The 58,772-nt window shown below is 45.7% G+C and overlaps 1 protein-coding gene and 1 long non-coding RNA gene across 2 annotated transcripts; one reads left to right on the top strand and one right to left on the bottom strand.

The window, feature by feature from the left end:
* The first annotated feature begins 7,602 nt into the window (after positions 1-7,602).
* On the top strand, positions 7,603-18,242 carry LOC120936108. The gene is made up of 3 exons (XR_005748587.1): positions 7,603-7,738; positions 14,328-14,395; positions 18,203-18,242. It is a non-coding gene; the product is annotated as an uncharacterized LOC120936108 (long non-coding RNA).
* A 264-nt stretch (positions 18,243-18,506) lies between these two features.
* Positions 18,507-58,457, bottom strand: LOC120936107. Its single transcript, XM_040348224.1, has 9 exons — positions 57,659-58,457; positions 42,912-43,007; positions 39,294-39,386; positions 35,091-35,208; positions 31,218-31,264; positions 29,900-29,951; positions 27,466-27,593; positions 23,869-23,927; positions 18,507-18,799 (listed from the first exon to the last, which is right to left on the bottom strand). The coding sequence occupies exons 1-9, from the start codon at positions 57,716-57,718 to the stop codon at positions 18,676-18,678; spliced, it is 777 nt and encodes a 258-aa protein (XP_040204158.1). The 5' UTR covers positions 57,719-58,457; the 3' UTR covers positions 18,507-18,675.
* Positions 58,458-58,772: the final 315 nt, after the last annotated feature.

Raw genomic sequence — 58,772 nt, 5'->3', positions numbered from 1 at the left:
TCAATGTCTGTGTTTTGTGGGAGCAAACCCTTCTTCCTCTCAACTACTTGAGGATCGAGGAGGGGTTTGTACCCACAAAGCACAGACAATAGATAGTCTGTGATGGCAGATAGCACATATTGGCACACTGTGTGTGCATTTAGACATTTTGGCGTATTATAAAGTACTAAAATTAAAAATGGCTTTGTGGGCGGGGGATGGGCTTTTGTGTTTCAGTCTTTGACACGGCCCATCATGTCAATGATATTTTTGAAATTCTGTTCGATGACTAGCATCCTTTGGCGCATGTTGTCCATTTCCGTGCTGCACTCTGAAATGACATTTCGAACATTCTGCTCCATGACGACCATCCTTTACCGCATATTGTCCATTTCCGTGCTACACTCCATTACTTGCTGTACAATTATTGAAGCACTTGCACGTGAAAAATGTGCTACACCATCTTCATCCCCTAAAAACAAACAAATTGGCATTCAAAATATGTAAAGAGTTTCCGGCCTATCTGCATATGTTTGGCCCTATTAATGTTGTGGTGACACTGACCTGATGGCCTGATAATTTCCACATCCACAATTTCACAATCTTCGATGACTCCTCCTTCTTCCACCACCTCCCCCTCATCATCCACGACTCCTCCATCTTCTTCCAGAACTCCTTCTTTATCCATCAATACCCCTTCAAAATCACGCAATTCTGCTTCGTCCAGTTCCGCCTCATCTTCACCGAATTCTAAATCCAGAGTTAAGTCTTCCTCCTCTCTTCCTTCCACATCCTCCTCTCTTCCTTCCACATCCTCCTCTCTTCCTTCCACATCCTCCTCTCTTCCTTCCACATCCTCCTCTCTTCCTTCCACAGCCTCCTCCTCCTCCACATGTGGAGGTGTTTGATTTTGTGGGTGTCTGGCCCTCTCTGCCTCCTCCAATTGCTGGCGTCTTCTTTCCCCTATAAGAAATACGAAAAAACAAAAGGTATACTCATCAGCACACAGATATTGTATATCATAAATCGCACACATTGCATAGACGATACATTTATGATGATTTTTGTTTGTTTATTCTTTCAGCAATCCTCCATTTTTGGCGTAGTTCTAGGCCAAGCTCTGATCCTGCCCCTTTTTTGGAAAGAAGTGACACACATGGATGTCCCCCCAAAACATTAATTCTCGTCGACCCTCCAAATAAATATCCTTTGATTGTTGAGACACAGGTGCTTTGCATTTCCAGATGTTAATACATCAGCTTTATTTGCATTTTGGAGAATGAATCTTGTTTGCCTGTCACATGCACTCAAGTAAATTTCTGTGATTTTGCTATTCAAAAATGTTTGCAAACAAAGTTTGTGGCCAGTCAGCCATGTCCAGGTGTGTTGTTCCTGGACTAACCTCGCATTTCTGCTAAACAATGTCATATTACGCGTGTTAACTATTTCACAATATTTGGTAAAGGTTGTTCTTTGACATAAACACAATACAGTATCTACACGTGTTCAAAAGTACAAGCAGGCCAAGGAGGCAGATGTCAAAAACTACATGTCAACACATTCTTGCAGACATTTCCCCCCCCCTTAAATAATATGGACTTACTTTTATGCAGAATTTTGAGGATCTTCTTCATGTGATGTGGCTCCCTCAATTTTAAATCGGACCAACGCTTCCGGAGTTGCTCCTTGGACCTGGTGACACCAAACATTCTCCTCATTCTCCTTGCCACCTTGTCCATTATGTGTGACTTTCTACGGTTCGGTGTTTTGTAGGGCCCACATTCACCATCATAATCCTTCCTCCTCATGATGTAAACCAACTCCACCATTTCTTCAAATGCCATATTAGTGGCTTTATATCTTTTAGGCCTGGATCGGGACGGTCCTGCCTCTGTCCCTTCACTTGCGCCATGAGAGCTCCGTGCCCGCTCGTGTGACATCGCCATCTTTCCTTCCCACAGAGATTAGGGGCGTGGAAATGAGGAAATGTCCCGTCAGGGTCGGAGATGAGGGCGGGGATTCTTGCATATGCGGAGTGTCGCGAATGCCAACAACGTATTGACGTAGGTTACGCGGAGAATATTCGCGCGATTCCAGAACCTACACAGTTAACGCCATATTTACATTTTCAATTGATTAGGGGCATGGCAAAGGTGACGAGGGCGGCGTTTCATACATACGCGGAGTGGATAAAAGGCGCATGACGTGATTACGTTGGTTACGTGTTAATTCATCGAGCGTAACAAACGAGGATTTTGAGAGAGGCAGGTAAGAAATTTAAACATGGGATCAGCAGCGGGCTATAAAATGTAGAGCCATGGGATGGGGGTTTGGTCTGTTGGTTGCACAGTTTTATTAAGCTATTATGTCTCTTGGATACCAGAATGTGATTTTCGTACCCAAATGCTTTTGTAGACATCACAAAATATAGATGTCAAAAATGATGTAACTCATTAGCAATTATGTAGGGTGTATTCAGATCAGGCCAAATATTGTTCTGTGTTGGTTGGACAGAGGTCATTAGGAAGTGTCTTTCATGTAATCAATGCTGAGGGGCAGGATATCTACACATGCAATAGTGCCTTGAGGAATGCTGTCATTTGTAATAATTGTGTATGGTTGTAGATTTCTATTATTTCCTGCAATGGAACCAAAGGGGCGGCATGTATTTAAAAAATGTTAGCTACAACCAACCAATGGGGCAGAGCTGGCCAGCATTTTGTAAACAAGAGACACTGTGTTTGTATTTCTATATAGGTCCTACTTTTTTAACAACATATTCTATCAATGTAAATGCTGAGCCTTTTTTAAATCGTGTTTTTGGTTTCTTTTTCTTTTTGTAATCTAGACTAAAATTACAACAATAAAAATTGTAAATGGATCTACTGCAGACCCAAGACATTATCCAGCACTTGCTGGATAAATTCCGAGAAATGCCCATCCTGTGGGATTCAAAGCAGGACCATTATCATAACAAGGACATACGAGCGGCAGCACTTGAACAGCTAGCAGCATACATGAGGACATGGGTGCCAGAATGCAGTGCCAACATGGTGAAGGATAAACTTGCCAACCTCAGGGGCACATATAGGAGAGCATACAAAGCTCACCAAAAGCAGCTAAGATCTGGAGCAGCAGCAAGACCACCAAAGGAACCCAAGCTGTGGTATTACAACCAGATGTCTTTTTTGCGGGATCAACTGGAAGGCAGGCCATCTATGTCAAGTCTGACTCCCAGCCTTCCCTCCACGCTACCTCCCAGCGGGACTTCCCCAGATCACCACAGCCCTGCAGAGTCGGATGAAGAGGGCCTGGCTGACAGAGAGGCAGATCTGCGCCTCTACGATGATGAGGTATAGTAGTTTCATAAATATTTATGGAATAATATTAATTATTGTTTGATTCTTGACTTGATATTGGTTAATAAAATACAAGCTGGGAAGCAAAAATCAAAAGTCGTGGGCAAACAAATAGGTGTCAGGGATGACAACTGCAGGGGTCAGAGGGTGAGTCTGTTTTCAAGTTTAAATTAGCGGCAAAAAAGAAGATTCAAGCATGAAAATGTGAGTGATTATATTTATAAATATATTACAACATGTCCCTTTTTTTAACACAGGAAGAAGAGACCAGCCAGGAGGTGGCAGATCCTCTCCTCACTGACAGCCAGGCCGAAGGGGTCAGTGGCAGCCAGGAGGAGGCCGGGCCCAGTGGCGTTCAGCAGCTCCCCAGGACAACCACCACCAGCCAGGCTCCTCCCCTCCATATTAGGCCACCAGGCCGAAAGAAGAAATTGGGGGCAGTGGAGGAAGCCAGCCTCCAAATGATTAGGGAGGCGAGTGCCATCATGAGGGCCCCCCTCAACCCCACTGAGGCCTACAGTGCCTCCCTGGCACACGATCTAAATAAAGGCACGGAGGAGCAGAGGCAACTGGCAAAGGGTGTGATCAACCAGGCCCTTTGGTGGATGGAGAGGGAGCTGCTGACCCCAGACACTGGGCTATGTGACCCGGCCCGGCTTGCTCAACACCATACTCCTGCTGCCACATCATCCCCACCTGCAAGGGCCCAGGGAAGACCCGCTGGAAGGCAGCCTGGAAGGAAGGTTGCAAGGAAGAGGAGACGTTGATTCCCTGCCTTCCATTTGATCCCCCACAAATGGCATCTTGTTTGGACTACCACAGCTTGGGTTCCTTTGGTGTTATGTGCTGCTGCTTCAGATTTTAGTTTGTGTGCCTCCTGAGGTTGGCTAGTTTAGCCTTCACCATGTTTGACAATGCAAGTTTGCATGTATTTTGCTAGCTGTTCAAGTGCTGCCATTCTGTTTTTGTTCCTTTTTATCATTTGCTAAAATAAAAGCGTTTTTGTTGAATTTAAAAACGTGCCTATTGTTTGTAATACTGTGGGGATTATTTTAGGCATCAAACATTACAAACAAATAAAATGTTTCATCTAAAAAATTCACTAACTCATGTGGGGCGGGGGGCATTTGGTGTGCCAACATGGTAGACAATTTAAACAACCTTCAAAATAATCCAGTTAAATATACAAACAAAAGCAAAATCCTAACAATTTGCTATTAAAAAATTCTTAATGGTGACATAACTATAAACACATAAAAAAAGTGGCAAAGATAAACATTAAACCTTAAAAAAAAAAAATATACATGTGGAGGACCACTAAAAATATGATACGTCGGGCCAATAAAAGATTGCTAAAATCTTACTACATCACAGCTAACAAATGTCACTTTTCAGTATGGAACAACTCAGTTGAAATAACATGAGCTAAATAACTGATTATTTCTAGCAAGAGAAGAATGAATAAAACGACGGCATCAAGTGTTGTTTATTGTCTCGTTTTCTTCAGTGTTCTATTGCTAGAATTAATCTTTCTATTGACGAATGTGCCATATCCCAAACAAACGTGAGTTTTACCTGAACGAGCGCTCCCGTGGCCTCATTTAGTCTGAGCATGCGCGGGGTTTTTGTACGTTGGTTTTGTGTACTCACCACCAAACATGTCCGTTCGGACAGGATTTCAGCGGACGGTTTTAAAACAAGTTTGGAAATAAATGTCTGCTGAAAAACGGCCCGGCGGGCAAATGTACGGTGAAATTCTGTACGCTCGTAACTACACACGACCAAACATGTCTGCTGAAACTGGCCCGCGGACCAGTTTCAGCAGACATGTTTGGTCGTGTGTACGGGGCCAAGAGAGACCAGATCATCTCAGATGACCTCTATGATCTAGGAGGCCAGAAGTGACATCATGATATCACTTCCGGTTTAGAGCAGATGTAAACACTGCCTTGTTTTTGGGCAAATCATTGGATCAATGGCCCAGATTCAAGAAGCAATTGCGCCTGTGTAACCATACGTTACACAGCGCAATTGCTTACTTGCCCCGGCGCTACGAATGCTCCTGATTCAGGAACATCGTAACGCCGACTGCAGCCTAAAATCTGCGTGGCATAAGGCTCTTATGCCACGCATATCTTAGGCTGCATTCTAGCAATGACCGCTAGGGGGCGCTCCCATTGTGCTCAGTGTATAGTATGCAAATTGCATACTAACACCGATTCACAATGTTGCGCGAGCCCTGCGTACGCAATTTACGTAGGTTCCGTACGGCGTGTTTAGTGTAAGGCTGCCCCTTCTAATAGCAGGGGCAGCCAATGCTAAAGTATACCCGTCGTTCCCGCGTCGCGACATTCAAATTTTATGTAATTTGCGTAAGTGATTCGTGAATGGCGCTGGACGCCATTCACGTTCACTTTGAAGCAAATGACGTCCTTGCGATGTCATTTGCCGCAATACACGTCGGGAAAGTTTCCCGACGGAGCATGCGCTCTACACTCGGCGCGGGAGCGCGCCTAATTTAAATGATTCCCGCCCCCTACAGGATCATTTACATTAGGCGCCCTTACGCAGGGCAAGTTTACACAGCGCACATGCAATTTACGGAGATACTGCTCCGTGAATCGCGGGTAGCGCAGTAAATTTGCGGGGGCGCAGGGCAAAAACGCTGCCCTTGCGCCTCCGCAAATAAGGGGCAAATCTACCTGAATCCGGGCCACTGTTTTTTTTGATCTGATGCTTTCAAGGGTAGAGGGGTGATCTGGGGTCTTAGACCCCAGATTTCTCCAGAAAGAGGACCTATATTCCCTTATTTGTAGTATATAGCAGTGGTGTGCTGTCCAATTCAGTGTGGTGTGCTGTCCAATTCAGTGAACACTCAATTCTAGCAGTATCATAAACTGGTAAATATAAATGTTTCTCACCATACGAAAGCTAATCCTGGTGTACGTTTAATTACACGTTTCTCGGGTCATCACCGACAAATACGTGTGATTTTACAGAGGTATTGGTGTCTTTTGATGAGTGACGAAACAGTATCGAAACACATCAATACCTATCCCGAGATCACCTTCAAAAGATCGCGTTCTCTTTGCGATAAACTGGTCCACAGCCATCACTGTTCCCGTAAGCCCTCCTTCGAAGGGCCCAAGGGGACCAGACCTTGCCACAGGTGTCCATTCTGTAGATACGTCCATTCTGCATCTAACATTGCGCTTCCGAATGGACGTATCTACAGACCGGCTTTCTCTGTGACCTGCCAATCCATTGGTATAGTCTATATTATGCAATGTGACTGCGGGCCTTTTATGTTGAAAAAACGAAACGCCCCTTTTTTCCATTGCATCTGCGATCACGTTGCACTAATCTCTAAAAAGAAAATGGAGACTCCAATTAGTCGCCATATTGGCATTTTCCATCACTTTGATAGTCTCAAAATGAAATTCTCAGCTCTGGAGCTCCGAGCACATCCCTCCGGGAGATAGAGGGGGTGACTATGACAAATCGCTCCTTCAGAAGGAGCCATGGGGTCGCGCACGCGCCGCGGGTGCGTGCGCGCAACCCGGTCCGAAGCTCCGTGACCGCGGGACTTGCGGACCCAATTGCCGCTGGAGTCCCGCGATCGGTCCCCAGAGCTGAAGAAAGGGGAGAGCTGTGTGGAAACACAGCTTCCCCGTTCTTCACTGTGGCGCTGTCATCGATCGTGTGTTCCCTTTTATAGGGAAACACAATCGATGACATCACACCTACAGCCACACCCCCCTACAGTTAGAAACACAAATGAGGTCACACATAACCACAAGGGGGCGCCGAAGGGGTTAACTCCCAAACTGCAATTGTAATTTTCACAGTAAACAATGCATTTTTAATGCATTTTTTGCTGTGAAAATGACAATGGTCCCAAAAATGTGTCAAAATTGTCCAAAGTGTCCGCCATAATGTCGCAGTCACGAAAAAAATCGCTGATCGCCGCCATTAGTAGTAAAACATTTTTTTTTTATAAAAATGCAATAAAACTATCCCCTTTTTTGTAAACACTATAAATTTTGCGCAAATCAAACGATAAACGCTTATTGCAATTTTTTTTACCAAAAATAGGTAGAAGAATACGTATCGGCCTAAACTGAGGAAAAAAATAATGTTTTATATATTTTTGGGGGATATTTATTAAAGAAAAAAGTAAAAGTAAAAGTAAAAAATATTGAATTTTTTTCAAAATTGACCCGATTGTTTTTCTAAACATATACTTTTTGTTTATATTAGGCTCTTTCTTACTATGGCTCTGGATTGAGTGTCGGGATTTTTTGATCTATGGTTCCAATTTACTGACGGCGACGTGTGCTGTTTGGCTTTTACTTTCCCATTATGCTTTCACATTTTTTGATTTGTTCCAGTCTATTGTGGTAAGTTTTGTGCCAGAATTATACACTTTAATGTATGTGAACCTATACCGTCTTATATCAATTATTATATTCCTTTCCCCACAATTATGTGTACTGCATTGTATTGTTTAATCTGTACCTATACATATAGATTTACTAATTCCTGTTCCATCCTGTGTATTTTTCCTGTTCAAGCTCCTGAAGAAGCTCAATTTGAGCGAAACATGTAGAGCAACTTCTGCAACAGGTTCCTTTAACCACTTCCATACCAGGCACTTACGCACCTTCCCGCCCAAGCCAATTTTCAGCTTTCAGCACTGTTGCACTTTGAATGGCAATTGCGCGGTCATGCTACACTGTACCCAAACAAAATTGGCGTCCTTTTTCCCCCACAAATAGAGCTTTCTTTTGGTGGTATTTGATCACCTCTGCGATTCTTTTTTTGCGCAACAACTAAAAAAAGACTGAAAATGTTGAAAAAAAATTACGTTTTTATTTTTTTCTGTTAATTTTTTTGTAAATAAGTAAGTTTTCTCTTTCAATTACGGGCACTGATATGGCGGCACTGATGGGCACCGATGAGATGGCACTGATGGACATCGATGAGGTAGTACTGATGGGCACAGATGAGGTGGCACTGATGGGCACACATAGGTGGCACTGATGGGCACACATAGGTGGCACTGATGGGCACACATAGGTGGCACTGATGGGCACTCATGGGCGGCACTGGGCACTCATGGGCGCACAGATGGGCACTCATGGGCGGCACTTATGGGTGGCACTGATGGATACTTATGGGTGGCACAGATGGGCACTGATAGGTGGGCACTGGGCATGGATGGGCACTGTGGGGTGGCACTAATGGACACTGTGGGGTGGCACTGATGGACACTGGGGTGGCACTGATGGACACTGTGGGGCAGCACTGATTCTCATGTTGCCAGTCAGTGCCCATTTGTGGGCACTGATTGGCATCTTTTTTTTTTTTAAATGCTTTTTTTTTTTAAGACTTTTTTTTTTCCAGCCTTTTATTTTTTTGTTTGACCCAGCCTGGTGGTCCAGGGTGGGCTTCCCTGGTGGTCCAGTGTGGTGATCCGAGGGGGGGCTGTGCTGATAAACAATCAGCGCGAACCCCCCCTGTCAGGAGAGCCGCCGATCGGCTCTCCTTTACTCGCGTCTGTCAGACGCGAGTGAGGAAGAGCCATCAACGGCTCTTCCTGTTTACATCGTGAGCAGCCGTGATTGGACACGGCTGCTCACGTGGTAAAGAGTCTGCGCCGGAGGCTCTTTACCGAGATCGGAGATGCAGGGTGTCAGACTGACACCCCGCATCACCGATCGCCCCACGGGCGCGCGCGGCATGAAATCCTGCAGGACGTTCTGGAACGTCCAGTCAGGATTTCAAAACCACTTCCCGGACGTAAATTGGCTATAGGCCGGGCGGGAAGTGGTTAAGCTCATTGTTGGAGCTATAGCCTATATCTATCGGATGGTTTTTATATTGATTGTTTTCCAATAAATACATTTTTCTACTTTGTACATTATTTGTGTTATTGTATTTACTAGCACCGTTTAAAAGTCCCCAGGGTTTGTTACCCTTTCCCCATTTTGCATTTTGTATTCGTTATAGGGGATGAGGTGCTTTGATTTGAGGGTCTGTATTCCACAAACTGCTTGTACTATGTGATGATGTCATCCAAAGCCTCACCAGGATACGTTTTATACAAAAAAAATCCCACTAGATGGCGCTACACCATGTCACGGTGCCATACATGATGATGTATAAGGCAAAGAATAAAAAACCTATCGTGCAGCTATAAACCACTAGGAAACATGGAAATAACAGAATACAAAAAAGTACAGCGCACAGTGGTTAAATGAATAAAACTTTATAGTCTTTTAAAATGTGAAATGCGGACAGTAGAACATGAATTAATAAATTATTAACAATAGCAACAATGTTTATAATGAATATAAAACAGGTCTGATAATAGTCCATAATGCATCTACAGAAGCAAACAGATGGTAAAGTGATGGTAAGGTGGAAACTAAGGCACTGAGGGGAGATAGCAAAAATGCTTCCATACAGTAAGTGTGGAGAGATGTAAAAGTACCTTCACAGCCAATCACAAGACTCCATGCTGGCAGACGATTCAAATGGTGGCAGAAACTTGGGGGCTTCTGTAGGCAAAGTGGATGTCAGAACACATAGAGACAAGCCGTGACTGACATGTTTCGCGTCACAGACGCTTTTAGGACAAAGCGTCTGTGACGCGAAACATGTCAGTCACGGCTTGTCTCTATGTGTTCTGACATCCACTTTGCCTACAGAAGCCCCCAAGTGCTGTCTTCACTGCACTCTGACTTTCTGGGAGACCTCCAGTAATGTCTGTGTAGGACCTTCCTTCGTCCGGATTCTGGTCCTCCGATTGGTTGCAGACACCACGTGACCAGAGAAGGAGTGTGTCCGGACACCGCCTCCTTCTACTCTGCAACCCACTGACGATCCCGCCCCTCCATGCTTTGACTGACGCGGCGGCGTCTTTGGCTCCTTCCATCCGTTTGGGTACGTCTGACCCAGGTTCCCCCCGCTGCCCTCCATCGCAGCGGTGACGAGCTTCTCGCTTTTGCGGCGCTCGTTTTTACATCCGGGTGGCTTGGCCACACTGCTCCCTGCTCCAGAGCCTCCTTCCATCGACTGCCCCTGGCACTAATAGCTTTTCTGCCACCATTTGAATCGTCTGCCAGCATGGAGTCTTGTGATTGGCTGTGAACAGGGGCGTAACTAGAAATCACAGGGCCCCATAGCAAAATGTTGTATGGGGCCCCCCCCCCCCCAGAAAAAAAAATCACGCCCACCAAAATGCCCCACATCCTTTATTTGATATAATTATAACTAAAGAGGACCTGTCATGGCTCTATACGTGTATATAGAAGTATAATGAGGACCTGTCATGGCTCTATCCTAGTGATTAGGAACAGAGATCTCTCTCCTCCTCCAGTCAGTCCCACCCCCCCAGTTAGAAACACCTCCCAGGGAACACATTTAACCCCTTCCCTGACAGTGACATTTACACATTAATCAGTGCATTTTAATAGCACAGATCGCTGTATAAATGTGAATGGTCCCAAAAATGTGTCAAAAGTTTCTGACCTGTCCACCGCAATGTCGCAGTCTCACAAAAAAAAAAAACAGATCACTGCCATTACTAGTAAAAAAAAAAAATAATAATAATAAAAATGCTTGAAGTGCATATTTTCTATTATTACATTGTTATATAAAATAGTTCAACTCACCATATTGCAGAATCAGTAGGAGCCCCGAGCGTGTCACTTACCAACGTCACCTGCCTTCAGATGCGGATTGTCACTTGCCGCGTCACCAGATGCGGGTTGTCACCTGCCACACATTGCTACTTGCCACGATGTCACACATTGAGGATTGTCACTTGCCACACAATGCAGATTGTCACTTGCCACGATGCCACCTGTCACACATTGTCACTTGCCACAACGTCACCTGCCACACGTAGCAGATTGTCACTTGCCACATCACCTGCCACACATTGCGGATTGCCACTTGCTGTGTCCCGGAGTAAAGGCAGGCAGCAGAGAGATAATGTAATCTCTCTGCTGCCCGCACAGTGGGGACGGAACTGCAATGATGCAGATGATGTCATCTCTCTGCTCCCCCGCCCGCTGATTGGCAAGCAAGTCCACTCACCCGCTGACTGTTCTCCTGTTCTGCCAGCAAAGCCCAGGTGAATGGAGCGTGCTGGCAGAACAGGTGGAGCGGGCTGGCTGGCGGGTGGGCGTCAATTTGCCTCACAGTGGAGCGCGGAGCGGGCAGAACGGGTTGGCAACAATTTGTCTCACAGTGCAGCAGTGAGTGGAGCGGGCTGGCGGAAATCTGCCCCTCAGTGCAGGCAGGGCCGGTGCTAGGCAATTTGGCGCCCTAGGCAAGACCAGCTACGTGCGTCCCCCCCCCCCCCCAAAGAAAATGTCCCCCTGTGTCCATCATATGTAATGTGCACCAGTAAATTTAAGGGTGTGGGGTGGTATGAAGATTACAGGGGGTGGTAGGAAGATGACAGGGATGGGTGGTAGGGAGCTGACAGGGGTGGGTGGTAGGAGCTGACAAGGGTGGGTGACAGGAAGAAGACAGGGAGGATGGAGATGACAGGGGTGGGTGGTAGGAAGCTGACAGGGGTGGGTGGTAGGAAGCTGACAGGGAGGATGGAGATGACAGGGGTGGGTAGTAGGAAGCTGACAGGGGTGGGTAGTAGGAAGCTGACAGGGGTGGGTGGTAGGAAGCTGACAGGGAGGATGGAGATGACAGGGGTGGGTGGTAGGAAGCTGACAGGGAGGATGGAGATGACAGGGGTGGGTGGTAGGGAGGTGACAGGGAGGATGGAGATGACAGGGGTGGGTGGTAGGAAGATGACAGGGAGGATGGAGATGACAGGGGTGGGTGATAGGGAGGATGGAGATGACAAGGGTGGGTGGTAGGAAGCTGACAAGGAGGATGGAGATAACAGGGGTGGGTGGTAGGGAGGTGATGGGGAGGATGGAGATGACAGGGGTGGGTGGTAGGGAGGTGACGGGGAGGATGGAGATGACAGGGGTGGGTGGTAGGGAGGTGACGGGGAGAATGGAGATGACAGAGGTGGGTGGTAGGGAGGTGACAGGGAGGATGGAGATGACAGGGGTGGGTGGTAGGAAGATGACGGGGAGGAAGGAGATGACAGGGGTGGGTGGTAGGGAGGTGACGGGGAGGAAGGAGATGACAGGGGTGGGTGGTAGGAAGATGACAGGGAGGATGGAGATGACAGGGTTGGGTGGTAGGGAGGTGAGAGGGAGGATGGAGATGACAGGGTTGGGTGGTAGGGAGGTGAGAGGGAGGATGGAGATGACAGGGGTGGGTGGTAGGAAGATGACAGGGAGGATGGAGATGACAGGGGTGGGTGGTAGGGAGGATGGAGATGACAGGGGTGGGTGGTAGGAAGCTGACAAGGAGGATGGAGATAACAGGGGTGGGCGGTAGGGAGGTGACGGGGAGGATGGAGATGACAGGGGTGGGTGGTAGGAAGAAGACAGGGAGGATGGAGATGACAGGGGTGGGTGGTAGGAAGCTGACAAGGAGGATGGAGATGACAGGGGTGGGTGGTAGGGAGGTGACAGGGAGGATGGAGATGACAGGGGTGGGTGGTAGGGAGGTGACGGGGAGGATGGAGATGACAGGGGTGGGTGGTAGGGAGGTGACAGGGAGGATGGAGATGACAGGGGTGGGTGGTAGGGAGGTGACGGGGAGGATGGAGATGACAGGGGTGGGTGGTAGGAAGATGACAGGGAGGATGGAGGTGACAGGGGTGGGTGGTAGGGAGGTGACAGGGAGGATGGAGATGACAGGGGTGGGTGGTAGGGAGGTGACGGGGAGGATGGAGATGACAGGGGTGGGTGGTAGGGAGGTGACGGGGAGGATGGAGATGACAGGGGTGGGTGGTAGGAAGGTGACAGGGAGGATGGAGATGACAGGGGTGGGTGGTAGGAAGCTGACAAGGAGGATGGAGATGACAGGGGTGGGTGGTAGGGAGGTGACGGGGAGGATGGAGATGACAGTGGTGGGTGGTAGGGAGGTGACGGGGGGAAGGATGGAGATGACAGGGGGTGATAATATGTATGACAGGCCTCAAAAGTAGGATGGTGGGATCATCGTGCTCCTCGTCATCCCCCTGTTCCTGGCATCCCACTGGGATGCCAGGAACAGGGGGATGACAGAAAGCATGATGATGACAGGAGACAGTAGGTGGCATCACAGCATTAGGGCTGCGTGTAAGTTTATCACAAGCAGCTGGTATGCTGTCAGTGTCAGGCAGCGGACCATCATGCACAGTACCTCGCCGATGATCGCGCTGCTCTGGCAGGTGGCATCACAGTGGCAGGTCCGTCTTCTACACTATGGCCGGCGTCCATCGTGGAGGAGGTCAATGAGCTCCTCAGCATTACCCGCGCTATGCACATGGTACAGTTAGTAGGAGATTCGCAGAGCACGGGAGAAGGGGAGGAGCCAGGGGAGGAGCACACCACCTACTGACCAAACAACTGGATGATCGAGGTTGTGACAACCTCCCAGCGCCGCCTCCTCTTCCTCCGCAGGACTGCGCGGCGGCAAGGATCACAAACAATTATTTATGTCACACATAAATGCAGGGGGAGTGGAGCGGGCGGAACGACATGGTGGGGCTCTTCATCCTCACCGGGCCCCACTCAGCTGCGGGCCCCATAGCGCCCGCGTGGGTCGCTATGGCGGTAGTTCCGCCACTGGCTGTGAAGGTACTTTTACATCTCTCCACACTTACTGTATGGAAGCATTTTTGCTATCTCCCCTCAGTGCCTTAGTTTCCACCTTACCATCACTTTACCATCTGTTTGCTTCTGTAGATGCATTGTGGACTATTATCAGACCTGTTTTATATTCATTATAAACATTGTTGCTATTGTTAATAATTTATTAATTCATGTTCTACTGTCCGCATTTCACATTTTAAAAGACTATAAAGTTTTATTCATTTAACCACTGTGCGCTGTACTTTTTTGTATTCACCAGGATACGTGACTTCTTCATGGAAAATAAGTCATGGTGATGACTAAACGCATCAAGGGCGGAGCTACATGGTGAGTTTGGCTAGCCAGCGGCAGAGAATACACACAATGCGGCTGTCTGTGTAAGAGACTTTGGGCCAGATTCACGTAGCCCGGGTGCAGCGTAACGTAATCGATTTAGGTTACACCGCCGCAAATTTTCTGTCTAAGTGCCCGATCCACAAAGCACTTACCTGGAAATTTGCGGCGGTATATCCTAAATCCGTTCCGCGCAAGGCGGGCCAATTCAAATGGGGCGGGTACCATTTAAATTAGGCGCACTCCCGCGCCAGACGTACTGCGCATGCTCCCGACGCAAATTTCCCGACGTGCTTTGCGCAAAATTACGACGCGCCAACGTTTTGTGAATCGTGACGTAAAAAAAGACTTGCGCCGATCTTTGCGACGGCAAACTAACACTTGCGTCGACGTAACGACGGGAAAAAGTTTAGTGGATCGCCGTAACTGCTAATTTGCATACCCGACGCTGGTTTACGACGCAAACTCCCCCCAGCGGCGGCCGTGGTACTGCATCCTAAGATCCGACAGTGTAAAACTATTACACCTGCTGGATCTTAGGGATATCTATGCGTAACTGATTCTATGAATCAGTCGCATAGATAGAAACAGAGATACGACAGCGTATCAGTAGATACGCCTGCATATCCCTTTTGTGAATCTGGCCCTTTGTTCCTAGCACATGTATATACTGTTACTTGTGTATGACAGATGAACTTCCCTCATTTTGCTTTTATGTGAGTAGATCTAATGATTAATAAATGTGTGGTAATTTACACACCATGACTCATTTACAACTTATGCTTGGTATTATACAATTACATCATGGCTCACATACCATTAATGTAATCTGTGTACTGTTGATATCTTCTTTAATGCTCCCAATAAAAATATTTTTTGTGGAAAAAAAAATGTGTGGTATCTTTTACGAGATTACACTTCGTCTTTTATTGGCTGCCAGTCATCTGGAGATGACAGCAGACACACTAAAGGCCCGTACACACGATAGGATTTTGTGATGGTAGGCTGTTGTTGGAAAATATGACCATTTGTATACTCCAGTGCTGGGACAAGGCCATTTGGTGCCCAGGGCGAAGATGGCAAACTGCGCCCCCCCCCCCCCGGTTTTTACATGACCCTCCCCCCCACAGTATTTCCCCCTTTACATATCACCCCACACACAGTATAGTCCCTTTACATATCCCCCACACAGTATTGCCCCCTTTACACAACCCCTCCAAACAGCATTGCCCCCATTCCCTCGCTTCCCATCTTTCACAGTTCCATATATTTTCCTCCCTTCACTCTCCTCCCTTTCACAGAGCGTAGAGCAGGCGGCTGGACAATCCTAAACTGAAGGCACAGCAGCACTGGGCAAGGCACGGGAGCTGCCAGGTTGACTTTTCATATTGGTGAACTGGTGATTGGCTGCCAGGACGGCCTCCTAGCAGCCAATCACCTCCCGATTAACGTGACAGGCAGCTACCACTCTCCCCGCAGTGCTGGTCCCGCCTCCCGCTCCTTTCTACTCTGCTTATGACAGCGGAGGAGGCTGGGGACAAAAGCGGCGATTTAATGGCACAATTGCAGCGGTCCAGAAAGAGCAGCAGCTTGGGTCGGACGCGGGCCGCCATTTAGTGATGCCCAGTATAGGATAAAAAACTCTTATGCCTGCTAACAACCCGCCCCCTCTCACACTCCGCCCAGGGCACCTCCCCTCCTGCCCACCCCTTGTACCGGCTCTGGTATGCTCCATCGGACAATTGTTGTCGGATTTTCCGTCAACAAATGTTGGATAGCATGCTTTAAAAATTTCCGACAATAAAAGTGTGTTGACGGATTATCCGATCGTGTGTACAGAAGTCCTTCGGACAAAGTACAAACATGCATGCTCAGAAGCAATGCTCACCATAACATAACATTAGCAGAAGTTGCCCAAAGGGTGGCGCTAAAGAGCTGAAAAAACATGTCATTTCGTGTTTGACCAACAATTATTTGCTGTTTGTATGCAATACAAGTTCATGGCCAACGCCCTTTGGACAAAAGTCAGAGGCTTTGTCCACAGAAAATCCGATCGTGTGTACCAGGCTTAAGAGGAGCCAGCAGCCAGGGAGCTGAAGTCTGACTGAGATTTCACTGACTTGTTTGAGAGAGTTGGGTAGATTCAATTGATGAATATATTCCCATTCAGCAGTGTTCAGTGAATTTTAACCACTTCCCGACCTCCTCATGTACATATACGTCAGCAGAATGGCACAGACAGGCACATGTACGTACCTGTACGTCCTCTGCTAGACGTGGGTGGGGGGTCCGATCGGGACCCCCCCGGTACATGCGGAGGTCGGGTCCGCTCGGGGAGCGATCCGGGATGACGGCGCGGCTATTTGTTTTTAGCCGCTCCGTCGCGATCGCTCCCCGGAGCTGAAGAACGGGGAGAGCCGTGTGTAAACACGGCTTCCCCGTGCTTCACTGTGGCGGCGCATCGATCGGGTGATCCCCTTTATAGGGGAGATCCGATCGATGATGTCATTCCTACAGCCACACCCCCCTACACTAGTAAACACACACACAGTGTTCCCTAAATGTTACAGCGCCCCCTGTGTTTAACTCCCAAACTGCAACTGTCATTTTCACAATAAAGAATGCAATTTAAATGCATTTTTTGCTGTGAAAATGACAATGGTCCCAAAAATGTGTCAAAATTGTCCGAAGTGTCCGCCATAATGTCGCAGTCACGAAAAAAAAATCGCTGATCGCCGCCATTAGTAGATAAAAAAAATAAAAATGCAAAAAAACTATCCCCTATTTTGTAAACGCTATAAATTTTGCGCAAACCAACCGATAAACGATTATTGCGTTTTTTTTTACCAAAAATAGGCCATAAAACTATCCCCTATTTTGTAGATGCTACAAAATGAATGGGCTACCAATTCACCTGAATAGAAAAGGACTTGCAAAATTTTTTTTACAACTCCTGGGATGTATGGCCTAGGCCAGAAACCAGGAAGTAATTAAAGAAATGTATATTAACCACTTGCCAACTGCCGCAGACACACATATAAGTCTGCAGAATGGCACAGGCAGGCAAATGGGCATACAGGTACGTCTCTTTGAATTTGCCACCCTACGGGCACGCGCGCCCGCTGCGCGAGTGTGCCCGCGGGTCCCACAAACTCGATGTTTGTCGGTGGCCTGCGATCATGAGACAGAGAGGCAAAACAAGGGGGATGCCTATGTAAACAAGGCATTTCCCTTTTCTGCCTAGTGACATGACAGGGATCTACTGCTCCCTGTCATCAGGAGCAGTGATCACTGTCATGTCAGTGGTAGCCCAGCCCCCCACAATTAGCATTACTCCCTAGGACACACTTAACCCCTTGATCACCCCCTAGTGTTTAACCCCTTTCCTGCCAGTGTCATTTACACAGTAATCAGTAAATTTTTATAGCACCGATTGCTGTATAAATGACAACGGTCCCAAAATAGTATCAAAAGTGTCCGATGTGTCCGCCATAATGTTGCAGTCACAATAAAAATTGCAGATCGCCGCCATTACTAATAAAAAAATAATAATAATGCCATAAATCTAACCCCCTATTTTGTAGACGCTATAACTTTTGCGCAAACCAATGAATATACGCTTATTGCGATTTTTTTTTTTTTACTAAAAATATGTAGAAGAATACGTATCGGCCTGAGGAATTTTTTTTATATATATATATATATATATATATATATATATATTTTTGGGGGATATTTATTATAGCAAAAAGTAAAAAATATTGCATTTTTTTTTTTAAATTGTCGCTTTTTTGTTTATAGTGCAAAAACTAAAAACCGCAGAGGTGATCAAATACCACCAAAAGAAAGCTCTATTTGTTGGAAAAAAGGACGCCAATTATGTTTGGGAGCCACGTCGCACGGCCGCGCAAGTGTTAGTTAAAGTGACGCAGAGTCGAATCGCAAAAAGTGCTCTGGTCGGGAAGGGGGTAAATTCTACCGGGGCTGCAGTGGTTAAAAAAAAGAAGGTTAAAACAAGTCAATATAATATACCTTCCTATCGATTTAATATTGCTAGCTGCATAAGGATTAAAAATAGTCAATAATGATTACTAGTTTAGTTTAGTTCTACTTTAAACTTGAGGAATGTGTTTTAATGACAAGAATATCCAACACAGGACAAACAAAACAGCAGAGTCCTAATAGTTATATTACTTTTTAATTTAGTTATATTAAGTTTTTATTTACAAAGATATTTTACAAAATAATAAAAAAGTAAATAAAATGAAATAAATTCATGTCTCTTCTTTTTTTTTTGTGGTGTTCGGATCCTTCACACATATACATCTTCTTCCAGTAGTACAGTCCAGGCTAACAAAGTTGTATTCAGTGTTATAGATGTAACAAAGGCCAGGATTACTGCATGAAGCCAAAGATACAAAGAGACTGTTATATTACCTGTTCTGTTAAAGCTCTAGGAACAAAAACTGTCATTTAATTACATAAATTCTTCAATTGCCACAAAAGCTCTTTGTGGGCACCACATGACTATACAAGCCTAGATATTATATTGTAAAAGCCTAGATGTTATATTGTAAAAGAAGAAATGACACTACTGTGCTGTATGTAGTCTGTTCAGTGGGAGGGGCCTGACAGGCTCCACCCACTTCAGGCTGCCTGCAGAGAACCACAGGAAGGGGCAGAGACCAGACCAGTCACCCTGCATGTGGAGAGAGAGAACAGCAGCAACCGGTCTTTATTGCAGGAAACGAATGAGCAGAACGATAGTGAACATAATGATTATGACATGCATTGCATTATACAGTTCCACCCCAGCAGAGCTCTTAATTTCTTCAATATCACTATTTATGTTACAACAATAAAAATATTAACACTTTCTGCCAAATTGTGCATTGTGCATGCTTATTCACATACTACACTTTCATAGGTTCCACCTGGGATATTGAAACTGGTCAGACATGTGACAAAAGAGGAGGAGCAGAGAAAAGGACATCCTCTGAGGAGCAGAAAGGAGGGGAGTGTTCCGACAACCCTCCTCCGATGCTACATCCTGCTGATCTGTCTGTGCTGATGTCAAGCGTCTCTTAAATAACGATGGGGCCGTGGCAATCGGATTACGTCATCTGGAGGCCGGCCCCCTTGAGACATCACGGACCCATCATACCCCCAGGCGGTGATGTCACAAGGGGGCGGGGCCTCCATATGACAGACAAATGGCCCCACCCCCTTCATTATCTAAGAAATGCAGGACATCTGCGCGGACAGATCAGCGGGGACGCAGCATTGGAGGAGGGACATCGGCGGGAGTGGCGGCAGAGGAAGAACACCGGACGAAGAAGACAGAAGAGAGAAGAAGAAGCAGGGGGAGAAGGAGAAGGCCGGAGGATGAAGATGTGGTAGAAGATGGGGGAAGACCGGAGGAAGAATCAGAGAAGAAGAAGATATCTTTAATAAAAGACTTGTCAAAAACTGTCTACTGTATTGTTTAACAATTAACACTACACTAGTTTTTGTTGGTGAATGGGTAGGGGTACAATGTACCCCATACTCATTCACATATAATGGGGGCCGGCATCTGGGGGCCCCCTTGTTAAAGGGGGCTTCCAGATTCTGATAAGCCCCTGCCCGCAGACCCCGACAACCACCGGGCAAGGGTTGTCGGGAAGAGGCCCTTGACCCCATCAACTTTAAGGCCCTTGTCTCCATCAACATGGGGGCAAGGTGCTTTGGGGTGGGGGGGCGCAAAGCCCCCCCTGCCCCAAAGCACCCATCCCCCAATGTTGAGGGCATGCGGCCTGGTATGGTTCGGGGGGGCGCTCTCTCATCCCCGACCTTTCCTGACCTGCCGTGCTGCATGCTCGGATAAGGGTCTGGTATGGATTTTGGGGGGGACCCCACACCATTTTTTTTATGGGTCCCCTCCGAATCCATACTAGACCCAAGGGCCTGGGGGGGACCCCACACAGTTTTTTTTTTCAAGATTTGCACCCCCACCCCAAAGCACCTTGCCCCCATGTTGATGGGGACAAGGGCCTCTTCCCGACAACCCTTGCCCGGTGGTTTTCAGGGTCTGCAGGAGGGGGACTTATCGGAATCTGAAAGCCCCCTTAAGCACCCAGATCCCGGGCCCCCCCATGTGAATGAGTATGGGGTACCCTGTACCCCTACCTATTCACTTAAAAAAAAGTAGTGTAGTGTTAAAAAATACAGTAGACAGTTTTTGTCAAGTCTTTTATTAAAAATCTTCTTCTTCTCCACTTCTTCCTCCATCTTCTCCCGCATCTTCGTCCTCCGGTCTTCTCCTTCTCCCCCTGCTTCTTCCGCTCTTCTTCTCTCTTCTTTGTCAGGTGTTCTTCTTCTTCTGCCACCTCTGCCGCCGCTCCCACAGACAACCCTCCTCCGTTGCTGCGTCCTGCTGATCTGTCTGCGCCGATGTCCTGCATTTCTTAAATAACGATGGGGCATGGCAATCGGATTACGTCATCCGTAGGCCATGCCTCCTTGTGTCATCACTGCCCAGGCAAGATGGGCCCGTGATGTCACAAGAAGGCATGGCCTCCGGGTGACCTAATCCGATTGCCACGCCCCCGTCGTTATTTAAGAAATGCAGGACATCTGTGCTGACAGATCAGCGGGAGACAGCACCGAAGGAGGGTCGTCGGCGGGAGCGGTGGCAGAGGAAGAGGAACACCGGACAAAGAAGACAGAAGAGCAGAAAAAGAAGCAAGGGGAGAAGACTGGAGGATGAAGATGCAGGAGAAGATGGAGGAAGACCGGAGGAAGCGGAGAAGAAGAAGATTTTTAATAAAAGACTTGTCAAAAACTGTCTACTGTATTTTTTAACACTACACTACTTTTTTTAAGTGAATGGGTAGGAGTACAATGTACCCCATACTCATTCACATAGGGGGGGCCGGGATCTGGGGGCCCCCCTTGTTAAAGGGGGCTTCCAGAATCCAATAAGCCCCCGCACGCAAACCCAGACAACCACCGGACAAGGGTTGTCGGGAAGAGGCCCTTGTCTCCGTCAACATGGGGGCAAGGTGCACCCATCCCTCCAATGTTGAGGGCATGCGGCCTGGTATGGTTCAGGAGGGGGGCGCTCGCTTGTCCCCTCCCTTCCTTGACCTGCATGCTCGGATAAGGATCTGGTATGGATTTTGGGGGACCCCCCACACAAATTTTAAAAAAAATGGCGTGGGGTCCCCCAAAATCCATACCAGATTCTTATCCGAGCATGCAACTCTGAATCCATACTAGATCCAAGGACCCCACGCTGTTTTTTTTCTTGTTTTTTTTTGGCTGGCAATTCTTTTTTTTTTACATTCAGCGGGAAGCCCGCTGACAACTGATGACTCAACGGTTGTTAAGGATGCGGCGGACAGCTTCTCAGCCCCCTCCTTCGTGGCAAATTGTGGTAAAAATGTGTGTCGAAAAACGCGGCAAGCACTGCATAAACGCTCAAAAGCAACATGCATAGATGTGATTTTAACATGGGTTCCTATGGAACACGTTCACATCAATGCATTTTTGTGCCTCTGTGTTATTGGAAAGGGTCGGGGACTTTTTTTAATGCAAAATTTTGCTTTTTTGGTTCAAAAGAATTCTATAGAGAAGCTGCAGAAAAGCATGTAGTGTGTTTTTACCATGTTTTTGTATGTGATTTGCATTTTTTAATCTGCTCAACAACAAAGTTGCCAAAAATAAAGCATAGAAAATGCAAATTGTGGCAAAAATGCACTTAAATCATACGTTCAAAAACACAAAAAGCATGAAGGACACTCCACCCAATGGTGTTTGAAGAGGGAGTGGAGAAGTGTATTGTATATTAGCTCCCATGTTTGTTCTACTGGTAGGCTGGATTCACACCTATGCATTTTTAGTGCTTTTTGCATATTGCAGATTTTCACTACAGTTCATTTGTTAAATGGTTTCCTATGGTACACGTTCTGTAGTGCAAATCTGCAAAATGCAAAAATCACTAAAAATGCATAGGTGTGAATCCAGCCGTAGGGGTTAGGAGTGTGATCAGATTGCAGCTGAAAAAAAACAGGTCTTCATAAAACATAAAAATTATAGATCTGAAGCTGGATTCACACCTAGGCATTTTTTGTGCTTTTTGCAGATTTGCACTGCAGTTCATTTAACAAGGTTTTCTATGGAACACGTTCTGTAGTACAAATCTGCAAAATGCAAAAAGAACTAAAAATCCAAAGGTGTGAATCCAGCCTAAGTCCTATTTACATTCTGAAAATCTCTTTGCGATTTTCACAGTCCCCGACAGCCTTTGTGTGTTCCAGTTCCTCCTATTACAATTCTCACTGAAGTCCATTTCTCAGTCCAGGGATGATGTGAACTCCTCAAAATGAGCACAGCAGGTGTACAGACCTGGGAACTCAGCACAGGGATGGTGGGGACACATAATAATGGGCACAGCGGGTATGCAGACCCAGTAACTCAGCACAGAGATGGTGGGAACCCCTTATAATGGGCACATGAGGTGTGTAGACCAGGGGACTCAACACAGGGATGGTAGGAACCATCTATATTGGCCACAGCAGGAATGCAGACCCAGAAAATTGGCACAGGGATGCTGGGAACCCCTCATAATGGGCACAGCAGGTGTTCAAAACTGGGAACTCAGTGTAGGGATCCTACTGATAGAGTCCCTGACAGACAAAGGGGGCTGCAGGGATGGTGGGAACCCCACAGAATTCGCACATCAGGTTTGCAGACCCAGGAACTCAGCACAGGGATGGTGGGAACCCCTCAATATGGGCACAGCCTGTATACTGTCCTGGGAACTCAGCACAGGGATGGTGGGAACCCCTCAATATGGGCACAGCCTGTATACTGTCCTGGGAACTCAGCACAGGGATGGTGAGAACTCCTCATAATGGACATACGTAGTAGGTATATAGACCTAGAAACTCAGTACAGAGTTGGTGAAAACCCTTCATAATTGGCCCAGTAGGTGTGTAGACCAGGGGACTCAACATAGGGATGGTGGGAACCACCTATAATGGCAACAGCAGGTATGAAGACCCAGGAAGTTGGTGCAGGAAAGGTGGAAACCTGTCATAATGGGCACAGCAGGTGTACAGATCTGGGAACTCTGTGCAGGGATATTACTAATGGAGTCCCTGACAGATAAAGGAGGCTGTCAAGGGGGTTTAACTCCCCAAGATCCACCAAATACAGAAATATCAGTATTGGGTGGGTTTACCTTTTAAAAATCCACATGCATTATAGAAACGTGTGTATTATTTGTTAGAATGGTATTATATAAACGTGTGTATTATTTGTTGGAATGGTATTATATAAACGTGTGTATTATTTGTTGGAATGGTATTATAGAAACGTGTGTATTATTTGTTGGAATGGTATTATAGAAACGTGTGTATTATTTGTTGGAATGGTATTATAGAAACGTGTGTATTATTTGTTAGAACGGTATTATAAATTACCTGTCGTCACCTTTCTTGGCCCAAAAATCTTCCCCCTCTGGAATACAGGGGCCAACAGCCTGGAAAAACATTAAAATATATTAATGACAATTAATTAATTTAGTTTGGTGACATCAAAGATATAGCAGAGCACAATTTTTTTTCTTTCTGAAATGTTCTCATATGTTTTAGCCTTAACCTGGCTGGCGGTATTCCCGAGTCTGGCTCGGGGTGAGATTTTTGTGCTGCGATCGGTAACCCCGAGTCAGACTCGGGCTCGCCTCGCAGCAGCCACAGGCACAAGTTACTTACCTTGTCCCTGGATCCTGCGATGCCTCCCCGATGTGTGAGCGAGCGGCGTCCTCGCTCGATTCACACAGTGTCCCTGTGTGCCGCCGATCTCCGTTCCCTGCGACGTTACGACGCACAGGGGAGCGGAGAATGGTGCCAAATTCAAAAAAGTAAATAAACATATTACATACAGTATACTGTAATCTTATAGATTACAGTACTGTATGTAAAAAATACACCCCCCTTGTCCCTAGTGGTCTGCCCAGTGCCCTACATTTTATATAATAAAAACTGTTCTTTCTCCCTGCAAACTGTAGATTGTCCAAAGCAACCAAAAGTGTCCCTTTATGTCAAAAGTGATTTTTAGACCAGCTAGAAAACAGCGATAATAAATTATAATCACTTGCAGAATTGTGCGATAGCGATTTGTGGGGAAATTCGTCATAAAAAAATAAAAGTAATGACAGCGACAATTCTGCAACTGAGCAAATTTCAGTGATTTTGATTTGACTACATTATTGAATAATTTTTATTATAATTATATTATTAGTTGTTATAATTATTTATAGTTATTTATTATATTATAATTTATGATTTTGTTTTTCAAACTTTTTCATACCCGGAATGTCTACTAGACTCTTGTTTGGTCAGATTTAAGTGAGTTATTCCTAAGAATTACAGGCCTACAGTATAAAATGCCAAATTTCCATGCAAAATAATTGTACCACTTTCAGCACCTAAAATCTGAAATAATCATACCGCCAGTTCACACCATAGAAATGCAGTCTGGATGCACTCCAGATGCTTTTTTGCATGCAAATTTTTGATGAATTTTTGATGCATTCCAGTAAACCACCCCCCCCCCCCCTGTTTTTTCTTAAACCTAAAACATGTGTGTTCCAGTGCATCTTTGATGTGTTTTACAGTACAAGAAAAATGCACTTCCCAGACACATCACATGGTGGAGATAAAATATATCTGTTGAATATGTTGAATATATAATAGTAAAGTCATTCTGAAATAAAGCCCTGTAAATATATAGTTAATATATATATATATATATATATATATATATATATATATATATATATATATATATATATATATATATATATATATATATATCATTATAAATTTTAGGTAGGATGTGATGGTTTATTGATGATTTATAGTGGAAGTGATGATTAAGGGTCAGTTCACACCACATGCAGTCCAGTGCGTTTTTTTTCTGCATCAAAAACACATGTAAAGTACATTATATGGTTTTCAATGCCATAGTTTACACCTGATTAGAGCAGTGGGCTCTAATAGGCTTCCAAATTGGTAAATAGCGGCGCTATACCGTCGGAATTGCCGCGGGATTCAGCCGCTAGCGGTGCGGTATTAACCCCCGCTATCGGCCGATAAAGGGTTAATACCGCCCGCAATGCGCCTCTGCAGAGGCACATTGCGGGCGGTATTACCATGGTTTCCCATTGTTTTAAATGGGAAGGAGCGTATACATACCGCTCCTCTCACCGCTCCAAAGATGCTGCTTGCAGAAGATTTTTTTCTCTCCTGCCAGCGCATCGCCTTAGTGTGAAAGCCCTCAGGCTTTCACATTGAGAAGGCTGGGCAGGAGTTTTTCAGGCGGTATAGCAGCGCTATTTTTAGCGCTGTACCGCCTGAAAAACTCCTCAGCGTGAAAGGGGCCTTAGAGAAGCAAATAAATCGCTTCCCTAACACTGACCCGCCTCTCAGCCAGGGGGGCACACTGGCAGCATTTGATGGGACACACTGGCGACAATTGATGGGACACACTGGCAGAATTTGATGGGACACACTAGCGACAATTGTTGGGGCACACTGTCCGCAATTGATGGGGCACACTGGCGGCAATTGATGGGGCACACTGGCGGCAATTGATGGGGCACACTGGCGGCAATGGATGGGGCACACTGGCGGCAATGGATGGGGCACACTGGCGGCAATGGATGGGGCACACTGGCGGCAATGGATGGGGCACACTGGTGGCAATTCATGGGGCACACTGGTGGCAATTCATGGGGCACACTGGCGGCAATTCATGGGGCACACTGGCGGCAATTGATGGGGCACACTGGCGGCAATTGACGGGGCACACAGGCGGCAATGGTTGGGGCACACTGGCGGTAATGGATGGGGCACACTGGCGGCAATGGATGGGGCACACTGGCAGCAATGGATTGGGCACACTGGTGGCAATTGATTGGGCACAGTAGATGCGTTTGATGGCACAGTGGCGACAATTTATGGGTACAGTGGCTGCGTTTGATAGGCACAGTGGCTGCGCTTGATGTTTTTTTTTTTTTCAGTTTGTTTGCGCACCCCCAAACATTTTGAGCACCAGCCGCCACTGAGTCCATGTATAAAGATTATAGCAATGTGATAGGTTGTGTAACCATAAAATGTCCATCCACACATGGCGGCCTCCACAAGGGGATTAGAAGCAAAATCCAGCAGGCGCTCCAGAGTATAAAAGAGAAGAGAGGCGCCTCTAAGCGTAGCAATACAGTATGTTGCCAAATGTTGTACCTTCATTAAATGGAACCATATTGCTACACTTAGAGGCACCTCTCTTCTATTCTATTAATCTCAGTTGTGACATGACGCTACTCTTATATCAAGACATCGCTTGTATATCAAGTCAAAATGTATTTAAAAAAAAAATAGCTTGTCTTGTAAAACGCACTCAAACCAAGTTACTCTCAAACCAAGGTTTTACTGTATTATATTGGCAAATGCAGATGGCCAACCAGCAAAAATCTGATACTCTAATACGAGAGTCAACCAACCGAAAAGCATCAAAAATGTCACTGATGGTTCCATATTGGGGATATATAGACACTGCTGGGTCCACTTTGGACATATAAGCATCTGTATATGCGTTGTTTATCCTTAACCTTATGTTAAAACATCCATAAAGTGACTTACTGTATTATACATTTGTGTGTTTTTCCAAGGTATTACATTTAAATACTGGTCTTGTGATGGAAGTGGGTAGATTAATCGGCTGTGGTCTAGAGGAGGCAATCTATAAGTATTAAGCTATTTGTGTGATTCATTTGTGTGATTCAGGCTGGGTTCACACAGGTGTGATCATAGATATTACATTTGTGATTTTCACTGCATTGCTGTGCACATCACATGATATGTCTGTGCGATGTGAATTCCTTTTTTTGGTCCACACTGGAATCGAATCGCATGGCACATTTGTTAAAACTGCTTACCCATTGATAATGTCTATCCTGTCACTTTCAGCCCCCGGTTTAATAAGCAGTTGCAGCATGCCAGTATGGAATGTCTTACCTTAAGATCCTTTTCTTGGAGGAGTCTGCCATTGCCTATTTCGCAGTAACTCTGACTGTCATTGAAGATCTTTGACTTGTCATTAATGAACACCAGATCACAGTTGGTGTGGTCACCGTCCCCATAACCTACAGTACAAGAAATGGTGTCATGTGTGCAAAGGTGACACAACTAATCAGAGGACAACCGTGCCTCATTCTTATGCATAATGAGAGATTGTTTTTTAATTTATGCTTTATTATGTTTGGGACAAAAAAATAAGAATGTGTACTATATAATAATAAATGTAAAAAGAAAGAGACAGTGACAATATCTCTTTGGATTCTATATATATGTACAGTATCAGACTTATGTACAGGACACTAATGGGTAGATTCAGGTAGGGGCGCCTAAAAATAGGTCGGCGTAGCCTAGCGTGTTTACACTACGCCGCCTTAAGTAAGAGAGGAAAGTACATGATTCAGAAAGCACTTACCTCCTTACTTAGAGCGGCGTAGTGTAAACACGGCGGGCGTAAGGGCGCTTAATTCAAATGGGTTGGGGGGGGCATGTTTAATGCTAATGATGCTTGACCTCACGTTTTTTGACGTTTTTTCTTACTGCTTTCTTACTTAGCCGGGCGCCTACACTTCCCAGGGCGCATTGCGGCTAAGTACGCCGTACGGGCCTATTGATTTTGACGCGGACGTAAACGACGTAACTCCCGATTCGCGGACGACTTACGCAAACGACGTAAAAATTTCGAACCTTGCGGCGGGAACGGCGGCCATACTTTAACATTGTTATTCCACCTCATAGGTGGAATAACTTTAGGCCGCCTAAGGCCTTACGGAAACAACGTAAATCGACTGCGGCGGGCTCGCGTACGTTCGGGAATCGGCGTAAAAGCTCATTTACATAATCTACGCCGGCCGCAATGGAAGCGCCACCTAGTGGCCATCCGAAAAGTTGCAAGCTAAGATAGAACGGCGCAAGCCGTCCTATCTTAGCTTTGTTTAAGCGTATCTCTGTTTGAGCATATGCTTAACCACTTCCCGACCTCCTCATGTACATTTACGTCGGCAGAATGGCACGGACAGGCACATCAACGTACCTGTACGTGCCTGCCTAGACGTGGGTGGGGGGTCCGATCGGGACCCCCCCCCCCCGGTACATGCGGAGGTCGGGTCCGCTCGGGGAGCGATCCGGGACGACGGCGCGGCTATTTGTTTATAGCCGCTCCGTCGCGATCGCTCCCCGGAGCTGAAGAACGGGGAGAGCCGTGTGTAAACACGGCTTCCCCGTGCTTCACTGTGGCGGCACATCGATTGAGTGATCCCTTTTATTAGGGAGACTCGATCGATGATGTCAGTCCTACAGCCACACCCCCCTACACTAGTAAACACATACACAGTGATCCCTAAATGTTACAGCGCCCCCTGTGTTTAACTCCCAAACTGCAACTGTCATTTTCACAATAAACAATGCAATTTAAATGCATTTTTTGCTGTGAAAATGACAATGGTCCCAAAAATGTGTCAAAATTGTCCGAAGTGTCCGCCATAATGTCGTAGTTACGAAAAAAAAAACGCTGATCGCCGCCATTACTAGTAAAAAAAAAAAAAAAAAAAATGCAAAAAAAACTATCCCCTATTTTGTAAACGCTATAAATTTTGCGCAAACCAACCGATAAACGATTATTGCGATTTTTTTTACCAAAAATAGGTAGAAGAATACGTATCGGCCTAAACTGAGGAAAAAAAATTGTTATATATGTTTTTGGGGGATATTTATCACAGCAAAAAGTAAAAAAATATTGCATTTTTTTCAAAATTGTCGCTCTATTTTTGTTTATAGCACAAAAAATAAAAACCGCCGAGGTGATCAAATACCACCAAAAGAAAGCTCTATTTGTGGGGAAAAAAGGACGCCAATTTTGTTTGGGAGCCACATCGCACGACCGCGCAATTGTCTGTTAAAGCGACGCAGTCCCGAACTGTAAAAACCCCTTGGGTCTTTAGCCAGCATATTGGTCCGGGGCTTAAGTGGTTAAACAAACACCGGAGTAGATTCAGAGTTAGGTCGGCTTATCTACTGATAAGCCGGCCTAACTCTTTGTGAATCTACCTATAAGTTTATAAAAAGAATTGCTGTGTGAATATCTCAGCATTCGCACAGCTGTCACAAAGAATTCCTGTAATGTGTCCTATGACAGCAAGCACCATCCAGTGGCCATAATGGCATATTTTCCTGAAATGCCTCAGTCAGGAAAATCCCGCATTATGGTCACTAGATGGCACTGACAATCATAGGAAATAAACATATTAGACATAATACAGGGATTATTTGTGACAGAGAGAGTTTTTTTTAATAAATAGACCCCTTGAAGTAACTCTACCTTTGTACCCAGTTTTAATCAGCCACTACCCAGTCTGTATATAAAGCAGAGACTTACTAGTTGTGGTTGTGGAGGTCACGCCGGTTCCTGGAATTTCAGATTGCAACACCTACACATGAGAGAGAAGAAAGACTGTTAGGCGCCATGTTAGGCAACATATAGAAATTCTAATTTATTCCTTCCGTATTATATAAATAGAAAATTAGCAAATTTGCAATCTTATGCCCCCGTACACACGATCGGAAATTCCAACAAGAAAAACGTGAATTTTTCTGACCGAATGTTGGCTCAAACTTGTGTTGCATACACATGCTCACACAAATCTTGTCTGAAATTCCGTCAAGAACACGGTGACGTACAATAAGTACGACGAGCCGAGATCAATGAAGTTCAATAGGCAGTTCGGGTCTTCTGCTTGATTCTGAGCATGCGTGTTTTTTTTTGCACATCGGAATTGCATACAGACGAGCAGAATTTCCATTTGGATTTTTTTCCGTCTGAAAAATAGAAAACATGCTCTCAATCTTTTGTTTCCCCGAGCCTTTCCGAGGCTCTCCGGCGCCCCCCCACCTCTGGCCACATGCGGTATTGCATGCCATAGAAGTCAATGCAGAACTAATTATCTTTGTTTCCATTGACTTCTGTGGGCAAACTCGCTTTGATATGCGAGTGCTTTGGATTACGAGCATTCTCCAGGAATGGATTAAGCTTGTAATCCAAGGTTCCACAGCAGCTGGAGTTCCACTCCCTGACGACCCCTGGACTGTGCTCTTTCATTCCTCCTAAGATTCTCCTAAATCATACAAACGCTCCATTATTCCCCACCTATTGAACGCTGCCAAGTCCCTGATCCCTGCACTCTGGAGAAAGTCACAAATCCCTACTATTAAGTCCTGGTTACAGGCACTTTTACTATGGAAGACCTCACCTCCGTACTCCGTAATACCTTCAAGCCCACTCGGCATTATGCAGTCATCATGGACTGCAATTAGAGTCCACCCTGTTTGAATAGTCATATTCCTGCTCTGGCTCTTGTTAGTATTGATACTTGTGTATTTTTTTTTCTTTTTGGCGTTTGTACCCACTGTAACACCCGTTTCTAATCGATAAATAAAATAGTCATAAATTGGGTTCAATGCACCTAGTCTACCCCCGGCACTTCCCCCTCTCCCACCCCCTCTCTTTTTGCTCTCTCCTTTCTTTTTTCTACCTCCATTTTCTCTTCTACTTTTTAGATAAATTTACACTTACCTCATTGTTGTATGAACCCCTATATTGGGTATACATTATTTTATTTCAAGTTTTTCTGTAACACTGTACAATTGATTATACCAATAAAAAAATCAATAGAACAAATTAACATTACTTCACTTACCCTGGAATCCAGCCCCCCTTCTCCATTTGCTGCGGCTCCACCTTTGTCTAAGGAAGAAAATAAAGTGCAATTTATAGCCGTGATATCTTGGGGCTCATTCACACTATGGTATTCTGAACCCTGCACTCTGTACTCTGCACTCTGTACGTAGTGCACCCCTGAACTCTGCAATCTGTACATAGAGCACCCCTGAACTCTGCACATAGAGCACCCCTGAACTCTGCACTCTGTACGTAGTGCACCCCTGAACTCTGCACTCTGTACATAGCGCACCCCTGAACTCTGCACTCTGTACGTAGTGCACCCCTGAACTCTGCACTCTGTACGTAGTGCACCCCTGAACTCTGCACTCTGTACGTAGCGCACCCCTGACCCCTGCACTCTGTACGTTGTGCCCCCCTGAACTCTGCACTCTGTACGTAGTGCACCCCTGAACTCTGCACATAGAGCACCCCTGAACTCTGCACTCTGTACGTAGTGCACCCCTGAACTCTGCACTCTGTACGTAGTGCACCCCTGAACTCTGCACTCTGTACGTAGCGCAACCCTGAATTCTGCACTCTGTACATAGCGCAACCCTGAATTCTGCACTCTGTACATAGCGCAACCCTGAATTCTGCACTCTGTACGTAGAGCACCCCTGAACTCTGCACTCTGTACGTAGAGCACCCCTGAACTCTGCACTCTGTAAGTAGAGCACCCCTGAACTCTGTACATAACGCACCCCTGACCTCTGTATGTGGCGCACCCTGAACTCTGCACTCTGTACATAGCGCACCCCTGACCTCTGCACTCTGTACATAGTGCACCCCTGAACTCTGCACTCTGTATGTAGTGCACCCCTGACCTCTGTACCTATCGCAGCCCTGACCTCTGCACTTTCTATGTTGTGCCCCCCTGAACTCTGCACTCTGAACGTAGCGCACCCCTGAACTGTGCACTCTGTACGTAGCGCACCCCTGAACTCTGCACGTAGCGCACCCTTGAACTCTGCACTCTGTACATAGCACACACCAGAGCTTTGCACTCTGTAAGTAGCACACCCCTGAACTCTGCACATAGCACACACCTGAGCTCTGCACTCTGTATGTAGTGCACCCCTGAACTCTGCACTCTGTACATAGCGCACCCCTGAACTCTGTACATAGCACACACCTGAGCTCTGCACTCTGTATGTAGCGTACCCCTGAATTCTGCACTCTGTACATAGTGCACCCCTGAACTCTGCACATAACGCACTCCAGGTATTTATTACCCCTTAAGATCCTCCCACTGTTAGTAGAATTTGGCCACACCCATCATTCAATGCGGTTCGGTGGGGGGTGTGATTGAGTTCCTGCACCTATTCTCTGAGAGGAAAAGCCCTCCATATATTTATATAGTGTTACAGATACAATCAGCCTATTGAGGACAACCATAATGCTGATGCAGCTCACAATGAAATCGAGTTAGACACCCCTGCTCTAGTTATTCTGGGAACTATTGTCATCTAAAAAGAAAGTGAGGGAATATCTAAAATTTTGAATTGAGACAAGCCGGCACCCCATGTTCTGGGACACAAGGATATGATTTCAAGTCTGGTGCAGCTGTGCATGGTAGCCAATCAGCTTCCAACTTCGGATTTTTAATTAACCTTTGACAAAATAGAAACTGAAAGCTGATTGGTTTCTGTGCAGTGGTTCACCAGATTCTGCACTCTCCAGTTTTAGTAAATCAGCCCAGTCACTGGACTGGAGCTCAAGCACAGCTTTTTACCGGTAAAAGAGGGCAGTTTCCAAAAATCCACAACATTGTGACATGGCAGGAATTTATTAATGCAGTAACAAAGGTTACTGTCTATTTTAACGGAGCATGCAAGTATTTTGTTTTTAATTTTTTTTCCAAACTGGTTTAAAATCTTTCCCCCCCCCCCCCCCCCCCCTTCTTTATCACTTAATTAACAATCATAAGCTAGTTTTAGTAAAGCTTATGAATGGAGAGGGGAGGTTGCAGTGAGGAACAGATATGGTTTGGAATTAAAAAAATACATGCAACTATTATTTGTTGCTTTTAATTTTTTTTCTAAAACTGCTTTAAAACGTTAAACTTTTTTCTGAGGACTGATATAAGTAATGAGTCTGCTATGTGACGAGAGTGTCTCCTGTGTGAAAGAAGCCTGCAAACACTGTTTTCAGGCTTTACTCATGCATACAACGTAACAATATTGTTTCAGTGGGTTTTATTGCAGAGATTAAGTGCAGCTCAAAGGCTAATGCTAATGCCAGTAACTTTGCAAGTGTTTTTGAATAATATTTTCTTCCTCTTTATCACTTCATCAACAATAATAAGCTTATGTGAATGGAGGGGGGTGGCAGTGAGGAATAGACCAGTTTATCCTAGGTTATACGCAAATGAAAGACAATGGATGAGATTTACTAAAACTAAAGAGTGCAAAATCTGGTGTAGCTCTGCACAGAAACCAGAAATCAGCTTCCAGGTTTTATGGTCGAAGCTTAACCACTTGATGACCCCCGCACGACGATATACGTCATCAAAATGGCACGGCTGGGCACAAGGGCGTACATGTACTTCCCCTTTAAGATCCCAGCCGTGGTTCACGAGCGCCCGGTCCTCTTCTCCGTGACCGTCCACGCGGGAACAGCGGACCGCCGGTGTCCCGCGACCGGGTCACAGAGAGGAAGAACGCGGAGAGGTAAGTGTAAACAAACCTCTCCCCGTGCTTCCTAGTGAGCCTGTCACTGATCGTCTGTCCCCTTTAAGAGCCCAGCTGTGGGTCACGCAGCGTGCCGCCGGCGGTGCGCTAGCGACCCAGTCCTCTTCTCAGTGACCGTCCCTGCGGGAACATCGGGGAGAAGTGTAAACAAACCTCTCCCCGTGCTTCCTAGTGTGGATGTCACTGATCGTCTGTTCCCTGTGTTAGGGAACGACGATCGGTAATGTCACATGCACAGCCACGCCCCCCCACAGTAAGAACACTCCCTTAGGGCACACTTAACCCCTACAGCACCCCCTCCTGGTTAACCCCTTCACTGCCAGTGTCATTTTTACAGTAACCAGTGCATTTTCATAGCACTGTTCGCTGTAAAAATGACAATGGTCCCAAAATAGCGTCAAAAGTGTCCGATGTGTCCACCATAATGTCGCAGTCGCGAAAAAAAAACGCTGATCGCCGCCATTACTAGTAAAAAAAAAATAATAAAAAAAATGCCATAAAACTATCCCCTATTTTGTAAACGATATAACTTTCGCGCAAACCGATCAATAAACGCTTATTGCGATTTTTTTTTACCAAAAATATGCAGAAGAATACGTATCGGCCTAAATTGAGATAAAAAATAGTTTTTTTGATATATTGATATATTTTTGGGGGATATTTATTATAGCAAAAAGTTAAAAATATTGATTTTTTTTTCAGAATTGTCGCTCTATTTTTGTTTATAGCGCAAAAAAAAAAAAAAAAAAAATACCACCAAAAGAAAGCTCTATTTGTGAGGAAAAAAAGGACGTCAATTTTGTTTGGGAGCCACGTCGCACAACCGCGCAATTGTCAGTTAAAGCGACGCAAAAAGGGGCCTGGTCCTTTACCTGCATAATGGTCCGGGGCTTAAGTGGTTAATTGAACAAGCAGAGGTTAGAAGCCGATTGGTTACCATGCACAGCTGCACTAGATTCAGAGTGCTCCAGTTTTAGTAAATCCCCCCAATAGCAATCCGGAGTGATAATCGCCAATCACTGGTTTCCCCTGTCAGCTGTCTGTCAGCCGTGTCAATGTCACCCACATGGATAGGAGCGTGAGATTGTAATCAGGTAATGGCCAACAATGCAGAAGAATAGACATCACTACAATGGTGGTAACATTAATAATTAAATTACCTTCTTTATGGATTGTTACGATGATGGGCACGATCACTAGCACCAGAGCTACTGGTACAACAAATGCACAGATTATCCTGGTCTTTAGGGAAAATTGACGGCAAAACTGAAGAAAAAACTGAAAAGGGAATATTAATTTTAGAACAATAAATGTCTGTGTGTACATAGATCATCCATAGAAATGTATACTGAGCTACTTAAAGTGGTTGTAAATGATCACCTTGTAAAACAATCCTGTCAGTTTAAAAAATAAATAAAAGGCAAAACATTTGTGTATAGATATCAAAAACATTATAATTACAATTTTTCCCCTTTTTTTATAAGAGATCACATTCCCTCTGTTCTCAGCTGCATAAGAGCTGAGGGAGGAGAAACAGCAGTAAACTGAGCTTCCCAGTGAAAGGATGTGCAGGTGAGTGTCAGGACAAGTCTCATCATAGGAGAAGAGTTTCCAGGCAGAGCTGACCACAGTGTGTTCTCCAGCTTAGTGTGGTCACTTTTTAATAGGAAACAGAGGGAGGGGCAGGAACACCAGGGATTTCACACAAAGGAAGCAATACAAAGAGGACAGGTTACTTTTTTATACAAGTACATGGTGCAAGTATTACGGATATGAAAAGTTGGACATAATTATATTATATTATTTGAATCAACTTAATTTCTCAATTACTTGTCGTTAAATAGCTGCCATGAAGCTATGATTATGACACTTCATGTTAGGCTCCATTCACACTAATGCTTTTTTTGATGCATTTTGCATTTTGCAGAAATGCAGGGAAATTTAACATGGTTTCCTATGGAACATGTTCACAACAATGTTTTTTTGTGCCTCTGCGTTTTTGGAAAGGGTCAGGGACTTTTTTTCCTGCGAAAGGCAGCGTTTTGCATGCAATAGAATTCAATGGACCTGCATCCAAAACGCAAGTACCGCGATTTTGCCGCGATTTGCGTTTTTTTTTACCTGTTTATAGCTGATTGTTAACCACTTCCAGACCTGCGCACGACGATGTACGTCCTCTTTTTAAAGATTGATATCTCGGTAACGGCAGCAGCTGCTGCCACAACCGAGGTATCGATCTTTAGTGTGCGCGGTCTGGTACACGATAACGGCGGTCTCCGCGGTGGATTCGCCGCGAGATCGCCGTTATCGGTGGCGGGAGAGGGGCCCCCCCTCCCGCCGCTCTCCCGCGCCCTCCGCCGCTTACCGGAGCCGTCAGTAGCGGCGGAGGAGATCGGGACCGTTCGGTTGGTGACTGGGGACTAGACTGAAGGAAAAATCTCCTTCGCCCGTCCCCATAGCTCTGCTGGGCGGAAGTGACGTCAAAACGTCAGTCCCGCCCAGCCTCTTAAAGAGACAATTTATTTTTATTTATTTTTTTTGAATTTTTTTTTACATTCCTTATAATAGGAATAAAAGTGATCAATTTTTTTTTTCCAGTGTAAAAAGTAATAAAATAAATAAAAATAAATAAGAAAACAAAAAACAATTTTTTTTAAAGCGCCCCGTCCCGACGAGCTCGCGCGCAGAAGCGAACGCATACGCGAGTAGCGCCCGCATATGAAAACGGTGTTCAAATCACACAAGTGAAGTATCGCCGCGATCGTTAGAGCGAGAGCAATAATTATAGCCCTAGGCCTACTCTGTAGCTCAAAAAATGCAATCTCTAGAATTTTTTAAACATCGCCTATCGAGATTTTTAAGGGTAAAAGTTTGACGCCATGCCACGAGTGTGCGCAATTTTTAAGCGTGACATGTTGGGTATCATTTTACTCGGCGTAACATTATCTTTCACAATATATTAAAAAATTGGGCCAAATTTATTGTTGTCTTATTTTTTAATTCAAAAAAGTGTTTTTTTTCCAAAAGAAGTGCGCTTGTAAGACCGCTGCGCAAATACGGTGTGACAAAATGTATTGGAATGACCGCCATTTTATTCTCTAGGGTGTTAGAAAAAAATATATATAATGTTTGGGGGTTTTAAGTAATTTTCTAGCAGAAAAAACTGTTTTAGTCTTGCAAACACCAAATCTGAAAAACACCTAAGGTCTGGAAGTGGTTAAAAAAATAAAAATTACTGTCAAAAAAATAAAATAAAACGCAAAACGCAAATGGCGGTAAAAACGCACGTCAAAAAACGCAGCAAGCACCGCAAAAAGCATTGCAAAAACGCTCAAAAGCAACATGCATAGGTGTGAATCGAGCCTGACATAATCTTATCCTACAATCCGCTAGGTTATCTATTTTCATTTACATTTATAAGAGTTCATAGGTGTGCGCAGACTATCGCATTAGGGTGTGCACCCCAAAGCTCCAACACATATGCATTTAAAATATTTACCGGCCTCTTCCCTGCTCTCCATCCTGAAACAATGGGATGAAGGGGGAGCAAGGGAGCACATGGGGGACCCGGGAAACAGAAGCACGAGTAACAGGGAAAGAAGGGGTGGCATATATTGGTACCGATCCGCTATATTTTTCTCCTGTAGCAGCTGAATGTTGACAAAAGGGAGGAGAAGGAGAAGCTTACTTTCAGCTGCTGCAAGATTAAAATACAGATTGAGTCCACTAAATTACACCCCCCCCCCCCCCCCGCCACCTCTCCTGTCCAGGTTCTGAGGGGCGGCAAGGAAGGATTGCAGTTTACCTGTCACCTGCCCACCATTGACAGGTTGCCAATCCCAGGATTAGGGTGTGCCCAGGCACACCTGGCACACCCCTTGCGCATGCCTATGTAAGAGTTACTGTCCTGAATGATTACGCCTTTTTCTACTATACTATTGTACATGTTCTGTTAATGGAATATCTGTTACTATTATATTATTGTATATGCTCTGTTAATAGAATTTTGTTGATAATTATAAAATTCAATAAAATACTTGAAACTTAAAAAATAACCCTTTTTTTTAACCTCTTGACCACCGCCCCATGTCAAAAAGACGTCCTCTTTTTAAAGATGGATATCTCGGTAACGGCAGCAGCTGCCACAACCGAGGTATCCATCTCTTCAGTGGGCGGTGCTGTACACGATAACGGCGGTCTCCGCAGCGGATTCGCCGCGAGATCGGCGTTATCGGTGGCGGGAGAGGGCCCCTCCCGCGCCCTCCACCGCTTACCGGAGCCGTCGGTAGCGCCGGAGGCGATCGGGTCCATTCGGCAGCTGACTGGGGTTGCGAGTGAGGGAAAAATGTCCTTCACCCGTCCCCATAGCTCTGTCAGTCCCGTCAGTCCCGACCAGCGTCTTAAAGAAACATTTTTTTTTTTGTCATTTGAAAAAATGACATTTTCAATTTTTTTTTCTTTTTTTTGCATTTAAGTCTAAATATAAGGTCTTTTTGACCCCAGATCTCATATTTAAGAGGACCTGTCATGCTTTTTTCTATTACGAGGGATGTTTACATTCCTTATAATAGGAATAAAAGTGATCAAATGTTTTTATTTTTTTTATTTCAGTGTAAAAATTAACTAACTATTAAATAAATAAAAATAAATAAGAAAACAGAAAAAAATGTTTTTTAAAGCGCCCCGTCCCGACGAGCTCGCACACAGAAGCGAACACATACGCGAGTAGCGCCCGCATATGAAAACTGTGTTCAAACCACACAAGTGAGGTATCGCCGCGATTGTTAGAGCGAGAGCAATAATTACAGCCCTAGACCTCCTCTGTAACTCAAAAAATGCAACCTGTAGAATTTTTTAAACGTCGCCTATCGAGATTTTTAAGGGTAAAAGTTTGACGTCATGCCACGAGCGGGCGCAATTTTTAAGCGTGACATGTTGGGTATCATTTTACTCGGCGTAACATTATCTTTCACAATATATAAAAAAAAAATCGGCAAAATTTATTGTTGTCTTATTTTTTTAATTCAAAAAAGTTATTTTTTTTTCAAAAAAAGTGCGCTTGTAAGACCGCTGCACAAATACAGTGTGACAACAAGTATTGCAATGACTGCCATTTTATTCTCTAGGGTGTTAGAAAAAAAAAAGATATAATGTTTGGGGGTTTTAAGTAATTTTCTAGCAAAATCCGAATCTGAAAAACAAGCCCGGTGGGAAAGAGGTTAAAATGCAGTGCACGGTAACGCATGGTATAGGCAGTGTGGTGAACTGCAGTGTGTCAGGATCTATTATACAATACATTGGCGTGACATTCATAATTTCACTGTGTCCTATGTGAGCGGCTGCGTCCAACGGGAAATTCTTACAATTTGTCTCAGAAGGTTAGCCTTCTTTCCATAATCCGTCCTCCGTGATTGTTCCCTTTCGTTATTCTGCCCAGAATTTCCATTTTGCAACATCTGGAAAAAAAAAGCATATAGATACATATAGTGAATGGCATTTGATCACTGCGCACGTTGCCATGCGTTGTAGGAATGGGAGTGGCTACAATGCACAAGCGTGAATAGGCCTTTTGTGATTTTTTAAAGCAAAACTAAAGACATTTAAAAAACTGTACAAGTCAGCTGCTCTTTATTGCAGAAGAGAATTATGCAATGTCTTTTCCACAATAAAATAACAATACCTGCCGCTGCCGGCTTTTATCTATGACATGTAAACTGAGACGCACATGTGAAAGTATGGAATGTGTGACTCACAAAGCATGTGAACCCTGTGCTTGGGTGTAACTTTACTTTTTACAGCTTTTGATTTTTTTTTCCAAACTGTTTTTTCCACCACATAGGGGACTTTATTTTTCTTGTGTAATGGAAACAAAGTATTTGTATTTATTTTTTTGATGACAGGTTCTCTTTAACCACTTAAGACCCGGATCATTATGCTGCTAAAGGACCCTTTTTGCGATTCGGCACGGCGTCGCTTTAACTGACAATTGCGCGGTCGTGCGACGTTGCTCCCAAACAAAATTGGCGTCCTTTTTTCCCCCACAAATAGAGCTTTCTTTTGGTGGTATTTGATCACCTCTGCGGTTTTTATTTTTTGCGCCATAAACAAAAATAGAGAGACATTTTTGAAAAAAAATCTATATTTTATACTTTTTGCTATAATAAATATCCCCAAAAAAGATATAAAAAAATGTTTTTCCTCAGTTTAGGCCGATACGTATTCTTCTACCTATTTTTTGTAAAAAAAAAAAAAAAAATCGCAATAAGCGTTTAACGATTGGTTTGCGCAAAAATTATAGCGTTTATAAAATAGGGGATAGTTTTATGGCATTTTTATTAATATTTTTTTTTTACTACTAATGGCGGTGATCAACAATTTTTTTCGTGACTGCGACATTATAGCGGACACATCGGACAATTCTGACACATTTTTGGGACCATTGTCATTTTCACGGCAAAAAGTACTATAAAAATGCATTGATTACTGTGAAAATGTCAATTGCAGTTTAGGAGTTAACCACTAGGGGGCGCTGTAGGGGTTAGGTGTGACCTCATATGTGTTTCTAACTGTAGGGGGGCGGGGCTGGACTTGTGACATCTTTGATCGTCTTTTCCTATATCAGGGAACAGACGATCAATGACAGTGCCACTGTGAAGAACGGGGGAAGGTGTGTTTACACACAGCTCTCCCCGTTCTTCAGCTCCTGTGACCGATCGCGGGCCCCCGGCGGCGACCCACGGCTAGGCACTTAGGGCCAGATTCTTAAAAGGCTTACGACGGCGCAACGCCATTTGCGCCGTCGTAAGTCCTAATCTGGGCCGTCGTATCTATGCGACTGATTCTTAGAATCAATTACGCATAGATACCCATTAGATCTGACAGGCGTAAGGCTCTTACGCTGTCAGATCTTAAATGCAATTTTTTTCCCCGCCGCTAGGTGTCGCATCGTCGTTTTCCCATTTGTCTATGCAAATTGGCTAGTTACGCGAGATTCCCGAACGTATGCGCGGACGACGCAGTGATTTTACGACGTTTCCGTAAGCGTAAACTTGCCCCTGCTATATGAGGGGCAAGTTTACGAAGGTCCGTCGTATGCCATGTTAAGTATGGCGTCGGGTCAGCGTCGGCTTTTTCCGTCGTTTTTGTAAGTCGTTCGCGTATACGACTTCACGTCAATGACGCTCACGTCGGCGTCATTGACGTTTTCCGTCGTGAGCTGGAGCATGCGCACTGGGCTATTTTTACGGCCGGCGCATTCGCAGTTCGATCGTCGTGGGGGCGCGCTTAATTTAAATACAATATATATATATAAATCATCTTTTGCCTGACGAAGAGGTCCTGCGTGGCCTCGAAACGTTGCTCTTTTGGATCAATAGATATGCATTAAATCTTTGGACGTTTTTTTAAGATGATCCCTGGTGTGCTGGCGAATATATATATATATGATTTACTTTCCGGTTCCCAGCCGGTGATCGTTTCAGCACCCTTTTACTACTTGGCCATTTTGCCGGAAGGTGTGCAATCGGAATATTTTTGTAATTTAAATACAAGCCGCCCCCTTTGAATTACGCGGCCTTACGCCGGGCCATTTACACTACGCCGCCGCACATTACGGAGCAAGTGCTTGGAGAATAAGGCACTTGCTCCAGTAATTTGCGGCGGCGTAGTGTAAATGGCTTACGCTACGCCGCCGCGGAATAGACAAGAATCTGGCCCTTAAAGGGGACGTACAGGTACGTGCTTGTGCCCAGCCGTGCCATTCGGCCGACGTATATTGGCGTTAGGCGGTCCTTAAGTGGTTAATAGAAATAGCACAATAGCTTGTAAATGTATGGGGGATGTGAACACAATAATCCATTGATGAACCCTGCTATACACACTGCTATATACACATTCTAGCAAACTTTTCAATAAAATAATAAAAATAGGAATTTTTAGTGCACACGTTTTGCCATACATGTATGTCGGTGGCAGCGAAAGGGTTAAAACCCAAGGGTAGATAACATTACAGACAGAAAAATCAGCACAAGTGAACAGAACTTGCAGTCAGTGTGATGTGTCTCTTGTGCTGATGTCTCCTCTTTCACACCCACCGTTCACATTGACCGCGGCTTTGAAATTGTGCGATTTCATTTGAAGTGGCGCAATTTCAAAGCCGCATGCCAGTGCGACTTAGGGGTGCAACTTGAAAGAATTCCGGTGCGGCTTCATGCACAGATTTCTATTCGGGTCGCAACCCGAAATCGCCAAAAGTAGTGGATTTTTCAAATCCATGCAGCGCCGCAAAGTCGGCGCCGCATCGATTTGAACACTGCCATTGCCGGCAATAGGATGCAAATTATCATGCGGGGGCCTCAGTAGAAATTCTCCTCCATCCCTGACCTCCGCCCCCCTCCTCACACCCTCGTTGCTGTAATTTTCCGGTGTGGTGGAGTTTAACCCCTTTAATACTGGGCACTTTCACCCCCCTTCCTGCCCAGGCCAATTTTCAGCTTTCAGCGCTTTCGCACGTTGAATGACAATTGCGCGGTCATGCAACACTGTACCCAAACTACATTTTTATCCTTTTTTTGAGACAGATAGAGCTTTCTTTTGGTGGTGCTTAAATCACCACTGGGTTTATATTTTTTGCTAAATAAACTAAAAAAGACCCAACATTTTGGAAAAAAAAAAAACAAGCAGTTTTTCTTAGTTTCTGGTATAAAGTTTTGCAAATAAGTAATTTTTCTTCTTCACTGATAGGGCTGCACTGATGGGCACTAATGAGGCTGCACTGATGGGCACTAATGAGGCTGCACTGATGGGTACTAATGAGACTACACTGATGGGCACTAATGAGGCTGCACTGATGAGACTGCACTGATGGGTACTAATGAGACTACACTGAAGGGCACTGATGAGGCTGCACAGATGGGCACTGATGAGGCTACACTGATGGGCACTGATTATATGTTCATACTACATTTCATGTGCACTCGTACCTGAGTTTCATGGAAACCGTTTTCCTGGTCAGGACGGTGGTACACATTTGGCGATGTACATGCGGCACTCTCCTGTGGATCACTGATCTGTACCAACTAGGACAAAAGAGACATGTAAGCTCAGTATGAAGGCTTGTGTATATACGGTATATATGACAATACTGGGGTGCACAATGTAATATGTATTAATGGTTGCTGTATTTGCACAGGAGCCTCTTGGTTTGTTTGGCATGCCCGCAGTCTGCACAGGAACAGAAATCACAGGAAGATAAATTGTGATTTCCTCTTTTACAGACTTAGAGTATATGTAAACCCTCACCTTGAAAAACAACCCATTCGGTTTAAAATAGAAATTAAAGGCAAAATATTTGAGTATAGATATAAAAAACAATATAAGTACAATCCCCCCCCCCTTTTTTTTTTATAAGAGATCACATTCCCTCTGTTCTCAACTGCATAAGAGCTGAGGGAGGAGAAACAGCAGAAAGCTTCCCAGTGGAATGTTGCACAGGTGGGTGTCAGGACTCAGGAAAAGTCTGATTATTGGAGTGAAGTAGGTTGAGTTCCCAGCATAGCTAGAAAACTGACCACGCTGTGTTCTCATGCCTAGTGTGGTCAATTTTAATAGGAAATCAGAGGGACTGGCAGGAACACCAGGGATTTCACACAAAGGAAGCAATACAAAGAGGACAGGATACATTAATTGCAGTCATGTGCACTGCTCTATGTACATTACACATTCCTTAGGCCTCGTACACACGACCGAGAAACTTGACGGGCGAAACACATCGTTTTGTTTGTCGAGTTCCTTGTTAGGCTGTGGAGGATCTCAGCGAGCCAAATTTCTCCATTGCCGTCGAGGAAAAAGAAGACATGCTCTCTTTTTGGCTTGACGAGTTCCTCAACAGTTTCCTCGTCGAAAAATGTACACACGACCGGTTTCCTCAGCAAAAAAAAACCAGCAAGTTTCTTGCTGTTTTTTGCCGAGAAACTCGGTCGTGTGTACGAGGCCTAAGTCCTTGCTGCATCTCAGGAGTGAGCAAGAAAGAGCGGCCACATTGCCACATTCTGTAGGACCACGGAGATGGACCACGGAGAAGGAACAGGAAGTTAGATAACAGCAGCAGTAAAAAAGGAATTTGGGGATTGGGAGGAGAGCAATAGAAGGGACTTTTCTGAGTACTAACTGGAATAGAATATTGGGTTAGTGTCATTAAACCCATAGCCGCATGGATGACTGCATGCTGAATATCAGGATAAACTACTTCCAAACACCTTGGCCTGGATTCAGGTAGAATTGCGCTATTTTTACGGAGGCGCAGGGCAACGTTTTTGCCCTGCGCCCCCGCAATTTTTTTGCGCTGCCCTCGATTCACGGAGCAGAAGCTCCGTAAATTGAGCAGGCGCGCCGGCAAAATGCCCGGCGTAAGCGCGCGCAATTTAAATGATCCCGTAGGGGGCGGGAATCATTTAAATTAGGCGCGTTCCCGCGCCGATCGTAGAGCGCATGCTCCGTCGGGAAACTTTCCCGACATGCATTGCGGCAAATGACGTCGCAAGGACGTCATTTGCTTCAAAGTGAACGTGAATGGCGTCCAGCGCCATTCACGAATCACTTACGCAAAGTACGTAAAATTCAAATTTCGCGACGCGGGAACGACGGGTATACGTAACATTGGCTGCGCCTGCTAATAGCAGGGGCAGCCTTGCGCAAAAACCGCCATACGGAAACAACGTAAATTGCGTACGCAGGGCTTGCGCAACGTTGTGAATCGGTGTTAGTATGCAATTTGCATACTATACGCTGAGCACAACGGGAACGCCACCTAGCGGCCATCGCAAGAATGCAGCCTAAGATATGCGGGCATAAGAGCCTTATGCCGCGCATATCTTAGGCTGCAGTCGGCGTAACAAGGTTCCTGAATCAGGAGCACTCGTTACACCGGAGCAAGTAAGCAATTGCACTGTGTAACTTATGGTTACACAGGCGCAATTGCTTCTTGAATCCAGCCCCTTATTTATAGTAGTAGTGAACATACAATGTTATATGGGAAGTACTGACAGTCTGCAGGAGCTAGACTTTGCGCCTCGATCTTCTGATCACGGTTGCAATGCTCTGCAGGCTCCAGAATTTGTTTTACAATTAAATTCACTTTTTTTCACCTGCAAAAAGATGTGCATTTATCTTTTATTTTTTTTAAGGTAAACTTATTCATTAATTATTTATACAATGTCTTGAAAAAGTATTCATACCCCTTGAAATTTTCCACATTTTTTAATGTTACAACTATAAACATAAATGTATTTTATTGGCATTTCATGTGATAGACCAACACAAAGTAGAACATAATAGGGAAGTGGAAGGAAAATGATAAATGGTTTTCAAAATTATTTACAAACAAATATGTGAAAAGTGTGGGGGGGGCATTTGTATGGCGCCCCCCTGAGTCAATACTTTGTATAACCACCATTGGCTACAATTACAGCCACAAGTCTTTTTGGGGATGTATCTACCAGCTTTGCGCATCTAGAGAGGGACATTTTTGCCCATTCTTCTTTGCAAAATAGCTGAAGCTCTATCAGGTTGGATGGAGAGCGTCTGTGAACAGCAATTTTCAAGCCTTCCCACAGATTCTCAATTGGATTTAGGTCTGGACTTTGACTGGGCCATTCTAACACATGAATATTCTTTGATCTAAGCCATTTCATTGTAGCTCTGGCTGTATGTTTAGGGTCGTTGTCCTGCTGGAAGGTGAACCTCCGCCCCAGTCTCAAGTCTTTTGCAGATTTTAACAGGTTTTCTTCTAAGATTGCCCTGTATTTGGTTCCATCCATCTTCCCATCAACTCTGACCAGCTGCCCTGTCGCTGCTGAAGAAAAGCATGCCCACAACATGATGCTGCCACCACCATGTTTCACGGTGGGGATGGTGTGTTCAGGGTGATGTGCAGTGTTAGTTTTCCCGCCACACATAGCGTTTTGCTTTTAGGCCAAAAAATTTATTTTGGTCTCATCTGACCAGAGCACCTTCTTCCACATGTTTGCTGTGTCCCCCACATGGCTTCTCGTGAACTGCAAATGGGACTTCTTGTGTTTTTCTTTCAACAATGTCTTTCTTCTTGCCACTCTTCCATAAAGGGCAGATTTGTGGAGAGCACGACTAATTGTTGTCCTGTGGACAGATTCTCCCAGCTGAGCTGTGGGTCTCTGCATCTCCTCCAGAGTTCCCATGAGGCCTCTTGGCTGATTCTCTGATGAATGCTCTCCTTACCCAGCCTGTCAGTTTAGGTGGACGCCCATGTGTTGGTAGGTTTGTAGTGGTGCCATACTCTTTCCATTTTCGGATGATAGATTGAACAGTTCTCTGTGAGATGTTCAAAGCTTGGGATATTTTTTTCATAACCTAACGATGCTTTATACTTCTCCATAACTTTATCCCTGACCTGTCTGGGGCGTTCCTTGGCCTTCATGATGCTGTTTGTTCACCAAGGTTCTCTAACAAACCTCTGAGGGCTTCACAGAACTGTAGCTGTATTTATACTGAGATAAAATTACACACGTGGACTATTTACTAATTATTTACTAATTAGGTGACTTCTGAAGGCAATGGGTTCCACCAGATTTTAGTTAGGGGTATCAGAGTAAAGGGGGCTGAATACAAATGCACGCCACACTTTTCACATATTTATTTGTAAAACGTTTGAAAACCGTTTATCATTTATTTTCCTCCCACTTCACAATTATGTTCCACTTTCTGTTAGTCTATCACAAAAATAAAATAAAAAATACATTTATGTTTTTTGGTTGTAAAATAACAAAATGTGGAAAATGCTTTTTCAAGGCACTGTAAGTGCAGGTCACATGACATTCATTCATTTGCTCTGTACGGTGCTGGCAGAGCAAGCAGGAAGCCTCTGCGTCATCCTCCCAGAACAATGCAGCGGCTCTTCTCACACATTCCTCGCTGTGCTAAACCACCCTACAATGATGCAATTATCATATCAGGTGATTTTTTCAGGAGGGGGTGAGGTCGTCAGTGAAAAAGTTGTATCTGCTCCTCAAGACAAAAAAATGACTCGGGAGAGGAAGACGTAGAAAGTGAAGGATTGATTCCCACAAATAGAGCTTTCTTATGGTGGTATTTGGTCACCTCTGCGGTTTTATTTTTTGCACTATAAAACAAAAAAAATAAAAAATCTAAAAAATCTAAAAAAAAAAATCTAACTTTTTATCAATTTAGGCCAATATGTATTCTATTACTTATTTTTGGTAAAAAAAAAAATCCCAGTAAGTCTATATTAACCACTTGCCGACCGCCGCATGTATATGTACGTCCACAGAATGGCACGTACAGGCAAATGGGCGTACAGGTACGTCCTTGCCTTTCCATGGGTCGGGGGTCCGATCGGGACCCCCCCCGCTACATGCGGCGGTCGGATTCCCGCGGGGAGCGATCCGGGACGACGGCGCGGCTATTCGTTTATAGCCGCTCCGTCGCGATCGCTCCCCGGAGCTGAAGAACGGGGAGAGCCGTATGTAAACACGTCTTCCCCGTGCTTCACTGTGGCGGCTGCATCGATCGAGTGATCCCTTTTATAGGGAAACTCGATCGATGACGTCAGTCCTACAGCCACACCCCCCTACAGTTGTAAACACACACTAGGTGAACCCTAACTCCTACAGCGCCCCCTGTGGTTAACTCCCAAACTGCAACTGTCATTTTCACAATAAACAATGCAATTTAAATGCATTTTTTGCTGTGACAATGACAATGGTCCCAAAAATGTGTCAAAATTGTCCGAAGTGTCCGCCATAATGTCGCAGTCACAAAAAAAATCGCTGATCGCCGCCATTAGTAGTAAAAAAAAAAAATAATAATAAAACTATCCCCTATTTTGTAAACGCTATAAATTTTGCGCAAAGCAATCGATAAACGCTTATTGAGATTTTTTTTTACCAAAAATAGGTAGAAGAATACGTATCGGCCTAAACTGAGGAAAATTTTTTTTTTATATATGTTTTTGGGGGATATTTATTATAGCAAAAAGTAAAAAATATTGAATCTTTTTCCAAAATTGTCGCTCTATTTTTGTTTATAGCACAAAAAATAAAAACCGCAGAGGTGATCAAATACCACCAAAAGAAAGCTCTATTTGTGGGGAAAAAAGGACGCCAATTTTGTTTGGGAGCCACGTCGCACGACCGCGCAATTGTCTGTTAAAGTGACGCAGTGCCGAATTGTAAAAACACCTTTGGGCATTTAGCAGCATATTGGTCCGGGGCTTAAGTGGTTAACCACTTCAGCCCCGGAAGAATTGGCTGCTCAATGACCAGGCCATTTTTGCGATTCGGCACTGCGTCGTTTTAACTGACAATTGCGCGGTCGTGCCACGTGGCACCCAAACAAAATGTATGCCCTTTTTTTCCCACAAATGGAGCTTTCTTTTGGTGGTATTTGATCACCTCTGCGATTTTTTATTTTAAACAAAAAAAGAGCGACAATTTTGAAAAAAACACAATATTTTGTACTTTTGCAATAATAAATATCCCTAATTAAAAAAAAAATCAGTTTAGGCCGATACATATTCTTCTACATGTTTTTGGTAATAAAAATCGCAATAAGCGTATATTGATTGGTTTGCACAAAAGTTACAGCGTCTACAAAATAGGGGATAGTTTTATGGCATTTTTATTATTATTATTTTTTTTACTAGTAATGGCGACGATCTGTGACTTTTATCGGGACTGCAACTTTATACCGGAGACATCGGACACCTTTGACACATTTTTGGGACCATTGTCATTTATACAGCGACCAGTGCTATAAAAATGCATTGATCACTGTAAAAATGTCACTGGCAGGGAAGGAGCGATCAAGGGGTTAATTGTGTTCCCTGGTGTGTTTCTAACTGTGGGGGGATGGGTCTGACCTTGAGGAAATGACAGATCGTGATTCCTAGCTATTAGGAACTCACAATCTGTCTCTCCTCACAGAACAGAACACACACACAGCCCTGTTCTGCCTCTCGTGACCGTGATCGCTTGTGGCCTTACGGGATCCATGCGTCCTGTACTGACAGAACGGCAATCTGCCTTGTTTGCATAGGCAGATCGCCGTTCTGCCTGTGTAGTACCAAATGATCAGTGGGTTCCATTGGACATCGGGTCTGCAGGGCTCGCTGATTAGCTCCTGCTGTGTAAAATCACAGCGGGAGTGAGTGCGCACTTACTCCCAATACTCGGAAGTGCAGGATCATGTGTATATACATGATCTTGTGCAGCGCGGCTGCCCTGTATTAGTAAATGTGGTATGGGGCGGTCGGCAAGTTGCTAATGCAGGGGTCGACAATATCCGGGTGCCAGGTTGCAATTGCGACAAGAAATTTTGACCTGGCGCCCGCCAGTAATTGAGGCCGCGGCTTTGCGGCCTATAAGGCCGTGGCCTCAATTACCAGCCGCCATGATCGTGCGGTGGGGGAGGTGGGGGCGAACGGAGGCACAGGATCCTGTTTCTCAGTGCGCCCCCACCATCGCGCGGCAGGCCCGTGACGGCCGGTAATTGAGGCCACGGCTTTGCGGCCTTGTGAAGTCCCAAGCTCTTCCTTCTGTCAGCTAGCGCCATCTGGTGGTGGCCGTTGGCATTACAAGTTAAACAGCAACTCTAATATGTAATTTTTCACTTTTTTAACTGCCATCTCCTTCCCTCTAATTGGAACCCCCCAAACATTATATATATATTTTATCCTAACACCCTAGAGAATAAAATGCCAATCGTTGCAATACTTTGTCACGCCGTATTTGCACAGCGGTCTTACAAGTGCACTTTTTTTGGAAAAAATTACACTTTTTTAATTAAAAAATAAGACAATAGTAAAGTTATCCCATTTTTTTTTTTATATTGTGAAAGATAATGTTACGCCGAGTAAATTCATACCCAACATGTCACGCTTCAAAATTGCGTCCGCTCGTGGAATGCCGACAAACTTTTACCCTTTAAAATCTCCATAGGCGACGTTTAAAAAAATCTACAGGTTGCATGTTTTGAGTTACAGAGGAGGTCTAGGGCTAGAATTATTGCTCTCGCTCTAACGATCGTGGCAATACCTCACATGTGTGGTTTGAATACGGTTTACATATGCGGGTGCTACTCACGTATGTGTTCGCTTCTGCGCGCGAGCTTGTCGGGACGGGGTGCGTTTTCTGGCTCCTAACTTTTTTAGCTGGCTCCTAGATTCCAAGCAAATTTGTCAAACCCTGGGCTAATGTATGGCCAGCTTAAGGCTAGGTTCACACCTATGTGTTTTGTAGTCCATTTTCAGATTTTCAGAAATGCACTACAGTCCATGTACCATGGTTTAATATGGGTCACGTTCACATCTATGCATTTTCAACTGGTGCGTTTTTTAGAAAGGGTATTTTTGGTTCCATAAATTCAGAGGAAACGCATCAAAAATGCATGAAAATGCACGTGCATTTGTTTTGATGTGTTTCTCGCATGACAACGGACACCTACCCCTAGCTACATTAACACATCCCATAAATGCAAAATGCATCAAAAACATGTGTGAAAAAATGCAAACTACACTGCTAAATGCACCAGAATAATGCATCAAATGCAACCTGCTTAGGTGTTCAATGTTTGACCCATAGACACACTCCTAAACCTTGTGGAAAGCCTTCCCAGAAGAGTTGAAGCTGTTATAGTTGCAAATTGTGGGCCAACTCAATATTGAACCCTACGGACTAAGACTGGGATGCCATTAAAGTTCATGGGCCAGATTCTCAAAAGAATTACAGATACACCGGCGTAATTTCGAAAATCCCGCCGGCGTATCATTGTTTTGTATTCTCAAAACAAGATACGCCAGAATTAGGCTAGGATCTGACTGGTCGACGTCGATTTCAGTGTTGCATATGCAAATGAGCCGAAATGCGCCGATTCCCGAACGTTTTTGCGCTGCTTCGCCGTAGTTTACGTTGTTTCCCTAAGCGTAAGGTTACCCCTGCTATATGAGGGGTAACCTTACGTCGGTCCGCCGTATGCCGCGTTAAGTATGGCGTCTGGAAAGCGTCGTCTTTTTCCGTCGTTTACGTCGTTTTACTAAGTTGTTCGCGAATAGGACTTTACGTCAATGACGCTCATGTCGGCTTCATTGACGTTTTCCGTCGTGAGCTGGAGCATGCGCACTGGGCTATTTTTACGGCCGGCGCATGCGCAGTTTGATCGGCAAGGGGGCGCACTTAATTTAAATACAAGCCGCCCCCTTTGAATTACGCGGCCATACGCCGGGCCATTTACACTACGCCGCCGCAAATTACGGAGCAAGTGCTTGGAGAATACGGCACTTGCTCCAGTAAGTTGTGGCGGCGTAGTGTAAATGGCTTACACAACACCGCCGCGGATTCTATGTGAATCTGCCCCACGTGCGTGTAAAGGCAGGTGTCCCAATACTTTTGACAATAGAGTGTAACTCCTTATTGGTAGTGTCAGTACAGTAGCAGCGGATTCACTGGCTGCTGCATCTCCTCTTATATTCTGTGTACTCCACTATGTATATTTTTAGCCAGATTCAGAAAGACTGGCTTAAGTTTGTGCGGGCGTATCGTATCTCAGATACACAACGCCGCCGTAACTTAGAGAGGCAGGTACCGTATTCACAAAGAACTTGCGTCCTAAGTTACGTCGGTGTAGTGAAAATGGTCTCGGTGTAAGCCCGCGTTCAAATTCAAAGTAGGCTGGTAGTTGGCGTGTTGTATGGTAATGAATCGTGACCCCATGTAAATGACGCGCCTAATGAACGGCGCATGCGCCGTCCGTGGACGTATCCCAGTGCGCATGCTCAAAATCACGTTGCAAATAGTCAATGCTTTCGACGTGAACGTAACCTACGCCCAGCCCCATTCACGTACGACTTACGCAACCAACGTGAAATTCGACGGCTGTTCCGACGTCCATACTTAACATGGGCTGCGCCATCTTTTAGGTGTTTTATCTTTACGCCTGAAAAACGCCTTACGTAAACGTTGTATCTTACTGCGACGGGCGTACGTACGTTCGTGAATCGGCGTATCTTGCTCATTTACATAATCCACGTACACGCCCCTAGCGGCCAGCGTAAATAGGCAGCTAGGAGACTTACGTCGGTCGTATCTTAGCAACTGAGAAGCGTATCTCATTTTGAGAATACACTTAAAGATACGACGGCGCGGATTCGGACTTACGACGGCGTATCTACTGATACGCCGTCGTAAGTCTTTCTGAATCTGGCTAATAGTGTATATGTGAATGCCAGGATCACCTAGGTCACAGGTGTCAAACACAAGGCCCGCGGGCCGAATCCGGCCCTCCAGGCCATTTCATGTGGCCCTCGCACCTCTTCAGCCCTCCTCTGGTTCTCCTCCAGACCCTTACTTTCTGCTTTCAAGCAATGCATCCAGCTTCTTCCCAGCAGCAGCATAAGGAATGGGGGGTCCACTGTGATGTAAGGGAGAGTGGGGGATAGGGTTGCCACCTTTTCTTTAAGCCAAACCTGAACACTTTAGCGGCGGCATTTTTTTTGGGTGGGGGGGGGGGTATACGCTACAAGTTGTAAAAGACCTGGGACACTTTTGGTGGCCTGAAAGAGTAGCAATGTGGTGCATAGCTTGTCGCAGAAAATAGAGAGAGAGCTAGATATGTGCTGGGGGGCAGTGGCGGCCAGTGCGCACATTTTTTTTTTGGGGGGGGGGGGCGCAATTAAACTGATTCTGTAAAAAAACATCAATTGCAGCCACTGTGCTCATCATATGCAGCCACTGTGCCCATCATATGCAGCCACTGTGCCCACCATCATATGCAGCCACTCTGCCCATCATCATATGCAGCCACTCTGCCCACCATCATATGCAGCCACTCTGCCCACCATCATATGCAGCCACTGTGCCCATCTTATGCAGCCACTGTGCCCATCTTATGCAGCCACTGTGCCCATCATATACAGCCAATGTGCCCACCAGCATATGCAGCCACTGTGCCCACCATCATATGCAGCCACTGTGCCCACCATCATATGCAGCCACTGTGCCCACCATCATATGCAGCCACTGTGCCCACCATCATATGCAGCCACTGTGCCCATGAAATGCAGCCACTGTGCCCACCATCATATGATGCCTCTGTGCCCATCATATGCAGGCCACTGTGCCAATCATATGCAGCCACTGTGCCCACCATTATATGCAGCCACTGTGCCCATGAAATGCAGCCACTGTGCCCACCATCATATGATGCCTCTGTGCCCATCATATATAGCCATAGGTGTGCGCAGCCTTTTACATTAGGGTGTGCACCCCTAATACACACACGCATACAGGCACACACACTCTTTAAAAAATATATAAACACATGTTTTTTTAATGAGAGGGGGTGAGAGAGAGGGGGGCGAGAGAGAGGGGGTGAGAAATATAGAGGAGGGGTGGTGTGAAAGAGAGGGAGGTGAGAGAGACATGGGGTGAGAGAAATATAGAGGAGGGGTGTGTGAAAGAAAGGGGGTGAGAGAAATATAGAGGAGGGAGGTGTGAAAGAAAGGGGGGTGAGAGAAATATAGAGGAGGGAGGGGTGAGGGAGTGAGAGAGATCGAAAGAGGGAGAGAGAGGGCAAGAGAGAAGGGGCGAGAAAGTGAGGAGGGGTGAGAGGGGGGCATGAGAAAGATAGAAAGGGATGAGAGAGAGGGGGGTGAGAGGGTGTGTGTGTGTGTGAGAGAGAGAGAGGGGTGAAAGAGAGGCGAGAGAGGAGGGGTGAGAGAGGGGGGTGAGGGGGGCATGAGAGCGATAGAAAGGGATGAGAGAGAGGGGGGGTGAGAGGGTGTGTGTGTGTTTGAGGGGGGGGGGTGAAAGAGAGATGAGAGAGGGGGGTAGAGAGAAAGGGTGTTCAGAATGCCTGCTACTCACAATCATGGCCTCAGACTGGTTTCTCTGAGGCTCACACTTCTGTACACTGGTGCCCAGGGGGATTAGAGTGTGCCCAGGCACACCTGGCACACCCCCCGCGCACGCCTGTGTATACAGCCACTGTGCCGGGTGTGCCCATATGTGCTGGGGGTGCTTCAGGGGTCAGATATGTGCTGGGGGGGTGCTTTGTGAGAGAAGAGGGCCAGTGCAAGGGGGATGGGTAGGGGGTAGGATATGTGCTGGAGGGGTGTTCTGGGAAGGAAGAGAGGGGTTGCCAGATTTCAAATCTAATCCACATTTCTAGCCTTGCCTCCCCCCTGCCAAAGCCCCCCCAGCACATGTCCTCCTAACCCCTCGATCACTCATATTTTCTACCTTGTCCTCCTTACCAGACACTCTCTCCCTCTACCTCCTCCATCTACAGAACATAATAAAAACTTAGTGCAGACCTGAGATCAGAGTGTCCCTGCTCCCCCCTCCTCCTCCTCGTGTGTGTACAGAACGGATAAGGAGAAGGAGGGGAGGAGCTGTGATACACTGACACTCTACTCTGCTGAACCAAGCTGCTGTCAGTGTCAGGCAGAGGGGAGACTCGTCACTCCCGGTGCAGTCCATGAGAAAGATGTGCCTGGGTCTGATGCAGTAGTAAACCCGAACACATCATTCAAAAACCGGACTGTCCGGGGGAAAACCGTACAGGTGGCAACCCTAGTGGGGGACTCAAATTCTGATGGTGGGGGGGGGGCTCTTGACATCTAATGTAGGGGGAGGGGATGCGCTGGACATCTAATCTTACAGATACAACCGGCCCTTTTGAGGACAATCATAATGCTGATGCGGCCCACAATGAAATTGAGTTTGACACCCCTGCTCTAGGTATTTACAAAAAGTAAAAGGTAGAGGAAGGACAGGATCTCCAAACTTTGGAGGTTGTTTACTATGTATTAATCTGCTAGTACATCTAACACTTCCCTCCCCCCAGACTGAGCATGCTGCTGCCCAAAGGTGCCCCCTGTGCTCTGGGTGAAGGTCCAAAAGGGGGGTGCACTCTAATACAGGAGGTATGTTACTGGGCAGATCACCAGGTGAAGACAGATGAGAGGAAAGCCTAAAAAAGGAAAAACCAATGCAGCCACCACATCTAATGATTGGTAAACTGCAATATACAGTGGAACCTTGGATTACAAGCATAATCCGTTCCAGGAGAATGCTTGTAATCTAAAGCACTCGCATATCAAAGCAAGTTTCCACAGAGAAGTCAATGGAAACGAAAATAATTTGTTCCGCATTGACTTCTCTGGCATGCAATACCGCATGTGGCCAGAGGCGGGGGGCTCAATGAACATCGGAAATACTCGGAAACGCTCAGGGACAGCTCGGCTGAACTCGGGAACTGAGTATTTCCGAGTTTTTCCACGTATTTCTGAACGGCTCAAATCGGCTCCGGCGCCCCCGCACTTCAGGCCAAATACGGTACTGCACTCTGCACAGGTTTGAATCCTGCTCATATTGCCAGACAACACTCACAAACAGGATTTAAAAAAAAAAGTGCTTGTATTGCGAAACGTTTGTTAACCGCGTTACTCGCAATCCAAGGTTTCACTGTATCCAATTTTTGGTGTTGGGTTTAATATCACTTTATTCCCTGGAATCCAAGTGTAAATCACTCAACAACAACATAAATTGTAGCATTTACAGAAAAAAAGTAGCTTTTGGATTTATAGAATGTGTAAAGCACTCTCCTCTTACATGTAGATCTCCAATGAGGTTGGTTAATCCCTTGGGCTCAATATTTGGATTTCTCAGAAGAAACATACAGTAAATTGGAGCTAATTGGTTACTAGTAACTTTCTGTTGTATACAATGTAGAACAAATAAGAAATGTTCAAAGGAAACAGTCCAGTTCCTTAGGCTGCAGTCACACTTGAGCAACATGGAAAGGTATGCAGAAACGATATTCCTTAATGGTGCCCCAAACGTGGGTAGCAGTTGTGTGTTTTGTCTCGTGAGTCCCATACCCATAACTGTGCGTTGCCAAACACACTTGGCTCAGTGCCAAAAATAGGTACTTGAGCTTCTTTGGTGCATTTGTTGCGCCATAGGCAGCCCATTCAAGTCAATGTGCTGTCGCATGAAAATAGCACCAGAAACACGCTAAAATACGCAACGCAAAAGTGTAATGAGTCACATCGCTCAAGGGGTGAATGCAGCCTATATAGACAGTTTTTTGTCCTAGATATAAGGGATTCAGCCAATTTCTTGGATTCATGGAAGCCAGTGATGCACTATCACACCCAGCAAGTCTTCCAACAGCATGCAGCAAAAATAATTATTTTCAAATACCTGTTCCTGACACACACCCCTTCACCGGCACCCTCCCATCCTCGCCCCACACCGTGAGTGCTGATTTCCCCTTCCCCCTCTGTCCTTCCCTGATTCCCCAGCATGATGCCCCCTCTGCCTCCAACATGATTCCCCTCTGTCCCCCAGCATGATGCCCCCCCTGCCCCCAGCATGATGACCCTCAACATGATGCCCCCTCTGTCTCAGTATAATGCCCCCTCTGCCCCCAACATGATGCTCCCTCTGTTCCAGCATAATGCCCCATCTGCCCCCAACATGATGCCCCCTCTGTCCCAGCATACTGCCCCCCCTGCCCCCAACATGATGCCCCTTCTGTCCCCCAGTATGATGCTCTCTTTTACCCCAGCATGATGCCCCCTCTGTCCCCCAGCGTGAAGCTTCCTTTGTCCCCCAGCATGATGCCCCCCTGCCCCCAGCATGATGACCCCCAACATGATGCCCCCTCTGTCCCAGTATAATGCCACCTCTGCCCCCAACATGATGGCCCCTCTGTTCCAGCATAATGCCCCATCTGCCCCCAACATGATGCCCCCTCTGTCCCAGCATGATGCCCCCTCTGCCCCCAACATGATGCCCCTTCTGTCCCCCAGCATGATGCCCCCTGCCCCCAGCATGATGCCCTCCCTGCCCCCAGCATGATAACCCCCAACATGATGCCCCCTCTGCCCCCAACATGATGCCCTTTCTGCCCCCCCATATGATGCCCCTTCTGCCCCCAGCATGATGCCCTTTCTGCCCCCAGCATGATGCCCCCTCTGCCTCTAACATGATGCCCCCTGTGCCCCAACACGATGCCCCTCTGTTCCAGCATAATGCCCCATCTGCCCCCAACATGATGCCCCCTCTGCCCCCAACATGATGCCCCCTCTGTCCCCCAGTGTGAAGCTTCCTTTGTCCCCCAGCATGATGCCCCCCTGCCCCCAGCATGATGACCTCCAACATGATGCCACCTCTGCCCCCAACATGATGCCCCCTCTGTTCCAGCATAATGCCCCATCTGCCCCCAACATGATGCCCCTTCTGTCCCCCAGCATGATGCTCTCTTTTTCCCCAGCATGATGCCCTCCCTGCCCCCAGCATGATGACTCCCAACATGATGCCCCCTGTGCCCCCAACATGATGCCCTTTCCCCCCCCCCCAATATGGTGTCCTTTCTGCCCCCAAACAAGATGCCCCTTCTGCCCCCAGCATGATGCCCTTTCTGCTCCCAGCATGATGCCCCCTCTGCCTCTAACATGATGCCCCCAGCATGATGCCCCCTCTGTCAGAGGAGGACATTGTCAAAAACCTTGCTGGTTTAATAGTCAGCTCTCAAACCTCCTTCCCTTTTAGCCCCTCTCTCCTACACAACAGATATAGAAAAGAAGGAAAAGACAGCAGGGAAGAAAAGCCGGTCAGGGTGAGACTTTCTGAAAAAGTTATCGGGTAACGATATGACCGTGCTCTGTACTCACCGCCTCTCCTGTGCCCCTATGGGGTGACGTTTGCCCGGGGAGTACAGCTGATATTGCCATGTGCTCAGCTCTCTTCTCCTCTCTCTGTCTCTCTGCCAAGCAAAGCTGAACGCCCACTTGGAATTCTTGGCGACTTTGTTTAGAAGCAGACCTACAGCTGTATATTGTTGATCTTTCAGTAAATCCAAACGTAAGGATCAAGCCTCTATTTCAGCTAACTGTCACTTCTCCTGACACATTCCCAAAACTGCCGGTTCTAGCTTTAGGTGGGTGCTCCAATAATCTTTGGATTTGCACTAGGTGTTCAGAGGACTAATCCTTTCTTCTGGGTCCAAGAAGCACTGACTCATAAGGCTTTAGCTGAATGGAAAACTCACGGATAGTACTCAACTGTCTGGTTGCAAGTGCACTAATATGGCGACAACCAGCGGGATGGAAGATCAGACCAGAGGAGGACCTAGTGATCTGCTGCAGGTGATCTCTCTGAAGAGCTCTCTGCTGCAGGTGATCTCTCTGAAGAGCTCTCTGAGCTGTGGTCTGACCATGTCTTAGGTTCCTGAAGGATTCTCAGCTTCTTTAAGGCCACCCACACAACGTCACACCATTGTCACACCTCATACATGTCATTGCCTATATACAACTCCTCGCACAACAAGTAAACTAGAGTATATCAGAGCAGTCTTCCATGTTTTGTCCCTCACTAGATCAAGTGAAGTATTGATGCAGCATATTATTACGCCTTTATAGTGATTCCAAAAATTAAAGTGTTACTAAACCCAGGACCCTGCATTCACTATATCTGGTCTCCCACAGTACACAGAACATGGAAATGCAATTATTTTAGTAAATATAAACTGCCTAAAACCTTTTCTCATCAGCAGTATATAGCAGTCTTGTGACTTTTATCAATGTCTTGTTATAGCATGTAGGAGGAGTTTTCATTCTCCGCTGACTGTCCTGTGAGACTGTAGGACCCCTGACCCTCTGTCTGGACAGTGCTGTCTGGACATGCACTCCAAACTGAGCATGTGCAGCTTGTCCCCAAGGCTCTGTTCTATCAGCAGATAGATTGGGGACTGGGGAAGAATCAGAGAAGACAGGATCAAAAATCCTT

This window comes from Rana temporaria, chromosome 4 (genome assembly GCF_905171775.1).
Source record: "Rana temporaria chromosome 4, aRanTem1.1, whole genome shotgun sequence".
Classification (NCBI taxonomy): Eukaryota; Metazoa; Chordata; class Amphibia; order Anura; family Ranidae; genus Rana; species Rana temporaria.
The sequence above is the reverse complement of the archived record's forward strand: the minus strand, read 5'-3'. Positions and strand labels throughout refer to the sequence as shown.

Excerpts from the sequence above, each read along its gene's own strand:
- LOC120936107 (XM_040348224.1), bottom strand. The coding sequence starts at position 57,718 with ATGGCAATATCAGCTGTACTCCCCGGGCAAACGTCACCCCATAGGGGC. Across the intron at positions 39,387-42,911 it reads ACGGTTTCCATGAAACTCAG|ATGTTGCAAAATGGAAATTC; the intron begins GTACGAGTGCAC and ends TTTTTTTTCCAG. Across the intron at positions 23,928-27,465 it reads TCCAAGAAAAGGATCTTAAG|GCTGTTGGCCCCTGTATTCC; the intron begins GTAAGACATTCC and ends ATGTTTTTCCAG.